The 69,751-nt window shown below is 43.9% G+C and overlaps 7 protein-coding genes across 12 annotated transcripts in view; all 7 read right to left on the bottom strand.

Annotated features, from left to right (window-relative positions):
- Positions 1-17,149: 17,149 nt before the first annotated feature.
- Positions 17,150-22,720, bottom strand: kctd12b (potassium channel tetramerisation domain containing 12b). Its single transcript, XM_084549988.1, has one exon. The coding sequence runs from the start codon at positions 21,350-21,352 to the stop codon at positions 20,507-20,509; it is 846 nt and encodes a 281-aa protein (XP_084406114.1). The 5' UTR covers positions 21,353-22,720; the 3' UTR covers positions 17,150-20,506.
- Positions 22,721-27,205: 4,485 nt separating this feature from the next.
- Positions 27,206-33,788, bottom strand: znf711 (zinc finger protein 711). 2 transcript variants are annotated; one of them, XM_084549821.1, is made up of 8 exons: positions 33,399-33,788; positions 32,273-32,354; positions 32,061-32,161; positions 30,928-31,788; positions 30,693-30,839; positions 30,385-30,564; positions 30,090-30,224; positions 27,206-29,931 (listed from the first exon to the last, which is right to left on the bottom strand). In XM_084549821.1, the coding sequence occupies exons 3-8, from the start codon at positions 32,137-32,139 to the stop codon at positions 28,751-28,753; spliced, it is 2,583 nt and encodes an 860-aa protein (XP_084405947.1). In that variant the 5' UTR covers positions 32,140-32,161; positions 32,273-32,354; positions 33,399-33,788; the 3' UTR covers positions 27,206-28,750. The 2 variants fall into 2 exon arrangements, with proteins under 2 accessions (XP_084405947.1, XP_084405948.1); XM_084549822.1 differs by having other exon boundaries at positions 32,061-32,141.
- Positions 33,789-33,987: 199 nt separating this feature from the next.
- LOC311491736 (SLAIN motif-containing protein-like) lies at positions 33,988-46,489 on the bottom strand. 2 transcript variants are annotated; one of them, XM_084549755.1, is made up of 9 exons: positions 46,254-46,489; positions 45,108-45,802; positions 41,418-41,554; positions 39,861-39,989; positions 37,442-37,582; positions 36,931-37,260; positions 36,655-36,798; positions 35,702-35,999; positions 33,988-35,003 (listed from the first exon to the last, which is right to left on the bottom strand). In XM_084549755.1, the coding sequence occupies exons 2-9, from the start codon at positions 45,782-45,784 to the stop codon at positions 34,949-34,951; spliced, it is 1,911 nt and encodes a 636-aa protein (XP_084405881.1). In that variant the 5' UTR covers positions 45,785-45,802; positions 46,254-46,489; the 3' UTR covers positions 33,988-34,948. The 2 variants fall into 2 exon arrangements, with proteins under 2 accessions (XP_084405881.1, XP_084405882.1); XM_084549756.1 differs by lacking the exon at positions 39,861-39,989.
- A 1,672-nt stretch (positions 46,490-48,161) lies between these two features.
- Positions 48,162-55,366, bottom strand: LOC311492318 (solute carrier family 25 member 53-like). 3 transcript variants are annotated; one of them, XM_084550568.1, is made up of 5 exons: positions 55,274-55,366; positions 53,641-53,884; positions 50,677-53,477; positions 49,610-49,724; positions 48,162-48,630 (listed from the first exon to the last, which is right to left on the bottom strand). In XM_084550568.1, the coding sequence occupies exon 3, from the start codon at positions 53,468-53,470 to the stop codon at positions 52,598-52,600; it is 873 nt and encodes a 290-aa protein (XP_084406694.1). In that variant the 5' UTR covers positions 53,471-53,477; positions 53,641-53,884; positions 55,274-55,366; the 3' UTR covers positions 48,162-48,630; positions 49,610-49,724; positions 50,677-52,597. The 3 variants fall into 3 exon arrangements, with proteins under 3 accessions (XP_084406694.1, XP_084406695.1, XP_084406693.1); XM_084550569.1 differs by having other exon boundaries at positions 53,745-53,884; XM_084550567.1 differs by having other exon boundaries at positions 50,677-53,884.
- A 2,219-nt stretch (positions 55,367-57,585) lies between these two features.
- Positions 57,586-58,803, bottom strand: LOC311492319 (solute carrier family 25 member 53-like). Its single transcript, XM_084550570.1, has 2 exons — positions 58,645-58,803; positions 57,586-58,477 (listed from the first exon to the last, which is right to left on the bottom strand). Exon 2 carries the CDS (start codon positions 58,468-58,470, stop codon positions 57,589-57,591), a length of 882 nt encoding a protein of 293 aa, XP_084406696.1. The 5' UTR covers positions 58,471-58,477; positions 58,645-58,803; the 3' UTR covers positions 57,586-57,588.
- A 560-nt stretch (positions 58,804-59,363) lies between these two features.
- prps1b (phosphoribosyl pyrophosphate synthetase 1B) lies at positions 59,364-63,601 on the bottom strand. Of its 2 annotated transcripts, none has more exons than XM_084550051.1 (7): positions 63,183-63,601; positions 62,576-62,765; positions 62,078-62,176; positions 61,818-61,942; positions 60,918-61,091; positions 60,639-60,798; positions 59,364-60,469 (listed from the first exon to the last, which is right to left on the bottom strand). In XM_084550051.1, the coding sequence occupies exons 1-7, from the start codon at positions 63,302-63,304 to the stop codon at positions 60,377-60,379; spliced, it is 963 nt and encodes a 320-aa protein (XP_084406177.1). In that variant the 5' UTR covers positions 63,305-63,601; the 3' UTR covers positions 59,364-60,376. The 2 variants fall into 2 exon arrangements, with proteins under 2 accessions (XP_084406177.1, XP_084406178.1); XM_084550052.1 differs by having other exon boundaries at positions 62,582-62,765; positions 63,183-63,596.
- A 3,726-nt stretch (positions 63,602-67,327) lies between these two features.
- The window catches only part of frmpd3 (FERM and PDZ domain containing 3), a 13,684-nt gene continuing 11,260 nt past the window's right edge, over positions 67,328-69,751 (bottom strand). Inside the window, exon 15 of the mRNA XM_084549754.1 lies at positions 67,328-69,751. This exon is cut by the window's right edge and continues 382 nt beyond it. Coding sequence (XP_084405880.1) covers positions 67,333-69,751 — 2,419 coding nt within the window. The 3' untranslated portion in view covers positions 67,328-67,332.

Below are 69,751 nucleotides of genomic sequence, written 5' to 3'. Positions count from 1 at the left end.
CCACAGGTAGTAAGGGACTCAAAGGTGAGGTTTAACAGGTCTTTAAAATATCATTAAGGGTGAAGTCATGTCAAACAGGATTAAGAGCTAACTGGTGTTTAAAAGGCAGCTTTCTCTCTGGATGCAAAGAGCCCTATGCCCTGCTAGTAATCCGTGCTAAATATCTAGCAAGCCAACCCATGGGCAGGCTTACAATAAAATACACCGTGGCCCATGGTGGAACATTGTAAATCTCGTTTTCCACAAGTTTTTTTCTGTATCATCATTATCATCAGTCCTGCTGTTCACAACAGCATCTCTGAGGCATGCTTCCGCCTCCTGCTACCACACATACTCTATATGTTTCAAAAACATCATAAAGCTCCAGTGGCAGGATGAAATGCCTCATTTGCACATGCACGAGGTTCATATTTTCCACTACAACTCCGCTGAATTACCATCCCGCGGTTCACGAAGCAGAGAAGTGAAACCAGTCGGAGGACAAGATAAACCAGACGGCACTGCAGCTGCAAATTAAACTTACGTCAAACTGCATTCTCTGCCCCAGTCCTCTCCGTGTTGACAGCAGATGGCCTGCAGCGTGACATGTCAGCAGGGCTCTCATTGCTATGCAGAAAATACTACCGCCAACCGCCTGCGAAAGGGAGAGAACAATATGGAGGACAGTGCATTGGTTTGGAGTATCAATGAGGAACTGAGCATCTTGGGACGACTGCACAAACGACGTGGCTGAATCTTAATCCACATAGCGTGCAGCGCGGTCCCTAATTTGTGGTTATGCTGTTATTACGAGTTCTTATAAATACATAACCCTCCTACAGGAGGCTTGGTCTGTTTGATAAGTGTTTCTATATTTGGTAAATTATAATTCCCATGCAGAGCAATGGAGGCAGTTCCAATCTCTGCAAAACAGCAACAAGGCAATGTGCCTGACATTCAGACAGACCATGTCATATTTTCCACAGAGAAAAGTAGCGGGCCAAGCACTTGGCTCACAGATCAGACTGTCAGGCCATCTGCCGCGCCATTTCACAAATTCTTTTTCTTTTTTTTTTTTTTTTTTATGTGATGCTTAGTAATCAAGTCATCTAATGTTTCCATTTACTTGATGCCACTGCTCATCTCCACATGCCCTGCCATTACACAGCACTATCGTGATGCTGATGTATATCCTCTTACATATCATAAATCAGGCTCAGAGGTCGACAACAGAGATGGCTGAGATGAGAAATGGAAAAAAAAAAAGAAACCTCCGTACAGCAGACTCATCACGTGGATCTTTGTGAAAAGGATGTGAAAACAAGTAAACTGACGCTGCTGAAAGACTGAAAGTGTTTCTGGTGTGTGTGTGTGTGAGGAGTTACAGTGAAAGCTTTCGCACTGAATCTATGGAAATACATAATTTTAAATCAGTGAGAGAGAGACGGAGACGGAGAATGGAACAGGAGTGTATGCAGAGGGGAAAAAATGGTACAGAATTAAGAGATTAAAGTAGCTGCAGGATTAGGCTGCAGGTTTTAATGATGGAAATGGAAAAAGCTGTGAACAGAGTCTGACACATCCTCTCTGGCCCTCTTCTCCTCTTCACTGCCTCTCCACAGAGCATGTGTCTCCTGCTGATTGCGTGGACGGCCTCCAGGGAGAGCCAGCTCTGCCCTCCATTAAATAACATACATTTGTTAAAAGCGCATTTACGTGTGCACGCACATGTTTCCCGAAGCAACGCAGTCGCGCCGTGGCGGCAAATAATATGCAAACTGGATTCCCGCTCCCGTCCACCACGCACTCATAGCTGCACTCAAATAGACTGTAAATAACAAGATTAAGGTAATAGTCTGATTAAAACACTCCGTGGAGTATGTGTTTGCATAATCAGGCTTGCGTCTGGAAGGATGTGTAATCACTTACAAGAAAAATCATTAATGCCAGGAAAAATTAGACGGACATCGCGGGGACTTGTTGGCGTCACAAGGCGTCTTAACACGCTGCACCTTATTAACTGTGAACTGATAGTCGCGTTGCCGTCAGCCAAACAATTTGCAAACCGCTCCTAGCCATACTATTAGAAAAAAGCTTATACATCGTTGCATGACCATTAAAAAAAAAAACCGAATCATTCAATTATTCAAGTGTGACAGGCTCATTTTTCTTCCTCTGATTTGAACCCCAACAAAATCTTCGCCGGCGGTTGCGCTAACTGGAAGTATTGAGACTTGCAGTGAAATGATTTGTGCTTTTTAACCACCACCACCGCCATGGTATAAGTGATGACAGATTAAAAATGCATTTAACCTCTTAGTAATTGTAACAAAGCATTTAATACCTGCCTCCATATTGTTCTCTGATGATGCAAAAAACTGCAGGATTCAAAATTCACAGACTAGTGTGTGGACCTGTGAGCGCGTCAGACAGCTTGACTGCCAGCTCTGTGCTCTCATTTCAGGCGTAATAATTAGGCCACACTTCTCTTATCTCCCCTTAAGCCGCATTTCACAAGCTCCGTACTGTATGTTCTCCTTTCACAAAAACTTTATCTTGAAGTGTGAAACTCTCCCCGACTGCCAAACTACTAAAATATCCCACTACCCTCGTTGGATTTTGCAGGGATCACTTTCAGCTGCGCTTTAATTGTCAGGAGAGCTGACTGTACTGAAGATAACTCATGCCCCGAAGAAATGAGATGCTAATGTATTGCTGGCCATTTGAAATAAATCTGCAAGGTCCTCTTTAATGCAAATGCAATCCGCCCCGTGTGTCAGCAAAAAGGCAAACCAAAAAAAACAAAAAAACCCTGATATATCTGAGCAATGAAGATGCTAGACCATTCTCGGGATGTTTGTGGCAGGTTTACTTTGACACGCTGATCTTGCTCAAGGCTGCTGTGGTGAAGAGGGCATTACCTGAAAGCAAAGGAGGAATTTCTCTCAGAAAACCTGACGCACCGCTCCTTTTTATTCTGATTATGTCAACGAGTGAACGCTGGAGTTTAATCGGATACAGTTTTAATGGCTGACACTTTGGACGCTATTCAGAGTTTCGTCCTTGAATGCAGCGCCGTTTTCATCCTCTGTGCACAGGGCGCCGATCCAATGGAAAACTTCAGCAAGTGACTTTAAAGAAGGACCCCGTGGTACACCTGACCAGTGATAATCACAGCTTCGCTACAATTCCTGGGTTTGATCTTGGATGCTCAAATATTCTGTCAAAGCATGTTTTTCTGTCAGTCCTAGTCCCACTAGGCTGCTTTACCTCTCCATTTCAAAGGATAAGTATTCCCTTTGTTGAAGGGCTCAGCCTGAGCCGATCGGCTTCAGAGATCAAATCCTCATAGTGCATCCAAAATAAGTCAGAGGGCCGGCTTCAGGGGGCTCCATGAAAAAAAGACAAAGGTCGAAAAAGAATCGAGAAGTGAACACTTTTTTGTGGTCCGAATGCAAATCAAGGATTTGGTCGTGGATGCATGTTTTCATCTAACAGGACTCGAACGCAGCAGGCTGCGAGGCTTTCGGCAGCGATAAATAGGAATTTAAAATCTCAACGACTTGTTGACTCAATCCTCTGCACACGCATCCTGACTCAAACACGCTCTTGATGACACTCCTCTGAGCCCGGGAGTCTGGCCAGCGTACTGTCACCATCCAAGCCAACGCTGAAACATGAAAAATACGAGAAAAGGAGCTGATGAGTCAATAGTCTCTAATGAGTTTCAAAGCGAAATCCTTTATATGGATTCCTCCCAAACCTGCAGCCAGTTTGGGGAAAGGCCTGAGTGTTGGTGTCACTGTGAAATGTTTTAACTAAGAGTGACATAAATTGTCATCATCGTGCAGGCGGTAAGAGGAGTAGCCTGCTGTTTAGAGACTCTTTAGGACTGTGACAAACACTAATCTGTTGCTAATCCTCTTCTCAGAGCAAGAGGATATCTGTGTTGCTCCTTAGCGGTTACAGTGCACTTGATAAAACTGCTCCATTTGTCAGATGTTTAACGATATTTAACTTCTCGCTCAGCCGGCGCTTGGGGATTAATGCCTTAACCTCAATATATTAACTCGGGGCAACACGGAGCTGAACTGCATCAGGCTAGAGGGCAGGTGCTGGTAGAAAGTCTGGATAAAAGCTATGATTAGGACTTCTAACCAGAGATGTTGCAGACAGCTACCAGGCTGATTATGGCCAGATGGAAAAAGCTACAGGTTGGACTTTCGGATTTTGCCGAGGGAAAATGAGGCAGAGAGAGAAGATTAAAAGATCAAAACAGAAAAAAAATGCACATCAAATCTGCGTTCAGTAATTCAGTAATTCTATTGTGGATGTAGCTGAGGTTCTTTGCTACGCTGTGACATTTGATCTGATGGTCTCTTGCATCATTGATTATATCTAGTGGAAACAAGACGCTGGTGGAGACATGGAGGAATAATTATCAGCCCCTGTGTTTTGGGGTCAAACACAGAAAAAGACAGCTGTAAAGCATTTTATGTCATTGTCACGACTAGCTCTTGCAAGCAATTATATCACAACATCGACTAAACCGCGTCCTAATACGATTCAACAAATAAAATAGAACTGTATTTTGTACAGTATGTCATAAAAAAAACATTTTCTTCCCCTTATGAGTAAGGATTTTTGTATCTTACTTGTATCCTCCTAGATCACGTGTGCCCTGTGCAACTGTATTACTTCAAACTCCAATGTAAGCCTGTATGCGTAACAGTTGAAAAGATCTGCACTGAGCTTTGAGCTTTCTTTGTTGCAAAAAAAACATGAAAGAAATTTTCGGCTCTGACCACAAAACAAAATGTATAGCTGGATGCTTTTAACAGAAAAAAAAAAAAAAGACCCAGCATACAAAATAAATCTTTATAAATTGAGGTTTAGCTTAATTTAAACATTTGTTACCGTCACATCAAATATTAAATCGTAAATCTGCTCAGGCTGGCATTATAAAATTGTATAACACAATTATCTTCTCAGTTTTGTTTGGTTTTGGTTTACTGCACCCATAAATTCATATATAAATATAGAAAAAATCAGACTCTGCTACCTGTTCAGTCCGATCCGACCAGATCCTGTTAAAAATGCCTTGTTGGGCCCCAGTACCGATCAGGACGTCTCTAACAGTAATTATGAATCCATCTCAGACTCCTTTACTTCAACAGTTTTGAGGGTCAGTTTATCCAACACCTTTAATTTAATGCACGGTTCGTGTGTATGACTTCAAGTGAACTTGTTACCTTTTGTGAAGGAGATAGGAAGCCTTTTCTTATTTGCCATAAAAGAGAAATATAACTCACAGCATCTTACATCTTTTCTCTTTTTAGTTGGACTGCTAAGGTTATCCACTGGTGAATTTGTGTTTAGGATGGAGGCCGTGTAAATCCGCAGATTGACTGCCTACGCTTTTCAACCCAGATGGATCGAAGGCTGGCTCTTGGCCAGAAAAACATTTTTTTGAGAGTGGATCCACAATGTAGCTGGTCTAGAACCAAGAAAATGCATGCGTCAAGGTCAGGGGGCAGGATTATTATGACCAACAAGACCAACAAAAATGTCAGCAGTGTATCCGTGGAGGAGATAAATTGTCTCCTTGGACTGTGGTCCTCATAGGCGGTTTAAATTTCGGCATCAAATTGATGCAAAAGCTATGGTGACTGTGATGCAGACCACAAGAGCTGATTGGTCCGCTTGGTAGTAGCGTGTTTCTGCTTTAGTATTTCCGACTGCTTCTCCATCTCTGCAGTTTTTGAATTGATTGTTTTGGATCAATAAAGATAGAACACATTGAGGAAAGGTTAACTGAGGAGGTTCGGAGATGCAAACATTTATATGAGTCGTCTTCAGTAAAATTTCAGCGAAAGGTCAGTTGCCATTTTTGAAAGTGAAGCAGGAAGTAGAAACTAAAATGAACCTGACTGGCAAAAAAGGCACAGCGCCGATTAGCGCTTGGGTGGCGTTTTTATAGAGCGAGCCAGACTGACAGACGCACAATCATAAATGGTTCACACCGGTGTAGGCTATAGCTGTGGATTACGCCGTCTATGTCCCGCAGTACTTTAAATGGGCTTTTAGTCTAAATTCAGAATAATCTTGAGAAAGCTTCAAACACAAAACTGGTGTTTGAACAGAAGGTGGGAAAGTGGACACATATACTGTGATGTGGTCCTGTTGTTGTTCTCTAGCCAGTAGCAAAAAAATCAGTTCTCAGAAGTTGAACCAACTCCTGACAGCTCAGAGCTAGCATGGATGATGATGATTGGACTGTTTGTAGTGAACACATCCATTCATTTGAGTCATTTTTTCTTGATTTCGGAGGCATTTTATTCTCTCTAAATAAATGAGAGGACTGGCCCCGCTGTTGTGTCCATATGTTAAGTCACCAGGAGCCAGGAAGCCGCTGAGTTAGCTTAGCATGCAGCGTAAAGTGTAGAAACGGCTAGCTTGGCTCTCTTCACAGTTCAAAAATCCACCTATATCTTCTTTAAAGCTCACTTTAAAGGGCTGTATCTCCTTGGTTTTACTTTTACTCAAACACAAATGTAAAAAATACAAAGAATATCTGGTCATACAGTGTGAGGTAGCATAGGTGGGTTTTTGAACTTTGGCAAGCTAACGCTGCCTTCAAATGCAACTTGTGAGCTAGTGGTCGCAACACGTGAGATTGTGTACATAAAATGCTTGATGTTTGAGTGATAACATCGGCTGTAAGTTGCGGGATCAAAGCTGCTGGACAACTGTTGGCTCTAGAAGTCACTGAAGGTAATACTTTAGCTAGCTAACACCTGGACTGCATTTTCTACATGTTATGGTTACCAGGAAAACTCTATATAACTAAATTCACTAAATTCAATATATTCACTTACCATCTACTTCCACCAGTTTTGAAAACATCCGCAAATGCGTCACAACTCTCTTCCCCTCTCTTCCTGTAACCCCATTTGAAGGCAACATACATTTCCCTGTGCTAGCCACACAATGCTAAGCTAACTGTTCAATGCACAGACATGAGAATATTCCACTCCTGTCACCATGAAGGCATGTGAGCATGTACTGTATGTCAGTATTACTTTAAATATGTGTATGTTATGATGCTGAGAATTAGTTTTGTACCTAAATAATATATATATATATATATATATTATTTTCATTTATTGCCATAGATAATGAAGAAGAATAGAACAAACTGCATGAACATGCACGCACACACCTGGTGATTAATTAGTGAAGCTGGATGAGCATTTTACACGGAGCAGATAAAGGGAACAAATGGCACTGTGCATCGGTTCGTGTAGTCACTGTTGTCCCTGTAATTACCCCCTTCTCTTCCTGGTACGCTGCAAATCTCTCTCTCTGAATTCTTCCCATTGCCAGTGTGAGGAGAATGTAATCATGTAATGATGCAGACTGCGGCTTCCGAATCGGAGGCAGAGAAAGGGGTAAAAAGGCTTTGAAGTCACACGGTTAATATTGATGAGGTGAGAGAGTTTCGATGATTAGTAGCAGAGATTTCACTCCTTTCTTTTATTTTGCATCATTAAGGTCAAAGGCCTAACATTTCACACTTTGCTTACATTTTCCAGTTGCTTGATCAGCGGACAGAGAGCAGGGTATTAGTCTAATTAATGACATTACATATTTTGTTTTATCACTTCACTGATTGAAAAGAAATATTTTTAATGTTCCTAAATAACTGCGTGGAACAAAGAAGTGGGGCTAAGAATCTCTACAGAGAGGGATGTGGCTTTCTTTGATGGGAAAAGACAGCTGCGTTTCGTATGTTAGCGCTAGACTAGCTAAGCTTAAGCACTACACTTTATCAAACTATTTACTTCTGTCGACAGGCAAAAGCTAATTTGAGAGGTTTTAGTAAACTTTCTGACACTCTTCACGCAGACGGGATCAGAGCACTGTGAATATAAAGCCTGAGTCCAATGCTGACAACATGTTCCCACCACTGTTTTAAAGTCTTTGTTTGTTCACCGCTTGTTGTTCAGAGCTCTCTACGCGTTGTACTTCTTGAGCAAGTCACTCTGCCAGTGCCTCTTGCGATCTGGAAACGCTCTTGGCAAGCGGATCTTTTTGAAGTCCTCAATGCATTTTTTCAGATCCTCCTCCAGCATTTTCCTCTCCTCCTCATCCTCGTCCACTCCAGGCGGGGGGCCGCCGTTCTCCCTGACGCTGGGCCGTGGAAGCGTCTTTAGGTTGAGGGTGGTTGGACGCTGGGGGCTCTCGGCGGGAGGCGGCGTCGGCGGGGGAGGCGGGCTGGAGGTGGAGGAGGGTTTGGACGACGGCAGAGGTGGAGGAAGGACAGGGGGTGACGGAAGTGGAAGGTCAGGAATGTATGTAGGGGGCGGAGGTGGAGGGGGCGTTAGAGGAGGAGGAGAGTCCAAAGGCAGGGGTTTTTTTATGTCTAGCATTGGGCTGCTGCTGGTTTCTGGAAGGCTTTGAGTTCGGCTTGTGCTGCTGTGTTCCACTGTGGCTGATTCAGTATGAGCCCGTTTAGAGGTCGCCACTTCGCTGAGGGCTGGGAGCTCAGACGTCAGTGCTTTGGAAGTGTCTGATGAGCTACCTGCAGAGAAAAGAGAGAATTAAGCGTATGAGCAACATTTGAAACATTTCACGCTTAATTCAAGTCATTCAGGAGCTTATTTGCCATCTCACAGAACACTACATACCATGTCTGTACGAAAATCACCAATCATCAGCTGATTAGCTTAGGTTAGCATAAACAATGTATTGCTGTGTTCACTACCAGTAAAAGCAAACTGAATGTTTTACAACGTTTAGCTGTTTAGGTAACTTTTAAGGAAACTTTTTCAGGTAACTTTTAATCTGAATAATATAACAACATCAACGAGTGCTTGAGCAACACTTCCATCCTTAAATTCTCTCCAACAGTGTAGCTGTCCACGCTTGACCCGGCCTTATGTGACTTTGAACTTGGCATTGGGAGTATGCCAAGTGGGAGAAATGAGCAATCCTTCCTCTGAACGAAAGCCAAAACAACATCCTGGAGTCTTGCCATCATTGTAAAATTGGCGAGAAAACAGGGCAAACACCATAGAGAACTACATAATATAGATTAAATGAGATAAAAAGTGCTGACCAGTGAGTTGTAAAGGTGCTCGAGTAGGGATATTATCAAACTCTGGACAAGGCCATGCCTGCTGTTTGCACCTGCTTCTGGTTTTTAGCATTGGCGTCTGGGAGGATTCTCGGTCACCTAGGTCACGGTATATCAAAAATATATTTTAACTGCCTGACTCTCGCACCAGTCAGTTAAAATTGAAGAAGCCTTTTGGATGAGAGGTGAAATGTCTTCAAGAGACTCAAGCAAGCCCAGATGCTGTCTTTACACGAAGCTAAGGCGAGCTAATCAAATCACCACCTGGCTCCAAAAAACACGTTGAACATGCAGATATTGGAGTCGTTTTGAGTTACTTATTTATCATTCTGCAAGAAACTGCTCTTCTTCAAATGACTAAACCAGAAAAATGAAGAGTTGAAGGACAAATAGCATATTCACGGCAGGTGCCTGGCTTGTTTGAACAAATGTTCCAGCTAGCAGGGGAGTTTTGCACAGAAATTTGATTACATTTCACTTTCTTTTGTTTGCCTTATCGCAGTGTGTCAGTAGCATGTGGCTGGCACAGAAACAAACACCTCTGCTTTCAGCTCTACAGATTCTTTCTTTTATTTTTGTTTCCAACAGGACAAAAGTAAGCACATGCTGGCACGGGAGCGGGTGGAAGCAGAAATTAGCAGAGGAAGGAGCTCAGCATGGGGGCTGAGAGATGAGGAGACTGCAGGATAGTTTCATTTAATTTTCCCCTTCCTCTTTACCCGTCCTTGCATGCGCATTATCTCGGAGGGAATGCTGAACGGATGGCGTGAAACCTCCTGACCGACGCTTGACAAGCCATTTTTCACGGTATGTTGATTTTCCATCTCATCTCTGTGCGAGGAGGTTACTGCTGTGCGACTTCTCAGAATAGTGGCACGTGTACATGCTGCACCTCGTGGTATTTGAAAGCCCATAAACTATGCTATATATTTTGGATTGACACCTTTATTTTGCTTTATGAACAACCTGTTTTTTGAAGAAGAAGAAACCTGCAATTGTTTTCTTCTTTTTTCTTTTCCTCTTCCACCTTTGTACTAATCCTGAGTTCTGACCACAGAAGTGGGCATAAACTTGCCCATCTTGTCTGTAGTGGACAAAATGCTCTTTCATCGAGCGACCCATCTTGGAGGATCTTGTCTTGCTCTGCTCCTTGTGCCATTTTTGTAAACAATAAACAGCATTTGAAAGAAGAAAAAAAAAAACTCTGGAGGAAATGGTGCAAAGATAATGGCTGCAAATGCTCAGAGGAACACGTCTGAATTTTCTCCTGTAGCCGCGGTATTTCAGTTCGGAAGCTTAAACTTGAAGCGTAAACATCTTTCCAGCTATCCACATGAGTTTGGATGCAGCTAAATGAGATGGTAATGACGGTCCGGGCGTGCATAGTGTTCACGCACTGCATCACCCACAGTCCCAGAATACTAAATCGCACACATTTCCCCCCCCCTCACTGCGAAGGAGCTGCTGCTACAGTATATGAAAATACATATAAGCGGCTAATCTCTTTCACAGGCTCTCGTATATGCTCGTGCAAAGATGTGCAGGTACGCCACACACGCACATGTGAGACATACGAGGGCCTGCGCCGTTTCCTTCAGCGGGGCTCATCGTCACAGGAACCCATCTTATATAACAGGAAAAGCTGCTTGTGTCAAAAAGGGAGGCGGCGCAGAATATTCTCCCACTGCTTTCTGGATACCTAAATACGAGTGTGTGTGACACAAAGTGCTCAAGCCGGAGTGTGAGAGCGAGTGAGCGTCATCTGCGTGCGCATGCATACTGCATGTGTAGGTGTGGTTCTGTTTTCCAGGACATATACTGGCATTTGAAAGAAGGACAGACAAAGACAACACGTAAAGAAAGGAGACGCTGGGGGAAGGAGGGGTTTGATGAAGCATGTATGTTCTCCTGCGACTTGTGTGTTTGGTGCATTCAGTGTCTCTCATAATGAATACGTGTGTTTGAGGGCTGCATAGACGTGGGAGTACGGGGGCTTAGCAGTGTTGGAGGAATAATCCACTGGGGGATGGGCTCCATGCTTTCCTCCACCACTAAGCCTTATGAAGGAGAACACTGAAAGAGAGCACTCAACCCTTTTCCCCGGGCCACTTCTCCAGGGATATATGCAAAAGCTAAAGCATTTTCTCACACATCCTCCCTCCTCTCCACTTTCTCTCTCTCTCTCTTTCTCTCTCCTTCCATCTGTTCAGTGTGACACATCCCTCCACTGCCATCATTACTGCTATTAGCAACTCTAATGTATCACTGTTGCCAAGGTTTAGCACCTCTCTGTTGCAAAATGTCTTCTCCTCCTCGGTTTGTAGTGCTATACTTACACCTGAATCTTTGTTTTTCACTCAGATCGTATCACACTGCACATCCACACACGCGGCGTAAATAGCACCGCGACAACGCACTGAAACAGACACTTGTGTGTGGAAACTGTAGAGCTGAATCATTTGTATTGAAAATAAACTGAAATTAAAATAAATCCTTGGTGTTTGCTTTCTCCTGCGTTTATATAAGGGTAGATTGTGAAAGCACCTCTTACGATAGTGGATTCACTTCTCGGCCTTTTGGCTGAGATCGCCTCCTGGCTGGGTGGTGGAATTATCTGCCTCTTGTGGCATTGTTTTTTTGCAATTGGCAAATTGGGTTATTATTTTATTTTATTTTATACAGAGTTCCCCACTGTGTGATAAATGAAGTGTTATCTCATCTCATCCTATCTTTGGGCCACACGTTCGCCAATTTTTGCTCCTTGAAAGTATCTTGTTCTTGCACGTCATGCTGCTCACATGCGCCGTAAAATTGCGCCCCGGGGACAAATAACGCTTTCTGAATTTGAATCTTAATAGGCAATGTGGTTTGTCTGATCTTGAGGTTTAAGAGCCGTCACCACGTCGGGACCATATTAAAGAGAGTGGATCCTGGAAACTGAAGAGCTCAGTCTGTGTTTATATATCGTCTGGAGAGAATCCGTGCTAACATTAGCAAGCTAGCATTCGGAAAACTGGAGGCTAACTTGAAAGCTTCTGTGTTCTGAGACTAATACAAACGTGTCTTTGGATATGGTTCTCCCATAAGTTTAATATTAAAGGGACAGAGCAGCAGCTCCTGCGAAATCCCTCAGGACAGGCCGCTGTTGCTATGATGACGAATGTGATCTGTTGAATGGGTACTAGACCTTACTAGACATTGTAACAACAGCAGACATTGATCAGTTCAGCACCGCTAGACGTAAGGTCAACTAATTTAGTATGAATGAAAAATAAACTGACTTCCTAATGTACATTTCACTTTAGGTACAGCAAATCCAAAATAAAGAGTGGTGCCATTAAAACATTTACAATTCAACCAAACAGTAAGTGCAATCCACCCACTATTTAAATTACTTTGAAATGTTGTTTGTCTGTCTTTCAAAGCAGCTTCTCATTTAAATCAGGCATCCTGGTCCCTGACTTCTTCCCTCTTCATGGAAAGTGCAATGAGACATTCTTGACACATTGCACTTTGCAGGAATGTCTTAGTCCTTTGATAACTGGGTGTCACAGCATTGGAATACAACGTGTCGCCATTCCCAGGAGTCACACAGGTTGGATCGCAGCGTCTTCTGCAGAGGTGGGCCAGCAGTACTTCACGGAGCAGGTTTGACCGTGACTGGACTATATTCAGAGATATGAGGGACACATTCCTACAACAGTGACAGTCATTGACAGCTAGTCAAACACTGTATTTCTCTCGTTGGTGGTGCATTTATCAGTCCAATGGAGACACTGCTAATTAAAGGACAAATATCTTAAACTGCTAATTGCACATAACTGTTAGCATATCTTGCTACAAAAGGGATATTATATATATTGTCAGGTGTGGTTTTCTGTTTTCTAAAATATGTCCTTTTTTTTTTTTAAACAGCTGCAGTGTGACTGTACTTCATATTTTCTTACAAACAAATTTGAATGCGACATACCGCACGGTGTAGGATTGTACAATAAAGCTGTGTAAATACAGAGGGCACCTTGAATAAGACCAGGTCAATCAGGCACTTTTTAAAATTCATTGCGGCCGCCGACAGGTGTTATGGCCCGAGGATGGGGAGACTGGCAAACAAGAGGACATCTTCATCTCCATGGTAACGCCACAATGATGTGCAGGAGCCAGAGCTCGACAAATGCATAGTAATGCCTCTCAGACTGAGAGAAGCCGCCGCTGCAAAGTTATACATATGGCTGGGTCCTGCTGCTCTAAAAGCAGCTCACGCTACGCGTTTTTTTTGGCAATTGCAGCATGTTCTATATCCAATTACGTCGTATTCAGCTTAGATTTCCGTCTGCTTTTGTGAAATGATGTGTATGGCGCCTAATGACAGCTTGAGCCTCACCTCCCACAGTCATCCCATTCATTGTCTTTCCCCTCTGATTGCTGTCAAGCAAATACATATGGGGGTGTAATCAGACACAGAGACACCGTATTCTTCACACTAACTTAACATGCAGCTAAATAAGCGCGGTATCCAAAATCGCTGGAGTGCACTCACAAGTCTCTGAGCAATTACAAATCTGTCAGACTGCATAATGCAGAGGAAATGCTTGACGTAAACAGCTGGAGACCGGAGAACGGCTGCAGAGAAAGAAAGAGAAGCTAAGAAAGGGGGTAAAGGTTACACCGAAAGGGGGATTTGAAATAAATTTGTGAGCTAGTCATCAATATATAACTGACAGATAAGGGTTTTCAAGACAATTGTTCTATTATTTTTATTTTTGCAGACTTTGCTATTCAAGTGTCCTGCTGATTCACCACCTCCACGTGCCTCCTCTTTATCTTCTCCTGAGCTGCTGCCTGGCTCCCACAGTGCCGAACCAGCCTGCATAAGCACCCTAAAGCCCAACCTGGCACCCCTCGGGCCCTGCAGTACCCCCTCCCTGCCACCCGCATTTCAGCCAGGGACCGACTGTGTCCAGGACTGCGGCACCAAGGACAAGCCTGCCTGTTCAGATTACTGATAATTAGAGGGGCAGATTAGAGCCCAAGTGTCCAGATGGCCAAGGTGAATCCCATCCTAACAACAACACTGACAGACACATTTACAACTCCCTGCTTAAACAGAGACCCGACAGAGGAGACGTGGAAGCTGCTCGCTCGCGGGCTTTCTCCCGTCCCTCAGTGATTGATGGCATGCAATTAAATCTCATCTAATTGGACTAATTTCCCCATCTTGAGACGTTTGTGCGGGGAGAAGCTTCGGAGACTAAACGCTCATTAGCTGAACATTTGGAAAATATATGCGAGACAGTGGAGCAGATATATAAACAAAGTTTCAAGTTTGTTCATCCATTAGGAGATAGAAACCAAACCACTGCTGATTACTAAAACGCAACTCACAGAAACGTAGAAAGAATCATAATTCAAACCACATGAACTATGTTTTAGAACAGATCAGAGGAAATTTAATTACATTTAAATCCTTGCACAAAGGAGAAAAACATTACCTTAACTTCTATATGAATCACAAAGGGGAAAGATGGCATTAGTTCAGCCCTTTTTTGAACTTTAAAGAGAAAGATAACACAATAATATAGTGTAAAAGATTGTTAAAAGCACGAAAATACCCAGAGTATAATGTATTTCTCCTTTCCTCGGTTGTTGCTCCCTCGCTACGGTTGAGCATTTTACTGGTACCGGATTTATGCAACAAAATTACACCGCAATTGTGGGTTTCACTATAAAGGTTAATGACTTCAGTTAGGGCCTCCCTTAACTGGGGTTCCTGGGCCAGGATCCAGGAGGCCCTTAAGTCTATTGCAGGCATAAGCATACACTTGCAAAACCCATATTTGTTATTTGCCATTTTTTGTTGTAGTGGAGTCATTACGGGGAAGTTCAACCGACCTCTAACTGTTTCCTCTGTCGGTTATTGCCACAGCTTAAACCCTTCTTTGCACAATCTCTGTTTCCTCTTCCCCCGTCTTTCAAACCGCTCTTGCCTCTTCGCACATTTATGGTCTCTGTGGTACTTTTATATGCAGATCTTTGCCACTTGAATTATCCTTTCTGTTGCTTTCACTCATCCTACAACTTGCTCCTCCCGACACTCTAACTCACTCCCCATGACTAATTTCATGCTCCCTCAGTCCCATCCTACTTTTGCCTGGTGTTTTCACACATCCTGTCAAGTTATTCTTCCCTGTGAGCTTAAGAGAGAAAAGCCCGTTAAGCCAGAGAGAATAGTGATGTGCCGAGGGATCAGATGATATAGTACTGTACATCGCTGGTGACCTAAACTGCTCTTTTGTGGCCAGTAGATGTTGTCCCACGTCGATGCTGCATCCTCTCCGTCTCCCCCCGGAGACCTGACCACCCCCTGACCTTTCAAGACGGGCCAGGAGTCCCCTTGGTGTTCGGGGTCCAACGTGTTTAGCGACAGCTGCTCTCTGTGTGCGTGAAGAGGAGGAGAAGGGGCGGCCGAGCATGTGCACCCACGCTGGAGGACAGAGCGGTGCAGTGAATAAGGTACACATCTGGCTCGGTGCCTGGCTCACTATAAATAACCCAATAGACAATAAGATGAAGACGCCCCGAGCCAGTGCTACTGTACTCTCTGTACGTGGGCCTGTGCTGAAGCCTGTATGGGCCGTGTTGTGTCGTCAAGGGCAAACACAAACACGGCGAGGCTTGATTTCACGTATGCATGCATGCATACATGTGTAAATGAGCAAACCGCAGAAGCAGGTCTCAGGCAGCTACAAACTCTCTCCAGTCCTCCATTACATCTTCTCAACTGGCCAGCATCACTCCCGGCTCATTATCAGCAATGATGCTTTCCTGTATTAGCATGTGCTTCTCCTGTTTATTGCTGTCAAGAGAGCGCGACGGGGGCAAATGTCTGGTTCGCCCGCTAATGCATTTTTAACCGTTCTCAAAGACGAGTGAAAAGAAGGCAGCCAATTAGATCTAAAACCTCACAGCTCCAAGTCATTAGCCAGCAACCCTCCTGTGCGTCTTCTCTTAGCAACTTCCCTCCCTCCGCGGCCGTGCGGGCCCGTGTTTGCGTACCCAGACGCCGACTGCCTGCTCAGCAAGTTTGTGAGACAGCGGGCGTACCTAGTTCAATGCCCCTGCATGGCGCTCATACCTACCGAGCGCTGACCCAGCCACCGCAGCGGCCCAAAACGCCCACGCAACCTGTCCTTCAAACACCCACGTAAGCACAAAACGCGAGCGTGAAAACAGAGACAAACTGCGCTGGCATGCAGATCCAAGAGGAGACAAGACGTTGAGACTGACAAGCGTAACCATGCACAGAGGCGCGGATGGTTCCGGCTCAGAATGAACGGAAACAGCAGCGTGCTGACACATCTGATAGCACACTCAGCCAGAGATGTTGAGAAAATTACTCACTGTAACGCACGCAGTGTGGTTTTTGTTTTGATTTATTATTTTCTTTTTAAAGATGCAGTCTGGCAACCTGCAGCCAGTTATTAAGTCAGCTCATGACTCAGATACAGAAAATACCATTTATTCTTAGTTTGTAATATCAGCTTCCCCCCATTTCTGTTGATGTAATCATACCATGGGCCGATAGGAATCTCAGCCACACTCACAAATCTCTATCTGTCGGGTGCGGCGCAACATAATCTCTCTGTGATTGTTGACGGAGCTGACAGACCACAGAGGAACACATTACAGCGTGGCCCAGCGAGGACTCTGTCAATACAATCCTGCACCTCTCCAAATAAGAGGACACTTCATGCTGGAGTTGCTCAGGGAGACAGATCAGATAGGAATCCTCCTTGTCAGTTTAAAATCCTCCCGGCCTCCTCTCGCTTCCACCTAATTTTCCATCTCTCCTCGCCCCATCTCTCAGCCCCCTTTCCCTTTTGACGTGCATCTGTTCCTGCTCTCCTCTGCTCTCTCCCTTTCTCTTTCCAAGTAGGGGAAGGAGTGACCCGGCTGGCTCCGAGACAAGGATCAGTCTAAGAGGGGATAACAGACCGGACAAAGCGTGTTGCAATGCAGAGCTGCCCGCAGTTACAACAGCACGACAGGAACACGAGGGTTAAATCCCCCTCTGAAGGAAGAAAGAGAGAACAGTCCCTCTTTTTAAATATGAATGAATAAAGTTAAGTGTCTGCTACATTATGAGCCACGTTAGCGTCGAAGGCAAGCTGCTATCTGGATTTTCCCAAAAGACAGAGATGCAAAATTTCATGGTAAAATATCTTTATTGTAGCACTCCGGACAGAACAGACACACCACTATGGTAACACAACCAGAACCTGCTTCTTATACGGCACACAAGCAGGCACGCTACACTTTTCAGCTTCACAACAGAGAGATTTTTTTCTTTTAAATAAAAGAAACAAACAGAACGTATCACTTCATCACAAGTCAGGCCTGTGGAGCTTCTGCTGCCGTCCAATGTCTGAGGGTCAACACTTCTCGCACGTCTACTGTTGAATGTTGAGTCTCAAGGCATTTCGCGGAGGTAAAGACGGACAGCGCTTTAGGACACCGGTGGCTGAAATTTCACACATGGGCCACGTCTCTCCATGCCTGCGCTAATGACTGACCTTGGCGCTCCCGTGTTGCAGTAATGTGCCGGAGGACCGTGACAGAGGAAGGCCTGCTTGTGTGACCGTGTTTGTTTGGGTTGCAGAGACATTGCAGGCACTATATTGTCTGAGGGTTCGTCATGCATTCCAGACCACACCAAAAAAATAAAACAGAATCATCTGTTTTTCCAGGAAGGCAGCCACATAAATTTTGCACATCTTCTTTTTTTTTTTTTCTGACGCTCATCTGGTATGATTTTATCTAGGCCAGACGGTGGTTCATAGGTTTTATATTCAGGTAATAAGCATGTTATAATCTCTTGGTAACCTTTATGAGTCAGGGTTTATGGAATGGCAAGTGAGCGCCTTATAGAAACATAAGCCTGGTTGTTTTTCAGGTGTAAATTATGATCACTTTGCTGTCTGTGGATGCAACAAACTAAAATCATGTCTTATCTTTTACTTAAATACAACAGCAAGTCCTCCATCCTGAATCTTCTTCACGATTTTCACTGTACATAGTAATTCGGTCAGTTTTTGACACAAAATAAGGATTTTTTCAACCTGCTCTAACAGAGCCTGTTATCTATGCACGTCCTCATTTCTGTCTTGGCTCTGTTTTCTGGTCAAGTGCTCGATACGAGACCGGGCTGAGAATAAAAGGGGGAGAAAAATGTGGAGGGGAAGAAAAAAAAAAAAAAAGTGGCAGATGGATAAGAACGATGGGAATGTTGCCTGAGGGCAGGACGCTCTACATTTAATATGAAGCAGAGCGCACGTCCAAGGACGATTCGTTTAATAGGAAATGCCGAGATGAAAATTTGAATGGGTTTATTATTTGCGGTTGAGTAGTACTGTCACTGAAAATTAAACAGCGACGAGGAGAGCATGTGCCATTTTCCTCACAGCTTGAGCTCGCTGCCTTTCGGAACCGAGGAAAACGCTGTCGTTATGAATGGAAAATACCACCAGAATAGAAAGAAAACATCTTTTATTTGACAAATCAATTTGCTCTTTGCTGAACACTTTAAATCTCAGTGTTGTCTACGCCTGCGGCGACACGCTGCAGCAAGTCTAACATATTGACTCAGATGTCAACAGCACTTCATCACACTGAAACACAATATTGCGACTTCTAGACATTTCAGAATACATTTATAGTCACTGTCAGACATTAAACTACGACCTGACACCTTATAGCTCTGGTAAAAAATAAAATAAAATCCTGCACTGAACTGCACTGCACTGCCTCTCTAGATGTTTCTCAGACTAAATTCCCTTCATGTTAAACCTCTTATTCATAATCGTGTTACGGCATCTACATCTCTCCTAACGGCGTCTGCACTTTCACATAACCAGCCTGACTCGGGTGTCTCCAGTCGTAGTCTGAGGTATATGAGGCAGACCTGTCCTGTGGCTGATTCTGGAGACAACCTTCTCTCTTAACTTGCTCCTCCACAACACGCAGTCACTATAAAACTGCCCTCACAATGCCCTTGCTACAGTGGTGAGAAAACATTGGCTGGCTACAGTGTAATCCTACCCTTTCTCATGGGTATTCACTTACAGTAAGTGAGAGCTATTATCAAATATGCAGCAGCTTCAACTAATACTGAACCGAGTATTAAGAATAACATCATTGTTTACATACACTCAAAATATGATCCGCTAGAGCGACTTTTCTTTTTTCTTTTCTTTTTTTTTTTTTGCAGACAACAAGAAGTCATAGCGTAAGCCTAAACCAAGGAGTGATTCACGGTCAAAATGCTCTTTTATATGTAATTGAACAAAGAAATGTCAAAGAAGCACAGTGAGGGATATAAACAGAGCAGTGGGCTGCGAGTGATGTAACACCTGCCATCTCCTGCCCTCCCAGTGTGGGTGATTAAAATACTGAAAGCTCCATTGCACAATCAATACACACTCTTTTTTATTTTTCTTTACGTCTACAAGATCCCTCGATATCTGAGCTTTGTCGTCAAAGCCTGCTGCTCGCACGTGTTCGCCGCAAAGCCCGTGTCCTGTTCTGAAAAGCCACACAAGTACATTCAAACGTTTTCCTCCTCAAAGTAAAAAGTCCACCGCATTCTTTTCCTGCTCCGTGTGGCTGCACCTAACCATCACTCATTCACAACAGCAGCTGAACAGAGTTCACTATGGCACGTTCCCGAAGCGCGTGGTACCGGACACATTTAATAAAAACTCTGGGAAATTAGATTACACTTCTTTCTTGTGCTGGGGCCGCTCGCGTCCCTCAAGGCTGATAAGATGTCCAATTATTTGGTAATTTAGTTCAGAGGAGCAGGAGAGAGTCCGATCTGCTCAAGTAAGCAGGCAAAATATAGCACTGTACATCACGGCAACTCTTTGAAGCCCTTTCCCTTATGCCCTTATGGCTGGTTCGACAGCCATGTAGACACACTGGGGCGCTTATTTAACAAAATTAGTTCTTGGATACAGTGTTGTGCTTCACCAAGGCAGATGCAATATATAGGGAGTACAAAAGGGGAATAAAGGTATCAGTCTCTGCAGGGTAGGAGGTGACTGGGGTCTACGACTAGATGGCTCGGCGGCTTAAGCGAGGGCAAAAGCTGGACCTGGGCATGAGGGGGCATGGATTTGGGGTAGGAGGGGAAAGGCTGCAGATTCAACCTGCGGAGAAGGTATGAAGAGTCGGAGCAGCGGCTGGGTACTGTTCACAGGATAAAAGGCTGCAAAGAGAGATGGAAGGGCACAACACGGTACATCTACTGGTGCAGAAGCCATCAGAGAATGAGGCTGGAGGTTAGGCTCTTGGAGACAGGGTGAGGGGACCGGGGGTACAAAGCCGATAGTCTCACTCACGGTAAAACACATATTCAGTGTAGCTGGTCCAGATCTTGTCGTCCGTCTGCTCGTGGGCAAAGGCGCAGGTCCCTGTGGAATTACAGGCCACCATGTGGAAGCCTGCGTCTGCCAGCTTGTCAAAAGCCTGCTCCAGAAAGGTGAATTTGAGATAGTAGCGGGACGTGTAGCGCTCAGGGGGGCGGTCGGGGTCACGGCTCTCGTTGAGCGTTTCCCCGAACACCTCTTTGGCCAGGGAGATCTTCCCACACACCATGATACGCGCCACCCTGCGGAATTTGGCGTCGGTGTGGCTGTCGCGGCCCAGGGTGTACGAGCCTCGGTAGCCAATTGTGATGAACCCGGATCGTTTGCCATCCATGGAGCCTGGCACCAGGCTGGCACATGCAGCAGCAGCAGCACCCAGTGAGCTGAGGTTACGGGCAGTGTCAATCCCAGGTGACGAGTCCTCTGTGTCGCTCTGACACCCCTCATCACCCAGGGAGTTCTGCTTGCTGATTTTGGGTGCCAGCAGCTTGACAAGCTCCGGCAGGTTGAAGAACTCAGCCTCCCTCTGTAGACGTCCCCGCTCTGGGAAGTGGTCTGGAAGAACCAGCTGCTGGTCCCGCATGTAGTCCAGGATGTAACGGAACAGGAAACCGTCACGGTCCACAAAGAAGCGCCCCTTGGTGTCCCTGGCCAGCCCTTTGGCTGACTTTTGACTGAACATCTCCCATAGCAAAGAGTCTGGCACACTTGTGAGGGTAGAGTAGCGGGTTATGTACACCTGGCCACCAACATTGAGCTCTATAATCTCTGGGAAAGGTACCTCCTCTAGGCCACTATCTGGTAAAGCCATGATTCACTCCTGCCACACAGATGCAATTTAAAAAAAAAACACAAAACTCTAGGTTGTAGTAAAAGTTAAGATTGCAGGAAAAAAGAACCTTTCACAGTGATTGTTGTGGCCTGTCAAAGATTTCAGGTCCTGCTGCGGATTGCCTGTGGTAACGGAGCAGCTAAACTGCGGTGCACAGTTGGTATGCGCGCAAAAAAAAAAAAAGAAAAGAATAAAAGAAGAAGCATCAAAGCTGGCAGAAATAAAACAGTTACGCGCACTACTCTACCTACTGCTCTCCCGCTGAGTTATTAAAACATAGCGCAGGGTGTTTCAAGCAGCGTTGAACTGAACCGTTATGTCCATGTCCTTTGCGCGCAGATGGACGTGGTATCCTGAGGGTGAAATTCTGCTTTTCACTCCAGTTCTCTGCGCAGGAAATGCACCGTTTGCACAAGCGCTCATAACGACCTCTCTTCCTCTTAATTTCGGTCGCTTGTCCTGGCGCAGACAGGATCAGGTGGCCCAACTTCAGGGAAGCAATCCATACTCGTAAGGGTTTATAGGTGTCATGTGTTGGGAGAGCCAATTGATGAAGAGGATGGTGAAGATGTAGTGAGAGACGAGGTAGATGTATAAAAAGATCTCCGTCTTTTCCATCCCTTGGGGGCTGGAGTTTACCCGAGCTGCTCAGCTGTTGGACCCCTCCTGATCCCGCCTCGTGTCGGACTCTAAACTCCCAACTGCAGCGTAACGGAGGATACAGCGTTTATCCTGCCGGTTAACCACGCCTACCCGCCGTGACGCGCCTCTGCTGTGATCCAGGTCACAATATCCTGTCCTCCAAGAGCAATGTAAAAGACGATTTCATTTATTTTCTTAGTGGAGAGAGGGAAATAATTTTGGGAGTTTTACGCAAAGTTTCGTGAAAATGTCAAAAGCCTCATTTTTTTCCCAGTGATTTCTGACAAAATAAACGCTGATTTAAAAATAAAAACTACAGCCTTGCCACATTATTATTTAGTCCATTCAAACACATGCATTAGGATTGGGTATGAATTTAAATTTGATGCGTTTATGTTTGGGAACAATGATCAGTGCCATGAGTTTCTCCTGGAAGGATGTGACAACAGTGACATCTAGTGAAAGCTCCGGAGGAAACGATCTCTCTGAGCGCATTAAAACTTAAAAAGGTTCTGATCAATGTTGTGGATTTATTAACCGAGATGGGCACGGGAGATCAGCCACAGCATTAAAACCACTGGCAGGAGAAGTAAATAACACTGATCATCTTGTGACAATACAATGTTCTGCTGGGAAACGTTTGGACCTGGCATTTGTGTGGATGTTACTTAGACATGAACCACCCACCTAGACCAGACCAGGTACCCTCACCCCATGACAGCAGAAGCCATAAGTTTAGGAACAACTCAAATAACATTAAAAACAGAACAAGGTGTTGACCTGGCCTCCAAATGCACTAGATCCCAAACTGATCAAGTATCTGTGGGATGATCCACAGAGGCCCCTCCCCTTAAAGGCCCCCCACTAACAACATCCTGTTGCCAGACACCACAGGACGCCCTCAGAAGGCCCATGTCCATTATCTGATGAGTCAGTGAGAACTGTTTTGGAAGCACAACGGAGACCTACACAATATTAGGAAGGGTGGTCGTAATGTTATGCCTGATCGGGGTATGGTAAAGTTATGAAAAGCATTCTAGTTTAAAAACCTCTTCTCTACAAAAGAAAAAAAAAAAAGCTTTTTTTGCTGCTTGCAACTTCTCTAGGATATTTGACCTTCGCTGTGCAGAATGATTTATGAGCAGAGTTTGACAAGGCTGCAGTACTGCAAACTCATCCGCTGGAGGGGGAAAGTTTCTGTCTGGCTCACCTGAGAGATGAGTTTATCTGATCTGAGCACGCAGCTTACACAGCTCTGATGTGGGAGCTTGAAACCTTAAGGTCACGAACGCGGAGAACGGACTTTTTCGGCGAAGCGTTGGCGTCCAGGAGATCAAACTTACTTGCATATTTGGGAAGAGGTCTGTGGTGTCTGTTGTTTTTCCAGTGACGTTTTTAATCCCCTAATGCATGTAAGGAGGAGATTTATGGCAACGAGGAGACATGACTGAGTTTGAAATATTTTCTAATTAATTACATTTTTGAGAAAAAACTCTGTTTATTGGATATTAAGCTATATTATGCTCATCACACACTCATCAAATAGACTAATCTGAAACTCTTTCTCTCCTTTAGACATAACTTTTCTAACTGGGGAACATTCGATTACTCATTGAAGATTAACCACACCTGAAGGCAACATGAGTCAGAGGCCTGCATACTCAACAGGCTGTACCTACAGTATTTCCTCCCTGTCTGCTCTATCTCAGTCCTGCGTACTCCACCATCTTTCTCCGTCTAATCAGCAGACCCATTTCGCCCGTCTCCCGGCAATCTGGCTCTGATTTCCCCCGAGGGCCCCGGCGGTCTCCAGCTGGCTCGCAAGTGCTGCAGCCCCGTCGTCGCCGGCAATCTGCATCGGCCGACGGTGGTAACATGGTAATACGGCGGCGCTGTCTGCCAACGAGATGAGTCGCTGACACAGTCCATTTCCTGTTCGCCTTCGCTGAAATATGCAGGAGCAACATGCTGCGGACACACAAGAATCCTGCAGTGGTTCAAGCCAAAATATCCAAAACAATACGCTGTGATGCGGAACTCTGTCTAAATATCTGGGAATTACTGTCAACTATTAAGCCTTGGCTTTGGCTGAGTGAATACTGAGATGTCTCTATTTGTGTACAGATCATTACCTTTTTCATTTACTAGTAAACAGCACGTGCCCCTGGATTTCTTTTACATGCTTGCTTCCTCATTCTAATCACATCCACGCCGCAGCCCAATGATTCTCAGAAATATGGACAAAACGACTACATCAAATAAATGAGTTTGACCTTCTGCGGCGGCTGGATTATCTGTGTACGTCTGTCAGTTCTCATCACGGAGATGGCCTTCTCGGGCTGTTGCAGTGCAGCGCGCGTGTGTGTGTGTTTGTGTGTGTTTGACTCCCCTGCTGATTCAAAACAGACAGAGAAGGAGCCGGAGACCCCTGGCAGAGAGACAGTCGGTCAGTAGACTGGAAAAAGAAAAATGTACCCACTCCTGCTGCTGCAGCTAAAACGCACGACAATCAAACACACCACTCAATCTGAATTGCTGGATAATGCAGCGGTAATAGAAGAGTTACTTAGAGGGGATTTTATGGATGTGTCTGCATATTGATCTGCGCATCCTCTGCGGTTTCTGCTGACGGCGGCAACACTGAGTGATTTATGAGATGTTGCGTGGGATCAACAAAAACGGACAGGCCGCTGCATCTGTTTTCTCAGGAGTTTGTGGCGCCTGTGTGGGCCCATCCGCGCCGCCTCATTTCCCTCAGAACGAGACGTCGTGCATCTCTGGTGACAGGTGACACGGAAGTGAAAGAGACACGACCGCAGCACCTCTCGCTGGGATGCTACGCTTGAAGAGTCATATCCCAGAAGACGCCGATGTTTATTTGATAAAGAGACAGATGAATAATGTGCGGGGGCCGGCAGAACAGCCGCGGTTAACGGATGCGCGGCGCCTTAATGAAATCACAGCCCTCACACACACATAAACTACTGCAAACTTTGTAAATTAAATCACTTTGCTCTACTTTCTTCCTGACTCAGTTTCCGTGCTTAAACCCAAATCTTTTTATGAGTCTGTTTGTTTCCTCCTCCTTCCCTGGCGCCTCTCCTAAATAAATCAGATCTTCGCTATAAAATACATAATGTATATAACTTTGACAAATGTGGTTCAGCATTCACCACCATCTCCCAGCGATCACTCCTCCCTCGCCTACTCCCAGCTCTGAAGTTTGCTGTCTGAATTTGAAGTGAGTGCCTAGAGTCTGAACATTAGGACACAACTGTGTAGTTTAGAAAAGCAGGTTACATTTAAACAAGAAGTGGGTATCAGTTTTCAGTATTGAAAACTGCTGTGAAGAGTTCTGTAAGTCACACAAGCCGTTTCAACTGTGACAGTCAGGGCTCTGTGCAAAAGGAGGTGCCAGTCATGTGAGTGACGTTCCTGATGTTTCGATACTTAGCCATCATGGGGCACCATCAGGACCCGTCCCAGATTCACTCAGCAGCACGAGACAACAACCACGAACATGCAAACATAGAATTTTAAGGAGGTATCTGCAACAAGAAGAAGAACTGGTGGTATCATCTCAACCTCATAGAGTCAGTCTGTATGATTGAAAAACTGGTGTTAGCTTTAAAGTAAAAAATTTTTGACATGTTTTGTTCTGGGTGTAAAGTTAACTATTCATACCATCATCTCTGAAAACATCATCACTGCACCTCTAAAGCCTGAAACTTTTGCAAATTAAGTCAACATTTCAGCCTCTGCTGAAGATGAAAACGTTGTCCAGTCAAATAAAACTCTGGCTTTTGGGTGTGTGTGCAGCTGTTTTTCTTTTCATCATTTTCAACAGCTTTGATGCTCAATGAGATTTGCCAATAGGCCTCTTCAGAACGAGACCTCTTCATTCATTCATTTTCTCTAGCCGCTCGTCCTCTGGAGGGTCGCAGGGGGGCTGGCGCCTATCCTAGCTGCCCGGGTGAGAGGCGGGGTACACCCTGGACAGGTCGCCAGTCTAACGCAGGGCTAACACAGAGAGACAGCCAATATAGAATCACCAATTAACCTAATGAGCATGTCTTTGGACGGTGGGAGGAAGCCGGAGTTCCCGGAGAGAACCCACGCAGACGCAGGGAGAACATGCAAACATGCACATCACTGTGCCGCCCTATGAGACATCTTGCACAACAATAAAAGCCAAAAATTAAGTAATTCCATTCAGCAGCTTCAGGTTCAGAGACTTATTGTGCTGTGAATGTTGGCTCACCTGTGTTTTTCCTCTTTGGACACGATGGTCGCTGCGAAAAGAAAACCACACTCTTTCTAACTTCTATCCACCTGTAATAGTAGTGGACAATTGATGAGAGAACCAATCTGCCTTTCAGCCCTCTTCAATACAGAGCAAACATAACTATATGCTGCTATGGCAACAAGTCTGATCCACTGTAGACTTGAGAACTGTGTCCATTCATTTTTCCCTCACTGTTGTCAGAGCTTTTTGCAAAACCGGTGAGCCTCTGATCTCTCTTTGAAGCGCTCGAAAACACCTCAGCTTGCACACTACGTGTCAAACCTTCTTGCTCGAGCTGTAGAGGCTCTTAATGCAGCAGGATCACGTCAAGGCAGAAGGAAAGTAATCTAAACAAATGAGCATGAACAAAATGATTTAAGAGTACAGTGAAGAAACTTTGGAAGAATGTATGGCCTCTGATTTTTAAATGTCAGACTACTCCATCAGTCTCACACTGTGCCAGCTGAAGCGGAAAAGCGTTGCATCTACTCAGGGTAGCAGTTAGCAAGGCTCGCAGGCGTATTTCATTATTAATCGAAGAGTGAGTCAAGTCGAACGATAACACCGACACAGTGCACATACAGCTACAACTGAAGGCGGTCATGCGAGTTGCGGATCAATGATGTTTTGATGAACGCCGGCTGCTTCGGCTTTATCCCGCTTACTTGGCCGATATGAAACGGTTTAATTCCAATTTTTCTAATTTCTCTTAAAGGAATTATCTGAAATTAATTCAACTTTATGCTCATATGTGGTAAATGGTGATACGGTTTCAAATGGGGGCTTTATGATTTGCTTCTCGTTGGACAGAGAGGACAAAAAGCGTAAAAAGATAATTGTTTATTTTGGTTCTTCCCCACCAGTAGTTTATCCACAATCAGACTGAAAGAAATTATAGACTAAGGTACACGAAATGCAGGGATTTTTAATATATACCACAATTAATTTCATGGAGACAGCATATGTGCATACTTTAAAAGACTAATGCCAATATGATGACCACCAACTGCAAGGAAATAATCCCACTCTCGGGATTGGGTTGGGTTATTCAGGACTGTAGGACTAGTGTCTGGGGAAACTTGTTAGTGAGCACAAACAAAACACAAAACCCAATCACTTATCCATACAACAAAACAATAAATGGTTTCACCCACCACTTTCAATGACAACTCGGGGTGCAGTGATGGATCGTGCGCACTTTGCTAGCGATTACACTCAAAACAACCTGTACCCACTCACAAAGCTCTGTACGCGTTCATTATCAAGGGATATATGTATTTATATAGCCATATCCTCAGATAATAAACTCTCATACGTCATTAAAATACAAAGAAAAAAAAATATTAAAGTGCTTTCTACTGACTCAAACACATAATCTCTGAGAGAATGGCATTGATACAGCATGTTTGAGAGTTAAAAATCACTTATTTTCTGATTAGCTGTGTTCATCAGTGCTTAGGGGATAAAGACCAACAGATGTAAGGCATGATTGCAATGGTTAGCTGAAGATTACACCTGTGTCGTAGGTAACGTCACACTTGGAGCGGCTGTCGGGTATAACCACTTCAGGGGTTATTTAAAACGTTACCGTCCGTCAAGTTAATACCGGTCAATAATCTGAACCATCAGAGCAGATACAAGAGCAGATTTCTGTGTGAGTAATGTGTACACTAAAGGGATATACTAATACACCAACTGCACCTCCACCCTTCTTACTGGACACCGTTGACCAGACCAGAAAATTTATGATTTGAACTTTAAGACATATTTAACAGAATATAGTCCGGATTATTTATACGTGACCCCAAAGTGTTTCAGGCAGGAGAACGTACTGTTGGTTTTTATTGAAAGGTCTTTTTCCAAGATGCATTCTTTGCGTCAACATCGCTGAAAACCCATTCTGGACTCGTTGAATGACCCCAGTCCGTTAAAAACCGGATAGCAATGCAAACAAATGTTGGGGTAAACGCTGGTTAATACGGAAGAGATGCTAACTGGTGCTATGGAGGCAAACTTCCCCTGTGCTCTTTCCACGTCATCTGAAGAACTAGCAACGTTCACGGAGCACCGCTTTCTGTTTTACAAGACACAGTCGTCATCTCGCAGCATTTCAGCTGAGTGGGTATAAAAATATAGACATTTGAAACCCTGAATATATGTTCATAAGTGATTTTCTGCAACAAAACAAAACATAATTTACAGTTGTCCCACTCAGTGTACACACTGTCTTTTTCAGACTTCACCCCCGTCTAAAATGTGTTCTTGCGTCACTCCTTGGGGGAGGAGAAGGAGGTTTACGCCCAATACAACACAGAACAGCAATTATAATGTCATCTTCGTCAACTGCCTGCATCAGTCATTCATCAGTCTTTGTTAATACACTAAAATTACCTCTGGGTGTGTGACACAGATTTACTGGGGAAAGAGGAGTGTGTTTGTGTGTCATGACATTACATCAACATGTCTTTGTGATGCCTGGCTATGTGCTGGCTCTTCTCTGAAGGCCTCCTAAAGCCCTTGGTGCAGTAGTCGCAGCGGTGGGGGTAGTCCTTGGTGTGAATTGAGATAACGTGGCGTTTGAAGCCAGAAGCGTCTGTACTGTTATACTCACAATACTGGCACTGATAAACCTTTCTACCACTGTGTGTCTTCATGTGCTTCTTCAGCTCAGCGGGCTGCCGGAAGCCTCGCCGGCAGCGCTTGCACTTAAACGGGAGGTCCTTTGTATGCAAGGACAGGATATGGCGACTCAGGGTGAAAGTGTCGGGGGCGTTGAAGTTACAATGCCGGCACTGGTGCACCTTGTTGCCCTTGTGCGTTTCCGCGTGCTTCTTCAATTCTGAGGGCCTGTGAAAGCCTTTCTCGCATACGTCACACTGATGAGGGAAGTCCTTGGTGTGAACTGAGATAATGTGCCTTTTCAGGTCACTGGAGTTGGTGCTCTTGTGCTCACAGTGTGGGCACTGGTGGGTCTTGTGGCCTTGCACCATCTCTATATGACGCTGGAGTTCCCGTGCGTCCGCGTAGGCCTGGGGACAGTGGCTGCACTTGAAGGGCAGATCTGCGCCGTGCTTGCTCTTGATGTGAGTCTTTAGGTTGGACTGATCTGCACAGCGGAACTCGCAGTGCGGGCAGTGGTAGGGCTTCTCGCCTGTGTGGGTCCGCATGTGTTTCTTCAGCTCGGATGGGTGACGGAAGCCTTTGGCGCACTCGACGCACACGTGCGCAAAGTTCTTACTGTGCACGGCCAGCAGGTGACGGTTGAGCAGACCCTGTTCAGCCGTCTCATAATCGCAGTACTTGCAGTGATGCAGCTTAGGCTCCCGGTCCTTGACAATGAGCTTGTCGGAGCCCAAGGGGCTTGACTCGTGATAGCGCCGTGCGTACTCAGTATATTCTGGAGATCGCTCACTATTATGGCTGAGGAGCTTGTGACTCTCCAAGTGGTTGTGGAAACTGATCTTCTTGTTGGTGGTAAAGTCGCAGTCCGTACACTGGTACTTCTTCTTGAGCAGATGGTCCGGGTGGTTCTTCATATGGCATTTGAGAAAACCCCGAGAGCGAAACTTCTTTCCACATATGTGGCAAGGGTAGACGGTCAAAGGCATTCCATCAGGTCCAATAATAACAGCTGGAAGAGAAAATTGAAAGCAAACTGTAATCAACATTTAATGTATACACTTCACTGTGTATTATAAAGTCAAGAGAACTTTATAATTGGCTCTAGAAAAACTGGCAAACACTAAATCAATAATTTATTGTCCCATCAGTATTATATGCTAATCATACCAGTCTGACACTGCCGTGTATCTCCTTTCTTCTTTTTTTTAGTTTTAGGTTTGAGGACACGGTTTGGGCCCAACCCTTCACGGATTTGCAGAAAAGGTGCAGCAGCTCCATTCTTCACCTGTTCAATGGTATTATCTGCAACAGGAGAGACATCATCTTATTTTAACTTCATCAAGAAACGCCAAAAAATTTATTATTTTATACATGTTTTGAGCTAATTGTGTATCCAAATTGTGACAATGGTGTAGGAACAGGTCAAAAACATCAATGGAACAAATGCACAGAAGGAACATACTAATATCATCATCGTCATCATCTTCACTGTCATCCTCATCATCATCTTCTTCTTTTGGAGGGTTCTTGACCGCCATGTAGACCATCTTGTCGCGTCCAACGCCCAGTCTGCCTGATGATGCCGCTTCCAGGTCCGGATGGCCATTCTGGTAATCATCCTCCGTTATTACCTCTGTGCCACCTGGAAATGGAAAAACAAAACATAAAACCTGTTTGTCAGGGCAAAAAAAAATAAATCACATTCATTTTCACAGGGACAAATCTTGAGGTAACTTCTCAAAAGTGTTTTGTGCATTTAAATCCACTTGCCTAAGTCATCATCTGCTTCCGCTTTAAAAATGTAGACTTTGATGACCTCAGAGCCATCCTCTTCTTTGGATTCCTTGTCTTCCATCACCTCAGTGCTGATCTCAAGAGGTGTGTCTCCTATGTCCAACTTCTCTCCCACTTCATCCACTTTAACAACACAAATGCCACTGGTTATGCAGAAAAGATTACAAAACAACCGTTTATCAATGTCTTATCATGTGACAAACTGTCTTACAAGAGATCATAAGGTAATCCTCAGAGCTGCTTCTTGCATCATCGTCCTCATCTGTCTGGAGGGGAACAGCTTCAGACGGCAGCTGTTCGTGGATTATAGTCTCAGAGTTGGCCTCTGTCACCATCAACCCCTGTGACACGAGCTGGTGGTCCAGGGTGCTGTCCTGGTGCTCAGACAGCAGCTCAGCCACAAACACCTGGTCTGACATGTCGTCGTGATGGTGGTTTGAGTCCTGGATGAGGCGTGAGGTTAGGACGTGGTGGTGATGGGCATCCAGAGCTTCCTCTATCGCAACTTCTGTCCCCAGAATATTCTCGGGCATGATCACACTGTGTTCTGAAGACACCATGTCTTCAGTGGTCATTTCATGAGCCTCAACCCCTTGAGACTGAAGACTTTCCACATCTACCTCGAGACCTTCCACAACCTCAGCTTCTAAGCCCTCCACCTCCACCTCTTCCTCAAGGCCTTCAACAACGTGAGCTTCCAGGTCCTCCACATCTACCTCAGTTTCCAGGCCCTCTACCACTTGCGCCTCGAGACCCTCCACTTCCACCTCACCCTCTAGTCCCTCGACAACCTGAGCCTCCAGCTCTACCACATGCGTCTGCAGCCCGTCAACAACTTCTGCCTCCAGGCCCTCCACATCAGCATGTAAGCTCTCCACCACTTCGGTCTCAAGTCCTTCGACCACCTCTGTCTCCAAGCCTTGAACCACTTGAGTCTCCAGACCTTCCACCTCAAGTTCATGCTCCAGGAGGATGCCCTCGTCCGTCATCACATCCGAGAGGAGCATACCCTCAGGTACAGACACCACAATGTGCTCCCCATCAATGTGAGCCAGACCGCCCATGCCTGCAACTTTAAACAGAAGACACAACGAGGGGTAAAGATACAAATCCGGTCACATTTCTGTGAAGGTGCAACCTCTTGCTGTTGTTGTAGTTAAAACATCAGAACGACCCTGTAATGTTACTTACATATTATTATTTAACTAGATCATAAAGCTAAATACCATTTATACTGTGTTTGGTCACATGCTTTAGCTTTATTTGAAATTCTGGGGAAATTTATGTTGTTTTACTGAAATCAAATGCTACAACATAATGGTTGTCCCCTGGTCAACCACCTACCAAAGTCTTGCATGATCATAGCATGGGGCATCTTCAGCTCCTGAGTGTGTAGCTCCAACACCCCTCCTCCTTGATCCATGTCTTTATTCCGTAAAAAAAGACTGAAAATTACAGTATACACTACATTAGCCATTCACTTTGTTTGTGTGCATTGCTGAAAATGAAAGTGAAAGGAAAAAACTATGCCATCACGGTCAGCATTAAATACGTACCTTCACATTTGATGACAAAACCTTTACAATAAAACCAAGAGGATGTCTGAGGTGCCTCCTTCCATCAAGGTAATCAGTCACTCTGGCAAAGAAAACAAACAAACAAACCAATGGTAAAGTGTCAAGGAAGTTAAATGACAACACAAATGTGTAGTGACTACTTTCACAGTTTAAAGATGCGGGTATTTTAAAATTTTTGGTTCATATCAAGGGCACCAGTATCAGTACGAGTTGAATACAGATGCAGAGAAGCCTCTTCTCCTACCACTGAGAAAGAGGACAGTTGTGTTGTTGACCACTGGCTCCATCCATTGCCTAATCAGAGTACTACATGCAGCTCCAACCTGAGGACATATAGCTATACACCTGGAGCTGGTTGAGCCTGATGGCTGGAGCTCAGCTGAGACAAAAGGACTGTCCCGCTCTGTGTGCTGAGAGCGGGCTTGCAGACAGCGGCTCTGGTAGCTCTTGGAGGATGAGCCCTGCTTGTTTTTGTGGGAGGAAATGCACTGTCGTCACTTGACGATTTAATATAAGGCAAATATGTCATGTCTGCAATGGTCTGTATTGACGTTTGATTTTCACGGATATGTCATTCTGGGATAAAGACGATCACTGTGCTGCCACACGTGTCACGTAGACTGACATCTTTGCACATAATTACACATGCACCGAGTTTATGGCCGCCAATGAAAATACCGTGGTTATGCAATGCATACTAAGGCGGCTACCGCCCTCCACCCACAGGAGCTAACTAGCAAACAAGCTAGGGCTGAATCTCCGAGCGCCATTTTGTTTTAGCATAATGGCTAATTCTGGGAACGCATAAACCCGACTAAAAAAGCAACCCGGGCCATGATTACACACCGCGTTGTAGTATTAATAAAGTCACCAGCACAAGCAACACACTGGGATGCCTCATGAGACTAGTTTTATGAACGCCGCTCTAATCTGCGCGACGACAGCCGTCCTTCCGGCTAGCTAGCCTGCTAAGCTAGGTGGAGCCGCTTGTGCCGCATTATCTTCCATGTTGTTTTTCGAAAAGGCTGAAAGAGGCCCGCTACGTTTGACTGGGCCCTTGCGTCTCATTCCGCGTGCCTTTGTAATCGATTCAAAATAATTTTACCTGATAACGTCGTCTTCCGACTCTATCGGTGTTTCTCCCCCTTCTCAGAATTGTCTGTTATTGTTTTGGTTTATTTTTGACGGTAAGCTAAGTGCGGCCTGCAGTTTTGGATCCCCGGGCACTCTTTGCTAGGCCTCGGCCAATCAGCTTGCTTCCTGACAAGCAGAGGGAGGGCGGGGGGCAGACAATGCGTGGCCTCGTTTACCGCTGATCCCTTACTATTTGCGTCATGCATAAGAGAGCAGAGTTACATTAACACAGTCATTCTTTTAATGGGGATATATTTACACCAAGCGCACGGGCACAAAATCCAAACACTATCACGCCACCAAAATAATAGTGTTATAGTATAATGTGCATGCCACTCTGAGCGGTCGGACTTTGTATACGCAGATGAGGCCTGTAGGCCATTTCCTCACAAGGGGTGTGTAGCGTTGAGCGCTCATTAGAGAAGCGGTTGGTTATGTACCCAGGAAATAACCGGGAGATGACGACGGTGTCGCTGCTGCTGCTGCTCCGTGATGCATTAATTAGCCACCGATGCAAACAGAACAAAAAAAAAAAAAAAAAAAGACTAGAAATGTAGTTACAGTTTCAGGGTAGTCTTTATTTATCGTTTTCATTACAGCTCCTAATTTTTAGAGGCACACTTCATGAGGGTGCATAGCTGACGAAGGCACAAGGCCTTTGTGCATAAACATTTTCCTTTATTACAGAGGTTTCCAAACAATCCATCTCTAGATATGCAGTGAAATGCATGGAAAACTCAGTAATGTAACAGTACCTTTTATTGACTCAAGATTGCTTCCAGATTTAAAGAGTTGTAGCTGTAACGCACCTTGGCACAAACCATATTTTTCCGTTTTTTACGTAATCCATAAGGGCAGTGTGGTTTACAGGAGCTGCATTGCTGTGTAAGCAAATAGCAAAAACACAAATACAACAAACCTAAAGAGTTATTTCACTATTAAGAACTCAAACATTCAAAAATTCAAACTGATCATTGTGGGACACATGGAAGATTTGTCATATTGCAGTTAAGATTATGATGAATGGCTGATGAGCTCAAGGAAAACAGCAAAACCCAAGCATGCAGACACTCAGCACCTTCATCGAGTAGTAATCCACACATAAAACAAACGAACAAACAAACCAGCAAAGTCTTCATTTAAATTGTCTTCATAATCATTTACATCAACAGAACAGTTATACAACCCTTAATATTCCAGCAGTTTCTCACGATTACCATAGAAAAATAAGTAAAATTGACACAAACAAATCTTTTGGAAGCACAGAGTTGGTCCATATTACAAGTGGAGTGTGCACGTGTCTTCTTGTCGTCTGCCTACACGTCCTCTCTCTGTGTGGGTTGACAATGTTTCATGCGAGGGAAAGAGATAAACTACAAATCCAGTGCAGCCCAGCGCTCCAGTCTTAAATGGGGGGGACTGAGAGGTTGTATGACACATTTGTGGACCCGCTACTGAGAGGTAATGTGGAGAAGTCAGGTGAGGGTTGCAGCAGTGAACATCCTTCATCACCGGGAAAACTCAGTAGCACCCATCTTTCCACGATTCATCTGAGATTTTAGTCATGCCCAAAGACCTGTAATGAAACAGGAAGTTAGTTTCTTTCACAGAAGACCATAAGACATTTAATCCCAACATATTTTTCATTTCAAATTCCCATACTCATTGCCACACGAATTTTGCCTTGCTCCTGATAACATTAAGCTCGCTCTGACCCCAGATTTCTCACACAGAAATGAAGGTTTTGGCTAAGCTCTCTATTTGGAACGACTTAAAAAAAGGCCTTATTGTCATATGATGCAGCAGATGATTAGTTACACAGAACAATCTGGGAAGTCGTCCATGAAAACAGTAAAAAAAAAAAAAAAGTACATGGCAGTTGAAAAGATGTCCCATCTGTATAACACTGGGGAGCTCCAAATAAATACCAAGGCCAGGAAGCAGTCAGTGCAGTGTAGTGGATGATTGTGATCAAGAATATTTGCTCTCAGGAGAGACCACCATCTAAAACACTGATAGCCGCCAGTAGTTCCACACAGGAAGCAGCAACAACACATAGCTTTGAGCCCCAGAAGACGGACTGTTGCGTGATATTGTGATCTCACATGAATCCATCTGCCCCGCAAGTTAACTCAGCTCGTATGATCAGTATTTTTAGAAATTCAGACGAGGGACACCAGTCTGGATACAACTTGTGTTTTCTTCCTGCGTAACAAAAATGTGATTCCATTTTGTGTAGCAACTCCATCAATAGCTTTACTTTTGAGCACTCACCTCCTCTGAGGATGTGCAAGTTTACTTCTCGTGGAGGCTGACGGCACGGCCTGACCTCGCCCCACCGACGGCCTTCCTGCGCCGACCGACGCTCTGCCAGGCATGTAGGCTCCACCGTTAGCGGAACCTGGCGACTGGACCCTGCGGCCCCCTCCTGCGGGCGGTGCCTGGACAACAGGCAGCCCTCTGGAAGCCTGACGACCAGCTGCTATGGAGCCTACAGGATTAACAGCCTTAACCGGAGTCCGCAGAGAGAGAGGAGACTGGCCATTGCTACGCATTCGACTGCAAGCCATACCTTTAGTGGAAGAAAGGCAGAGAGTATGACGAAATCTCAATTCAGACTGCTTCTTCAGAAAAAAATAAATAAATACAAATACAAATACTAGTTGAAGTCCGTTTGTGGCATGTAGGAGTTGTAGACAAGCTTGGGAGCTTGGGTACTGAATTGTCATGGATAACTTTGCATAGTGAAGTCAGGGAAGGTGAGGGGTTAGGGAAAGAGGACAGAGTCTGGGATGTTTTGTTGGACTGTAGCTGTGACCTATGTGCGGTACGAGCAGGTTATTCACTAGATAATGACGTATGTTACTGTCAAGGTTAGATCAATACAGCCACTGTAATACAAGACACTAATAACAAATGTACTAATGTATATCGATTTGTTGTTTTTACATGTTTAAAATATTGTTTTGCCCTTTCTGTTTTTTTTTATGGGATGTATTTGTGAGAAAGTCACAAGTGTACATAACATCTGTGGATATTTGTGATTTGGATTCAGAGAAGAACGTAAATGTAAATTGACAGGTGTCTATCCATCAATCAAAGTCTACCTATGGCCATGCAGAGAAGGTAAAGTGGGAGGATTGAAGTGGTGCTACGTATGCAAGGAAATGCATGTGCTGTTAAATCAGAGAGGAGTGGCGGGGACCAGGTGAGGAGGGCAGGGTTACCTGTGGAGGGGGAGTGAGTCAGGTGAGACATGCGGTTGCCAGAGCTCTGGAGGTTAGCCTCCATGCTGCGGCTGTTTCTGACTGCTTCCAGGGAACGTAGGCTGGTGCGGGGGGCCAGATTAGGCATGCTGTGCCTCAACTCCTCTGGAACCACACACATACAATATTTTTAATGACAACACACGACACAGTTACAACTTTGGTACAAGAATCTCGGATTGCCGGTGTCACCCTCTTGATATAGAGTAAAAAAAATAATAAATTAAAAAAGCCTACCTTCACTCTTGGCAAATTTTAGCAGCTCTGCACTCGGGCCCTGGAGAGATCGTCTGGGCGCTCTTGTGCGTGGGGCTCCGAGTCGGCTGCTGTATTCCTGCCCGTGGTTAGAGGTGGATGGGGAGAGGCACCTGGGTGAGCCCAGCGGCGACGGGGTGAAGTGGTGTCGTCGCTGTGGCATGGAGCAGAACTCATCCTCTTCATCCTCTAGGCTATAACTGTCAAACTCCTGGTCGCTGTATGTGCCGCCCCGACGCAGGGACTGCAGAGACGCTGTGGAGCTGCGACGGGATGCAGACGCTGAGCTGGAAGCATAATCCTGCCTCAGGCCTGTCACGAGAATAAAAAGTTAAAAAGAAAATGGCATCTAAATGGCGCCATGCAAACAGATTCACACAAAAGTTAAAAGGTCAAAATATGTGATCTATTGAGGTGTTCGCATCAAGTCTCTTTCTTCAGCCATAAACAGTGACTGGTAGCACTGAGAACACAATATGACACCTCTACTCACTCTCTTCCTGTAGGCGAGCCATGATCTGGACGTCGGTGAGATCCTGCAGCTTATAGCCCATAGAGATGGAGTCATCTGATGTGCTGAGCTCACTGTCTATGGAGGACTGGGAGCTGAGCGCTGAGTTCATGGTTGTGACACCTGTAAACACAACAGGACACCTGTTATACCTCTTTCCTTCTCTTTGCAATCACTAGCAACAGAAGCAGTGGTTTCCCCAAACAAACAAACAAACAAACAAACAAACAAGGGTGCCACAACTTCAAAATCAGCATTTTACATATTTTAATCTGTAATTTTTGGGGAAAAAATGTGGCTGTTTTTTCTCCATTGCACATAATGACAGGTTTGAAAAAGTAACTGCATGTGACCTCTATGGAAAGTAGCTTTGGGCCCATTTTGCACCTCAAAATTGGCAGTTGTACGATTGCTTCAAGAGAATTAAGTAATCCATCAACTGGAGGTGTGTGAGGCAAACATAAAATTAACAAACTGCCTGTTCAGAAGTCTGACGTCCAGGTTGTAATTTACTTTGTAAGAACGAAAACTGACAGCATAACTTTTTTTTTTTTTTTTTTTAATTCAATTGCATGTTCATAATAGTCAACAATCATTTAATAACTTCTCCATAACTGCCCCACGTTTCAGGACAATCTCTGACTCTCATTCAAACACATCTTGAAATCAGGTGCTCCAGGTTACTGCACTGTGCTTTTGTACATATAAAATCACTACTTGTTATTTCAGCCACATTTCCTTCGCTATCTTATTCAAATTAACCATGTTCACCATGGTGATGGTGGTTTATGTGTCTGATTAAGTTCCTTATTGTGGTTCTTCCTCCACAGGCACTCAAGGTTAAGAACCTCCACACTAATAACAAGTTCATCTGTGTCCCTGCAACCTTACTGTGCTGTTAAATCTGACCTTCACAGAATGGTTATATTTGAATCTGATTGGTTGGTCGTGGCCACTCAAGCGGAGTTTCCGGTCACCAGTAAATCGATCAGTGCAACTCTGGGCAAAATGCTCTTTACAGAGCTAACACACGTAGCACTCTGTGTGTCAGTGCAGCATTTGATTTAACATTCAGCAGGTAGATGTGCAGTCTACAGCATGAGCACAACGATATTTATGAACTGAAGGTCTTCCACTTGCTTAAGTCAACGCGTTTCTTTATGCTGAATTCACCACAGCTTTGTTCAGCAGCATTAATGTAGAAAGACATGTTTGCTCAGGATGAGCCACAGTTCCCCTGCAAGGCACGTCTGCCTGACACAAGCCTAAAACTCGGGCTGAGACAAACGGGAGAGGACATCATCCTCCAGCAGCATTTGGTTATGTAAAATGTCTGGTATTAGATAGGATCACCATCCACAAGCCAAGCATTTTTAGGTTCATGCAAAGATTTTGTTATTTACAGGGTTTTTACAACAACATCAGCAGTGTTGGTGTTTGCACAGTGAAGTGCTAGGTACTGTGAGACAAAGTGTGGAATAAAGTGTAAAGTGACTCTTAACGACTCTCACCACAAAGTCAACATCAATACACCAGTGTTTTATCCCCTGAAGTACAAATTACATATACTTTACATAATTACTGACCATCGTCCGGAGTATACTGTTATCTGCCAGGCACACATTGGTTTCTACTCATTTCGTGATCACATAGTTGTTGAGATAGGCAATTCATCACAGTAAATATCACCCAAACACTAGTCGGCGTCTTTTTTGCCAGTCGGGTTAATTGTTTTGTTTCTACTTCCTGCTTCACTTTCAACAATTGTGACTGAAACCTTTGGCGAAATTCGACCGAACTTCGAATGAATTGCGGAGATGGAGAAGCAGCCGGAAATACTAAAGCAGGAACATGCTACTACTGAGCGGACCAATCGCAGCTCTTGTGCTCTGCGTGGCCGTGGCGTGTAGTTACATTTCTGGGTTCACGTCAGCTAACAGCGCTAGGCTCTGTGAAGGCTCTCTGTACGTATCTGTGTTGTTGCCTCTGTGCCAACCTACCACAGAAGCATAAACCGTTCACCCACTACTGTATGTTTGTTATACAGAGAAGTGCTGGCTGTTTAATAGTCATAAAATAAGTTACCAAGTACACAATAAAACTCACGTTTGCTTATTTACCTGTGATAGCAGATAATAAAATTAATAGTTGCCTGATAGAATCACTTAGTCTTGGAAAATGGTTTGTAGTAATGTACAGTATATGTATACACAATAAAGTGGGTAAAACATGCAGAGCAGTCCTGAACATGTACCAGTCAGACCCCTGCCAGGACACACCGTTGACGCGTTAGTGCACACACACATATCAACTGACCCACATCCTTCCAACAATGGCTGCTATTCCCACTGTATTGCTGGGCAGAAAATGAGGAGCACAGTGTGTTAATGTCATGCCATACCTGAGCTGCCACAGGTTAGTAGGGATTTGTTAGTTGATTTGTGGTACCCAGGAGAGATCAGGCCTGAGCCTGCAGAGCCTGGTGTGCCCGCCTCTGATGGGCTGCTGTACATGTTCCTCCATCGAGACGCTGCAGGGGACAGGACAGATCAGATGATCTCAGAGAGGAGTATACACCATAACCACAGTGTAGACAGTGCGATAAAGAGTTATGAGAATAAGTTGCGTTTGTAAGATTTTCTGAATTCAGGAATGCTTTTTTTTTTTTACACTTGGTCACGCACATTTACTGAGTGAGGCTACATCCACACAAATGCCCTCCCTTTCCAAAGGTTGGTGGGACTTTAACGTAAAAATGTAAAAGGTCTTCTCTAGTGTCTTGTTCTGGTCTACAACGCAACACAACATGGCCGACTCCGTGGAAGATGACATGCTCTCTCTGTAGATATACGAGGTTTATTCTAAGTTAACGAAAACCAAAACAACATGTGATGACTGTTGCTTATACTCTAATAACATGACTATGAACCATATATTCAATTTCTGCAAATAGATCCCTCCAAATTCAACACACAAACCTTTAATACACATAGACTTTGCTGTGTTTATTTCTTCTGTCCACATTACTAAGCTCTGTAATCAAGTTTTAAAACTCAAGGAAATAATTTTAGTCTGGACAGCAGCCAGACTACCAGTGGTTTATGTATCGTATGATGAATTCCAGGCATTGCAGACCTGGCCGTCTATGCCAGCAGCTGGTCTGATAACTTCCAACAATCGAAGGCGGCTAGCTATTGTTTGAACGATTTACAAAAATGTCTGTGTCCATAGGCATTACCAGCCCTAAAGGGAGTGGCATGCATTCTCAAGAGTGCGGTATGCTAGAAGTTGTGTTTAAACGGTCATCTAGGCCGAGACTGGTTTAAGAACCAAAAACCTGCTCTTTGCCGCCGGCTACTTTCATGGCCCGGTGCTGCCATTTAAAAAAGAAGAGCTGTCCCAGGGAAAGGTAATCCAACCCAGCCCATGACTTCATGAACTCATTCAGCGCGGGCGTGAATAGCTTTGTTGTTCAGGTTCCGCAGCGAGCAGGAAGTAGGAGCTGCGAGCAGGATAAATAATGAATAGGGTCTGTTGGATCAGATGCAAACTCCTGTCCACATGTAGAGGCGCATACACATTCAATGGGAGTATTCAGGCTTTGTCATACGGCTTGAACAAACAGATCTGAGCAGTAAATAAGGAACCACATAATAGACTATACTGTAGCAGCAACAGTGACTAAAAGACCGGAGCATGACTCAAAGACAGTCAGATACAAAATCTCACGCACTTTACTTTTTTTGTGATGTTCAATTTCCTGTTTTATGCTCATTTTATCAACTAGAACAAATTCCTCGTATGTTCGAACGTACGAGACAATAAAGACGATTCTGATTCTGAAAGGAAACTTCTTTTGCATAAAAATGATCCGAGATACAGTTTTTGCTAAGGGCTTGCATGTAGGGTGAATGAAAATGAATATACGGTTAAATAAATGTATATCTCGAATGCATACTCTGGTCCAAACGGCTGATCAGGGTCCGACAAGCAATTTCCGTCTCCGGGCTGCGATGATCAAGAGCCTGCCGACACCACTTCAACGGAGAATCTGGGCCGGCGTCTGCTACTTGCTTTTTAGGAGACACATATAACCTGAAAGGCAGAAGCACACAAGAGGGATAGTTTAGTGTTAAAGCAGGGGGAATGAAAGGGTTGGAAAAGGCAGCAAAGGCCGAATTAAACACGCTTCTAAGACGTTTTCCAGGAAGTGCAAAGCAGAAAATTTAAAGCTAGAGATTAGTGTGAACTGCTGGTGTGCAAGGTACGAACTTAATAGCATTAAAAAAAGAAAACCATTCACTGCTAAAGGCACAGGGCTGCAGCAAAGATCACACATCAAGCAGTTAACCAGACTGTTTTGTTTGACGTGGGTGATGTAATCAGACCAAACAGTGAGTGATCAAATACCTTAAGCAAACAGAGCATTCTTATCACAGTTTACACCTGGTCCAGTCTTTATAAACACATACGCCTAGTCTAAAAGGCTGCTTAACAAACTGGGCTCATCCTTGTCTATGTGACAGCAGACAATACTCAAGATTACACAACCATGAAAGCGGACCACTGGAAAAAGAGTCTTATGTCTAAAGAGTCTAAAGACAAAAGCAGAATTTAAGATTTTAGAGGCGTAATAAGGATCATGACGCATGAATATCATTCTCGCTATTATTTCCTCTGCCAGAAAAATCTTCAGTTGCATCTCTTAACGGGCGCACGTGTCGGTCAAGCTGGGCTTCACGCAGCCACAGTTTCTGATGCTTCCTCTGCAAAGTTGCCCCAGTGAGAGCAAACAGCCGTTAAGTCACCACAAGCTTTGAAACCGCTGATCACATGGGAGTTGGGTTCCTTTGAGCCGGCCACACAAAAGGCCCGGGCTGAATGGTTCCGACCAATCAAACGCAAATCATCTTCCTATTGAGCAAACACAAAAGGACGCATTTTCCCACTGGAATGAGCAGCAACGCAGAAAGCAATATTCAGGTCACACATCCTGCCAGAGAGCACAGCTTCTCAGCGAGAGGGCAGTGGAGGGGAGGGGAGGGGAGGGGAGGGGAGGGGAGGCTGGAGCTACTTCGTTCGTATATAAACCCTGCGTTTGATGCAGGACAATGATGCTCGTGTTTGATCTATTCACACCACGGTTTTGGCCACATCACACGTGGGACGATATAATATTATCGGTACAGGACACATGACCGCAAAAAAAGTCCATGAACTTTACCGCTAAATCATGAATTTAAAACAAGATTATAGAGATTAAACCTGCAGTATGTTTAAAGACTGCCAACACAGAAGAAAAATCTTTTACTGTAATCCCATTAAAACTGAATTGCTGTGCGATTCTTTTCTTCTGAAGCTGAGCAGTGTCACATACGCATTCACAATCAGGGGCAGCATCGTGGAGACGTCTGGACGCACTGGGGAAATTATTATTTTACCTGAAAGATCCCTGCACACGAGGTAGAACTTCTTAAAAGTACAGTAATGTTGGGATGGGGCTTTAAGTCTGTTATTTTAGTTATTTTAAATCTGCTCTTCAACCAATGCTCGACTCGACAAAGCAGTAAATCACAATCAACAACATGATCAGCACGACTTGCTTACGTTTGTTCGCCTTTATATGGCGTTCTCGTTCATGTATAGTGATTACCACCACCTACTAGCCTAGGATCTAGACGCGCCCCTAGCGGCAGCAAATTACATTTGCTTCCAGGGGCAGTCCAGTTACTCTCCGTTGACTTGAGATTTCGGAAAATCCAAGATGTACCGGGCCAATCACGAGTCGGTGGGCGGGCTTAACATGATGACGACTGACCTGCGACCATAAATTCCGTGAATTACGCGTGAATTCCCCATCCCGCTAGAACTACCAGAGCGATGGCTGCTGCTAGCGAACAGCTTTCTTTCGAATCGGCTTTGGCCGCCACTCTGAAAGACTTGGAAGTTAAGCTTTTCTCTGAGAAAGGAACTCTCTTTTCCGTCGCTCCGACTACGTCACCTCCTTCGTTGCTCTGATTGGTTGTAGCGCTATCCTATTGCGTGGAGAGGGAGTTTGAAAGACAACCGTTTATCCCACCCCTCCGGTTGAGCCCTGTCTATGGAGAGCGCCCAGACCCTACATTTAATGTGGGTCTGGCTCGTCAGGCTAACCACCTACTGGAGTGGAGCAGGTTGTTGTGTAGTCGTACGCAAAAGTCACACATAAAAACTGATGCTTTTTCATATGTCAGCCGACCAATTTGTCTAATCTTGGAAACGCAGACCACCATCGGTCTGAAGGGACCTTTCATTTCTATGAAAAAAGGTTCCTCGGACTAAAAATTGCAGGCACTTTGCATGGAAATGTCCCTAAACAAGCTAATTTTACTGAACTTGAGTGTCAGGACCCGTTTTTCATACACAAATGATGTTGTCTATATCCATACAAGCCTGTATCTAATGCAGTGTGCGCTTAGGGCCAAAATTATTTGCTTATAAAATGAAAATCCACAACGAATAAACTCCTGCACTTGCTGCCAGTGTTTCGGTCCCTGTTGCAGCCTCACTCAAAGGGGGGCCCTCGCGTCACATGCTGTGCAATCCCACCCAAAGCAGTTTAGCCATGTGGCAGCATCCAGCCCGGGGCAGATCAGATTATGCTGCAGTTAGGATTAAGCCATGTTTTGGCTATGATAACCTCGCAAAGCACATATGGTATGGCTAATGATGTGAAAACAGAAAATAAGTCATGAATGGTCTGGCTGTTAAGCCGCATGGCTCAGCTGCTAAAACAACCACCCTCAACACAATATGGTACCTGTTTCAGACAATGCAGTACAAACAGCATTAACAATACTGTCTGGGCTGATCTTTGGCGTAAAGTGAACAAGGATTATTTGTAATTAAAGTAAATGAGCAAAGTTCGTGTTTCAAAATAATCTTCTCTACAATCAGGGTGTAATTAATGGAGATAAAGCATTGAATAACTAGGCTTAGCCAGCGCAGATCTGTGTCTGGCCAGTTTCTGATACCACACCCTTGGCATATTTTTTTTTTTCATGCCTCAATTGGACAGCTGTGAATGTAAAAGCGCCTCCTTTGTGTAACCTGCCAAACAGGCAACACACAGGTCATGTGGCTTCTGTTTACCTTGACCCGAGGGCCGAGGGTCAAGTTTTAAAGCGAGAAGAAGCAGTGTTATCTGCTTATGAAATTAGTCACACAGATTCCCCTTTCATCTACTCATCAAACCCTTTAGCGTTCAAAGGAATCAAATCCAAGAAAAGGTTCCAGGAAAGACGTCTTATTCATGCAGAATGAGAAAAACTGCAGTTTGTGCGTCAGACCTGAGGCGAGTTTCATTTTATCTACGGCTGTAAGATCAAAGGTTAAAATATAAACTGAATAAATGACTCATTATGAAAAAAGGAGCTTCTCTACCTATAGACAGGGAAACTTTACCCTGTGTTGCCAGAACTCAACTTCCCCTGAAGGTAACTCCAGTGAGCCGCTACACCGTGTGAATAATACTTTTCATCCCCGTCTCATCTGAAAATGTTTCGCAGCGTTAGTAAGGGCAGAAAACAGAAGCGGATAAGCCAAACGTGTGGGATCGCGGCATTATTTGAGGCTAGAGGCAAGCAGTTCAGTGAGGAATACAACGTACCAACTGTCCTCGTCCTCTACGTCTGCACACTCATCCTCCAAATCTAGGACATCCACTTCATCCAGCGCACTGTGGTCCACCCCTGAGTCGCTCCCCGCAAGTGTCTCCGACTCATAACTTTCCTGAGAGGGGCTCTCCGGCGTCTGGCCTTGCCCCCGAGACGGACCTGCCGCTCCACTGCTGCAGGTCAAAGTCAAAAAGTCTCCACACGGACCCTGATCCTCCTCTTCGTCGTCCTCCTCGTCGTCGTCTTCCAGTCTGCTAGCCACAGGCAAAGGGGACATCTCTTCGCTGCTGCTGCTGCTGCTGTCCTGAGGCGGCGACAGCTTGAAGTCTGCGCCGTCCAGCTCGCCGCTGCCCTCCAACCTGAGGTGGGAGTGTGTCCCCCCTTCACAGGTCAGTCTCTCGTTGTTGATGATAACAGCAGCTGTGTGGTTGCCGTTACCTCCTCTGTTCCTGATAGTCTTGCTTCCCCTGTTGCGCAGGGTCTCATTCTGAACCTCCAACCTACGAACGAGCTCCTGCAGCTTTCGGACCTCCTCCAGCTCCACCCCCGCCAGGTCTGGACCCCCCTCTACTGCCTCCTCCTCGCACCCGGGCTCCGAGATCTCCGTGAGGCCAGTGGGTCCACCATTGCCAGGCTGAGGGACCACGCTGGCACTGTCCGGGACCACCATGCTGCTGCTGCTGCAGCTCTGTGGAAAGAAACATGATGATAATAAAAAAAAGAGCAGCTCATAACACGACTTATTCAAACTGACTGCAACTCGTGCAAGAGCAGAAATGCTTCACATCACACACCGTTGCAAGCAACACAAGTACTACTAAGTATTTTATTACAAACACAGACATTATAACTGTTGTAACTGCTTTAACTACATGCAGGGGTTAAACAGTAACCACACGAAGCACGTTAGCTCCGGTTATCAACGGTCCACTTCAATTTACATAACGACGACCACTTTTTTTATTTTATCTTTAGGCTACAATTCCAGTGGCATTATTATTGACTAAACAACGCAGCGGTGCACAAAATAAATCTGCCACCAAGATATTAAACCTGTATTACAGTTATTTACAGTCATACGTGTACATTTTTCTGGTTAAGGTTAGCAGGTTAGCATGCTATCAACAAAACACTCGTACCGGTGACTGAGCCGTCTTGTCCCCCGCGTCTTGTTGCCCGCCACTCGGAGCTCAAACTCCCCAGAGCCCCAGCATGAATGAAGAAGCTAATTTACAAGCCCCTGAATCGGTCCCGCGGCTCCGTGGTGATTGTCGGGGGACACAGGAACACGTCCAGGTGAGCGGACTTAACCGTCCATGGTCTCTTGCTGCTAGTGCATCACTGGTAGCATTCAGTACCACATCGCTCTGTTGCTAACTAGCTTGATGACTAGTTAGCCCAGTGAACGGACCTGCAGCAGCGCTCGCCCCTCCCCCCTGCGAGGGTTTCCTGTAATTTAGCGCCACCCCACGGCGAAACGGGGGTACTGCAACAATATAATTTTATGTTGTAATATTTGCTGTAGCCACTGGGTGTCGCTACTTACTAATCCCACCACTGCGTTTAAAGCAAGAAACTCTTGTAATAGTCAATACACCGTGACTAATAACATGACAGAAAAAGAGCACAGCGGATGTTTGTTTTTCAAATGTCATGTTTCACACTTGGAGGAGCAGTTGATGTTTTATTCCACGGAAAATATGCAAGATGCTACTTGAAGTAACCGAGAAAACGTTTTCATTTTGAGTGAGTGAACCTAGCGTCACTTTACAAAGAAAAGGTAAAAAGGAAAATGCAAACTGTGCACAAACCTTTTGCACAAAGCAAAATGTGTGCAGAATGTGAGCTTTTAAGCTTAAACCACATCTTGTTCGCAGTACCTGCAGCATTTGTTTTGCACCAAGATTGCTTCAAAAGTTTGACCAATGTTATTTCTGTACGCTGTAGTTTGTGCAGTGATTGTTTCTCGTGGGTAATTTGGTTGTCTTAAATTGTGCTCAGAGTCTACACGTTTACTAAAACAGTACAGATGACACTTGATTAAAATGATTCTTGACATGTAGTTCAGTTAGACAAGGTGAACTTGGGTGCTTCTCAAAGTACCTGTATAACTTGTTTTTCAACGGACAATAATCATGTGCTCTTGATGACGTTTGAATTAAAGCAAACAGCCAATGAAAACGCAGGTTACTGTAAATGAACTGTATCCTATTCTGCTGGTTTGTTTTTTTAGATAAGAATGAGTACATGTAAGTAGCTGGGTCTACACCTTTTGTTCTGCAGACTCATATCTGGCGCAAATCTAAATGAGGATTTGACGGAATGACTAATGTAAGAACAGAATAAATGTGCATGCTAACAAACTAGTGTCATTGTTTGATTGTTGGAAAAATAACATTTTGATAACACAACTAAATATCAAGTAACAAGAGAGTATCAGTTAATATACTGATACCTATATTAACAATATGCACACACGTATTTATGCTATTTATGAAACATGTTAAAATAGTCTACAAATAAAACCCGGTCCAACATTGTCTTTGTTGCTTTGCACTGAAGGAATATGAATTGTTCCTCTGTACTATATATCTAATGTTTCTTTACAATGTTTCTTTCTATTCCTTGCATAAGAGTGGAGAGCTGTGCAAATGAACATTTCAGTCAGCCTCAGACTATCCAGTGTCCTTAAACACTCCTAATTTTCATTGCGACTGCGGAAGTAGCAGTGTTAAATCTGGCATGATGCCTAATAAAAGAAAACTGCGTTCCAATAACTATGCTTCAAACATTTTTGATGCAGTTACATTTACCACTCATTGTCAATAGTCACTTAGACCGAGTACCCCTTACGTTAACTACAATCTGTGCAGGAAAGTGCTTTTACCTAACTTCTCTAGCAAGTACAATTTTAAGGTAGTTGTACTTTACTTGAGTATTTTTACTTCAGTAGGATTGTTATTTGTAATTGCAATGCTTCTTCCGCCATTCTTGTCTTGATAAAATCTGCTTAACCATTGTATGTCAAAAAGAAACAAGAGAGTTAATCACAAATGCAACTCGACACATTGCCTTTTTTTATTAAATCACCATATTTTGTGTAATTTTTCATAACATTTCCCGAATGGCACCATTTACAGGCATACTTATGGTATTGTTAACAATATCTTTGATTAATTTCTGTTAGTAAAGTGATTAATGATTTTTCTATTGCGTTAAAATTTACACCCTGTAAAATCTACATGTTGCGCTCTTCAACACTGCGAAAACTGCGTGGGGAAATAAAGCACAGTAATATGTATTCGTTGCATTAATTTACTTGGGGTCACAGACAGATCTTTCCCCCCGTAGCGTCAACCCAAACATCATTACTAATCAAAGATGGCAGCACAGGAAACACAGTCTGAGTAGGCGACAGATTGGAAGACAAGCAGGTACCAGGGCGGGACTGGAGGAGAGGAATCATGGCTTTTCATTTGCTCTCACATTGCATGGCTTTCTTCTCCTCTTCAATCTCTGTGTGATCACAAGACAGACAGATACAGACAAAGAGATGAGGTGATCATTTTAACACAGTTGAAGGTTATCCTCCTATGTTCATCTATTATAAACCAAGTTATAAGCGAAAACATCAATTTTTTCTAGATGGCTTTGAATCAGCTGCTGTGACGGATGGTTATGCTTAAACGTTTGGCTTTGAGTGCGAATTAGAGTGCAAATAATTATGAAATGCTATGGAACTATAATTTCTACAGTAGTTTCAATGTTGAATCAATGTCTCTGTTTAGCCGCCAAGCTTAGAAAACCAATGTACAAGAATAGAAAAATAGATTTAAAGCATCACTACTGCCACCATCTGGTATGGAGAGTTTTTTCCTCTCAGGAAAATCTAAATCCACATGCTAGTTGGCCCTTGTCTGTAGTCTCTACGCTGTGTTCAAGTGCAACTTTTAGGCCTTTGTTGCCGCTGGTTCTTTAATATTCGGTGTGTCTGAGCCTAAAGACCCACAGAAGCACCACCTGCTTCTGTGCCTCCCCTCCACGAATAAGGACTGCATTCAGATTAAGACAGAGCGGCAGTGAGACAGCAGGGAGCCGCTCAGCCTCTGGAGGGAAAAGGATGAGCCTTCTGACACACTTAAAGTGTCCTTTTCTTGCCGCTTAATGTCATATCTGAAGTGAGGTTTTTCTGTTGGTACAGTTGTCAGTAAAGTTGGTACAGGATCAGTAAAGGGAATATAGTTAGTGGCGTTTTCCCCAACGATTCTAGATACACGTACAATAAGCTCCCTCTGCTCCACACAGCCACATAATGAATCCCGTAAAGCGGCAGAGGATAACTAAGTGGGTGAAGAGAAGGAGTGGCTCTCAGGTAGAAGGGTGTGTTCCTCCAGTTTATCAGTGAGGTAATGTTTGCAGCTCTGTTTCTTGGTGATAGGACAAGGAGCAACTGGATCATAAAGGTCAAATGTGAAACAGACCGTCAAACACCTACCCTCCTTGGTTGGAAGATGCGTTCTTTCTTGAGTGCTGGTCTTCCTCAGCTTTTGCTTGTTAAACTGCTCCACTTCCTGGGCGACTGGGTTGTTGTCACTCATCTTGAAGGAGTTCTAAAGGAGTACGTGGGGGGGGGGGGGGGGAGAAAGTGATCTGAGTGATTGTGAAATGTTTAATGAACACATGATTCGACTGGCATCCCAAGATGCTTGCCCACACAGGTATATGACTCCGGCCACACCTAAGTTAAGAAAGACAGGCGGTCACAAGAAATAACTTGTGCTCCATTGCAACATCCCGATGAACAAACAGTTATTATGTGGTGTCATGTTACACTGCACACACCATTGTTATGTACAGGCATTCAAATACAAACCTTGGTTAAAGAAAAAAGGAAAGAAAAAAAAAACAAGCTGTAACTATTTGTAAACTGATATGAATTTATTTGCGGGCAATTAAAGAGATAAGGAAAAAGGACGCAAACCAGTTTGGAAAGTGCGTCTGTGGGTGTAAAAAGTTAAGGACGCACCCTTTTTTTCCCCCCAAGAAGATAATCGACCGCGTCTTCTGCACAGTTAATTCTACTTCCAATACGGTGAAATTCAATGCAATTGGGGGCAGTGCCTGGTTTTTACATTATACTGCCTTTTAAAAATACAGACTTGCACAACCTGCGTCTCAAAAGGCTGGGCAGCATGAAGCATACATTGAACACCACACTAAGGATGTGGCAGATGAAAAAGCCTGCACATGACTAGACTGAGACGGCAACGTTAAGAAGCCTGCATAGAGTGAAGTGGAGGAATGCACCGCTACCAGGTGTCCCATCTATAGTATAGCTATAGCATCTATAGGCTACCTGCGCAATAACGCACTAATCACCATAACGTTAATAGTACCTGAACAGCTTTGTGGCCTAAAGAAAAATGTTGCATAACACCTATAAGCTTATCGTTTCCATTTCTTAAAATGAATTATGATCACACTGCATGGCAGATCAGTGATTAGCTGCGCAATTTGATCAGGGATCAGTTGACAAGCAGAGACAATTGGGAATAGTTTTACCTGGTGCAGGGGTGCGCAGCGATAATGTCCTCTAGTCTACAGGTGAAAGGCGTCTGTGTAATCCGCGCAAAGCCTACGGTTTATATACTGACAACACGCCTTTCTGCACGCCAACATGGACACCGATGCTCTGGATGCCATTGGCTCCCACAGCTCAGGGGAAGGACTTTATTTGGACACGCTTGACGTCTCGCCTCCCCTTGTAGTAGCCCAGGCTGCTCCTTCCTTGCTCCAGGTTCCTGCCATGAAGTGTTGAAATCGTTTTATTCAACTGTTCATTAGCGCCCTTCCATTCGTAGAATGTGTGATTCCACGTTTTTTGTTTTCATACAGTACCATCTAGTGGACTGCTCGTGATTTGACATGAAGGACCAGTAAGCACATAGTGTGAGAACAGCAAGGACAAGTTAGAAACTCCATCAATGCATGGAACATTTTATTAATGCACTTTGAGGTACAATCTCCAATAACTATGAGGTTATTCAGTGTAAAGGCAGTTTCCCCTTCTCCACAGACAGATAATTTATTACAGTAAACAGTGTAAACAAACCTATTTATTCCATAAATTGACCACATCTTGTAGGACAATTGGTAAAATCTCAAATAACTATGATGTTATTCAGTATATAGGCAAGTTCCCTTTTCCACAGTCAAATAATTTACTGATCTACAATGTAAACAAACTGTCATCCTACAGGATCTGGTCAGTTTATACTATAAATAAGTTGGTTTACATTGTTGATCAGTAAATTATCTGACCGTGGTAAAGGGGACTGTGGAACAGTCATTTCAGAAACAAAACCATCCAAACGTTTCAGCACAAGCTGTAGAAAACGAACAAAAATAGACAAAAAGGTTCGACAGCAGCAATTATATCCTGCAAAAAAAGTGACCATCAACTTAAATCATCAACTGAAAGTGACTGACAATCCTGAGAAAATAAACCACAACACAAGTCTACCTGAGATCCCACAAGGTATTTCCACAGAACCACAATGCCCTGTAACACAATGTCCCATAAAGCAGTTACTAAACACTGTTCTTGATTCATATTACAATGATGGTTCAAGAACAAAGAAATCACCTGTTAAAATAGAACTGAAAACACAAAACTCTCCATATCGTGCAGTTTGCCCTCTCCTGAGTGCTCAGTTTATGATGTTAGTCTTGAAACAAACTGAACTGTTAGTGTAGCATGTTACACAGTTTTTACTTTGAGCATATATATACGGTAAGAGGAAGAAGAAAAACCAGTTTAAGTCAGTCAGGCAGCATCGAGCGTGTCACGATTGCAAAGATTACCTGTTACGGTGTCACACATATAATTAAATAACGTCTTGATCCATACACTGACAGAGGAAGATTAAAACAACCATGATGCTGTTGAGGCTGATCAGAAGCTGAGATGTGTTAAATGTTACCCCCTCCTGTGTGTCAAGCTCTTATTATGAGTAAAAGACGTCAAATTTGATGAACCCCCATCATAAGACAATATTCACTGTCACTAGCACCATTTACATTTCTAGAAACAAAAATAAAAAATGACTAAATAAAACATTTGGCTCATGAGGAATAATTACCTTCCACCTCAGGGACTAGGGTTCAAGTCTTGGCAGTGGTGCTGTCAACTTGTTTCTGCATTTTGAGGCACAGCACTGGCATTTTGTTATTAAGAACTAGGTAACTGATCATGTCTTTGCAGCTGCAGCAACATTTCCTGTGGTTTCAGGGTAACAGAATTGCTCATACTTGAACTGACTAGAATTAAAGTTAGTTGTAGCACCTGTTGTTTTCTCGGCCATGACAAATTAACCTGTCTGCTGAGTAAAAAGATTAAACGTATGGATTCCTCCAGAAAGGAACAGAATGAGCATTGAAAGAGTAACATGCACGGTTACAATATCAAAAATTAAATCTCTCTTTATCCCGATCGTTTTTGTTGCTTGTCATAAATGGCAGTCGTGATTCCCCAAGTGATGCATGACCTCAAAATAACCAGTGAACCTCCTCGGTACAGCAGAAAGAAACTCTGTTGCCTTGATTTCCACAGCATCCTCCAACAAGCCATGGCTCCTTTATGTTCCCCTTCCACATGTGCCTGCATGTTCGCCACCAGCACAGACAGCGGGTACAGAGCTAAGCTGATTCCCATGGAGGTCAGTGTAGCTGAGAGGAAGGAGGAGACCATCGGAGAGAACCCCTGCCCTGCTACAACTTCACACACAGGCCCCTTCAGGCCAAAGAAAAGGGAGCTGCCCAGGGCGTTGCGGGCCGTGATTGGCAGGAAGCTTCTGTAGTAGCCTAAAGACACCCTCTGTGCATACAGATATGCGAGAACACGTGTCAGGGAGGGCAGGCGACGGTCATTCTGGCTGTTCTGCAGCACATTCTGGACGCGCTCAAAGGGGGTAAAAACTACAGATTGGACCACGCCTGCACCAAAACCAGCCAGAGCAGGAAGGGCAGAGGTGGGGAGGACATCTTGGGATGACAGGGAGAGTTGGCGGAGGAGGGTGTCCTGGAGGCCAAAGAGCAGAGTGCCATTCAGGGTCCTCATCAGTAACGGTGGAGCCACACCCCTGTAGAGCTTTAGAGGTCCCTCCTTGTAGAGCTGCCTCACTGCCGCGTGCACTGAGGTGTTGTGGATTTGTTGACGGAAAACAGTCTTATAGACAGGGAATACAAGAACAGTGGTCAGCAAACTCGAGGTTCCTCCGTGGAAGTAACTCTGGAAACGAACCGTCGAGACCCCAGGGTCCTCTTCATCTTGTTTTCCACCGGGACTTCCTGTCATACTTGAGCTTAGAAAAATTAAATCACAAATCATGTCAGGCTCACACAGACCCAGTCAAGGAATGAAAATAAAATCAAAGGAAAATCGGAAAATCACAGCCAAATAAATGATTCTTAACTGAGTCAACCGGAAAATCATGTGATAGTACAGTATGTGAAATATGTACTCACTTCACCTGGTGCAGAGGTGCGCAGCTATAATGTCCTCTAGTCTACAGGTGAAACGCGTCTGTGTAATCCGTGCAAAGCCAACAATTTATATACTGATGACACACCTTTCTGCACGCCAACATGGACACCGATGCTCTGGCTCTCACTGGCTCCCACAGATCAGAGGAAGGAATTTAATGGGACACGGTTGACGTCTCACCTCCCTCTGTAATACCTCAGGTTTCTCCTTCCTTGTTCCAGGTTCCTGACATGAAGTGTTGCAAACGTTTTATTCACCTGTTCCTTTGTGTACCTGCTTGTTTTTCCCGTTACAGCTGGAATGTGTGATTCCATGTTTCTTATTTGTTTCTATAGAGAACCATCTAGTGGACTGCTCATGATTTGACATAAAGAACCAGTAAGCACATGATGTGAGAACAGCAAGGACAAGTTAGAAACTCCATCAATGCATGTAACATTTTATTAATGCACTTTGAGGTACAATCTCCAATAGCTATGAGGTTATTCAGTGTAAAGGCAGTTTCCCCTTTTCCATAGACAAATAATTTACTAATCTACAGTGTAAACAAACCTATTTATTCCATAAATTGACCACATCTTGTAGGATAATTGGTAAAATCTCAAATAACTATGATGTTATTCAGTATACAGGCAAGTTCCCTTTTCCACAGTCAGATAATTTACTGATGTATATTTTAAACAAACTGTCATCCTACAAGATATGGTCAGTTTATACTATAAATAAGTTGGTTTACATTGTTGATCAGTAAATTATTTGACCGTGGAAAAGGGGACTTGCCTATGTGCTAAATAACTTCATAGGATGAAAATCAGAGAACAGCTTAGACTGCTTGACAGTACACTGATCAGACATAACATTATGACCTAATTGTGTTGGTCTTCCTTGTGCCTCCAAAACAGTTCTGACTCATCAGAGAATGGATATGGGCCTTCTGATGGTGTCCTGTGTTGTCTGGCAACAGAATGTTGTTAGTGGGGGCCTTTGAGTCCTACGGGTTGATGGAGGGGCCTCTATGGATCAGGCTTGTTCCAGTGCATCCCACAGATACTTGCTCAGTTTGGGATCTAGTGAATCTGGAGGCCAGGTCAACACGTTGTGCTGTTTTTCATGTTTTTTTTTTTAGTTGTTCCTAAACCGTTTTTGTGTGTGTGCCTGTGTCAGGCTGCATCCTGCTGGGGATGGTCTGGTCTAGGAGGATGGTACATGTCTAAGTAACATCCACATAAATGCCAGGTCTAAAAGTTTCCCAGCAGAACATTGTATTGTCACAAGATGGTCAATGTTATTTACTTCACCTGTCGGTGGTTTTAATGTTGTGGCTGACCAGTGTATACCACAGTGCTACATGTCATTTCTGATTCTCTTAACTGCACAGGCACAGTAAAAACACTCCACACAGGAAGGTCACAGGTAGCCAACACATACTTGTTCAGGACCTTCTAGTTGAAAGTCAACAGTGTTGACCAATGAGACTTATTTGTTCCAGCCCTTTAATTCATATGTAATAGCTATATCACAGCAACCACATTATACCGATTTGTATTTAAGGGGAACTACTGTTGTTTACAACCTGGACCTTATTTCTTGCAAAAAATACTATTGTTTACTCACCCATATAACTTTTGTGTCATTTGCACTCGTTCAGGAGCTGGCCGCACTCTGCAGGCTCTGTGGTGGCGTCGGCTATCCTGTGTGGAGTGGTCTGCTGGAGCAGTGGCATAGCAGAGAGGGAAAGGAAGAAGCTGGATAAGATTATCAGGAAGTCCAGCTCTGTCCTGGGCTGCCCCTTGGACTCGGTGGGGGAGGTGGGTGACGGAGGAGTTCTGGCTGGACTGTCCTCCATGCTGGACGATGAGTCCCGCCTCGACTCCATGGTGAGCTAATGGGACTGAGGAGCAGCTTCAGTGACAGACTGCTTCACCCTCCATGTGTGAAGGAAAGATACAGAAGGTCTTTCCTTCCTGCTGCTGTTAGGCTCCATGGCGAGCACTCCTAATATGTGCAATATTATTACACCTCATGGTATAATAACAGCAGTCTGTGCAATATGTCTATTATCTGTTCTATCTCTGTCATTTCTGCATGCTGTTGCAAACTGCAATTTCCCCATTGTGGGGCAATTAAAGGTTTTCTTATTCTTATTCTTATTCTTATATCCATATAGTGGGAGTGACTGGGGCACCGAAACGCAGCCTCTAAATAACGCATTATCTGCCGCGAAACACATTCATTTCGTCAATATTTTGTTATGATGTGCTAGTGCTATTCCCCGTTCAGTCCGGAGTTACCTGATATCGTCATCCGGGGTCTGTAGATTGACCTACAGACCCCGGATGATGTCTTCTGACCGGGAAGATGTCACCTTCCAGGCAAACAAGCCGCGTGGTGCGCTCACCCGCGGCGGTCAGTTTGTTTACCTGTAATTTGCTACTGCTAGTTTTTTGCAACATGGCTGAATATTTTTTTCTGATTCTGAGGTTGTGGACGAACCATAGCAGTAGCAAACTACAGGTAAACAAGCCGACCGTCGCGGGTGCACGCGCTGCTCGGACAGGACATCATCCAACGGGGAACAGCACTAGCATATCATAACAAAATACTGGCGAAATGAATGTGTTTCGTGGCAGACAATGTGTTATTTAGAGGCTGCGTTGCGGTGCCCCAGTCACTCTGCTATATGGATATACGCTGATCTAATTATCTCCTGAATGAGAGCAAATGACACAAAAGTTATATGGGTGAGTAAACGATTGTATTTTATGCCAGAAATAAGGTCCAGGTTGTAAAAAACAGTAGTTCCCCTTTAAAGCTTCTTCTCTGGCTCCTTCTGAACGTCGCAATGTCCAGAACAAATATTACATTTTTAGAAACAAAAGCATCCAAACGTTTCAGCACAAGCTGTAGAAAACGAACAAAAATAGACAAAAAGGTTCAACAGCAGCAATAAATATATCCTGCAAAAAAAGTGACCATCAACTTAAATCATCAACTGAAAGTGACTGACAATCCTGAGAAAATAAACCACAACACAAGTCTACCTGAGATCCCACAAGGTATTTCCACAGAACCACAACGCCCTGTAACACAATGTCCCATAAAGCAATTACTAAACGCTGTTCTTGATTCATATTACAATGATGGTTCAAGAACAAAGAAATCACCTTTTAAAATAGAACTGAAAACACAAAACTCTCCATATCGTGCAGTTTGCTTTCATTTTATGATGTTAGCCTCGAAATAAACTGAATTGTTAGTGTAGCATGTTACACGGTTTTTGCTTTGAGCATATATATACGGTAAGAGGAAGAAGACAAACCAGTTTGAGTCAGTCAGGCAGCATCGAGCGTGTCACGAGTGTTAAGATTACCTGTTACGGTGTCACACATATAATTAAATAACGTCTTGATCCATACACTGACAGAGGAAGATTAAAACAACCATGACGTTGTTGAAGCTGATCAGAATCAAGGATCAGATGCTGAGATGTGTTAAATGTTACCCTCTCCTGTGTGTTAAGCTCTTATTATGAGTAAAAGACGTCACATTTGATGAACCCCCATCATAAGATAATATTCACTGTCACTAGCACCATTTACATTTCTAGAAACAAAAAGGAAAAATGACTAAATAAAATCTTTGGCTCATGAGATACATTTACCTTACCTTGCAGCTGCAGCAACGTTTCCTGTGGTTTCAAGGTAACGGAACTGCTCATACGGGCTCACTGTCACAGTGTAACAGCTTCCTATAACACTTGAACTGACTAGAATTAAAGTCAGTTGTAGCACCTGTTGTTTTCTTGGCCATGACAAATTAACCTGTCTGCTGAGTAAAAAGATTAAAAGTATGGATTCCTCCAGAAAGGAACAGAATGAGCCCTGAAAGAGTAACATGCATGGTTACAATATCAAAAATTAAATCTCTCTTTATCCCGATCGTTTCTGTTGCTTGTCATAAATGGCAGTCGTGATTCCCCACGTGATGCAAGACCTCAAAATAACCAGTGAACTTCCTCGGTACAGCCGAAACAAACTCTGTTGCCTTGATTCCCACAGCAACCTCCAACAAGCCATGGCTCCTTTTAGTTCCCCTTCCACTTGTGCCTGCATGTTCGCCACCAGCACAGACAGCGGGTACAGAGCTAAGCTGATTCCCATGGAGGTCAGTGTACCTGAGAGGAAGGAGGAGACCATCGGAGAGAGCCCCTGCCCTGCTACAACTTCACACACAGGCCCCTTCAGGCCAAAGTAGAGGGAGCTGCCCAGGGCGTTGCGGGCCGTGATGGGCAGGAAGCTTCTGTAGTAGCCTGAGGACAACCTCTGTGCATACAGATCTGCGAGAACGCTTCTCAGGGAGGGCAGGCGACGGTCATTCTGGCTGTTCTGCAGCACATTCTGGACGCGCTCAAGGGGGGTAAGAACCACAGCTTCGACCACGCCTGCACCAAAACCAGCCAGAGCAGGCAGGGCAGAGGCAGGGAGGACATCTTGGGATGACAAGGAGAGTTGGCGGAGGAGGGTGTCCTGGAGGCCAAAGAGCAGAGTGCCATTCAGGGTCTTCATCAGTAACGGTGGAGCCACACCCCTGTAGAGCTTTAGAGGTCCCTCCTTGTAGAGCTGCCCCACTGCCCTGTGCACCGAGGTGTTGTGGATTTGTTGACGGAAAACAGTCTTATAGACAGGGAATGCAAGAACAGTGGGGAGGGTGGACAGCAAGCTGGAGGTTCCTCCGTGCAAGTAGCTCTGGAAACGAACCATCGAGACCCCAGGGTCCTCTTCATCTTGTTTTCGACCCGGACTTCCTGTCATACTTGAGCTTAGAAAAATGAAATCATAAATCATGTCAGGCTCACACAGACCCAAGACCCAGAGAAGAAAAATAAAATCAGAGGAAAATCACAGCCAAATAAATAAAAAATGATTCTTAATTGAGTCAACTGGAAAGTTATATGCGATGGTACGGTACGTGAAATATGTACTCACCCGGGTGGTTAATAGTCAAGACGGCAGAAAAAAATAAAGTAATAAACGTTCCTTATTTCGCGCCGTTCATCGCTGGAAATTGAAAGAAACCCACGCGTCTATTTCTCTTCCTAACACTGCACATGGAGTGGGTTGATTTTCGTTAATTCTTGCAGTTAGGGTTGCTTAAACAAATCATGAGCGATGAGCAGCAGGGTATTATTGATGACAAGTGCACTGAGCTTTATTGCAGCGGTGTCTCTGATTGGCCTGGCTCGTCCGGACTAGCTATTGGTCCATACGGCTTACGTCACGTCGTCGGTGATTGGTCGTATCCGCTATCAATCAAATGCGGTGTGTTTTTCGGTAAAAGGGCGTGTACAACCAAAAACTGTAGTCTTATATTCTACTAAATATCAATAATGTGACCTTATTCTCAGGGGTATGATATGTCTGATTAGTAACACCATAACACACTGTCAGTTATAACAGAAATACTCAATCCTTTATGTGTATTTTTTTTTTTTATCATTAATTTATCAGGTCTAAAAATGTAAACCAGTGTTTTTTTAAATTGTTGAATCACTAGATTGATTTTTCTTTTTAGCTTCTATAATTTGCAATTAGAATCTTATTGCCCTTGTTAAATACAATTATTATATTTTTAAAAATGGCCCTCTGAGCTATACTTTATATACTTTCTAATATTTTTTCGCTTTTATAACCAGAAATAAAACATGTTTAAGATTGTACGCATATTTGATTTTATTAAGAATGCATCCTCAAATAACTGGCGCATTCATCCTACTGAAAACAAGAACACAAACGTAAATGACAAGTTCTTCCTCCAGACATACGAAACGAAAAAAAAAATAAAAATAAACAAGAACACAGCAGGTAACATTTCTGAAGGAAGCTCCAGCCTGCAGAGACCCCAAGCTAAAAACCCGACAGCTTCTCTATAGAAAGATCTTTACGGTAGACCCTTGAGGGTAAATCTCTGACACTGGACAAACCCCACTCAATGAGGGGGGCCTCAAGAGTTGAAAGAAACATGCCGACATAGTGAAACAGCCTGCTAAGACGCATTTGATCTGGATTCAAAACAAATGGTAAAATGAGAGGGAGGGAAATGGGCCTGGACCGGAGGAAGATGCAAATTCTTTTCAGACTGTTGAGGCACTCATGGTTGAGTGGAGTTTCAGTGGCACTGTAAACTAGTTCAATACATATTCATTTCATTCATTATAATCTTTCAAACAGCAAAAGGATGCAAGAGCAACATGAAACCTACACTTGCTCGTTGTAACAAAAACAGCACTGTAACAGCTTTTTTTATGCCAGATGCTTCTCCTGACCACCGGAACATGCCAGGGATATTTATATGAGCTCGCCGACGACACTTTTCTAACGACTCCCGGAGGGGTAAAATGGTCAAGAGAAAATCTGTACCTACATGTTGGAAAAGGACAACATTCACGGCAGATAAATGCTCATTTATCCATCTACAATAAATACGTCGGCCTAAATTGGTAACTTGACATTGCTTTGGTGCCCTGGACATGAAGGGACACCGTTCAAAAAGGAAGTGGCTCGTGTGAGGTGGGGTCAGCGTTAGTAACAGACATGATAGTTCTTTTGTTTTCACGGTTAATTAGCAGAACATCTTTGTTAGTAGTTGTGTTTGGGTTGGGGAATTCCCTCTTCTCTTATTTGGTGTCAATAGCGCACATTCGACCGCGGGCACCATTCGTTACAAGGGGACGTGGCTGAACAGGTACGACACAGACTCGCCGTTGTGAGTTCTACGAATGGCCTCTGCAAGGATCATGGAGATGTCAATAACCTGGAGGAAGATAAGGACAAATCGTTAGCCTTTCTGTTGCCATTTGTCATGAATGAATTCAAAATACCAGCTTCTATAAAATACACGCTTCACATAATTACCATTATATTATTTACGGATTTTATTTTTCTTTAACAAATCAGTTTTCACAATGAAAAGTGTCCCCGACCTGTATTTTGGGACAATGCTTCATTTTCTCCTCCTGAGGGATTGTATTGGTGACCACCACTGCTTCAAAACATGCATTGTTGATGCGCGAGATAGCCGGACCAGAAAAGATGCCATGGGTTAGGATGGCATACACCTTGGTGGCACCGGCAGAGATAAGCCTAAGGGAAAGAAGTAGTTCAGTGTATTAGAAGCCTTCACTTGACTGAATATATCCTTAAAAAGAGATCTGTGTTGTAAATCTATTCTTTATATACTCTATTTAATAAAAGGGACTTACTTGTCAGCAGCATAGCAGACTGTACCACACGTATCAGCCATGTCGTCCACGAGAATGGCGACCCGATCTGTTACATCTCCGACGAGTACCATGCGGTCGACCTCGTTTGCCTTTTTTCTCTCCTTGTGGATGAGTGCAAAATCCACGTTCAGCCGGTCCGCTATAGAGGTGACCCTGCACAAAGGAAAGCCCAGAAGTTATAGCCTATTCGTGTATATCAACGGTTTGTGCATGTTATAATAAGAGCCTTGTCAGAGATAGGTGAAGTCAACAAAAGATTAATCTTAAGTGAATACCGGGGGAGATATGGTGAGGCTAAGCTACGTTCAAGGGTAAAACAGATACAGTATGAAGGGTGACTGCTAAGTTTGTGGCCTGAGTTGGAAGGAAGAGGAGTTACACAGCTCTTGATGCGTGCGTCATCACTCTGACTCTGAGCGATTATTAGGAAAGTTTGAAATTAATAGTGGCATTTCTGTTTTGGCTGAAAACTGCAAGTCAGCACAGCATGAGAAAATAGACAGCATCCGTCTTCGAGCAGGCACCCGACACCTCGGCCTCCAGGATTTATCACCCAAAATAATCGAGACACGGTGGCAACACTAGGGGGAGGGAGCACTCTTCTTACAGCACGGAGAAGAGGGCGGCTGCAGAATTCAAATGCGGCAGAGAGATGTAGGACGACCACTGTCCTAGAAGGCCAATCGCAATCACTGCGGAGGAGACAACTGACAAGACTTCTACGGAGAAGGGTTACGTACGATCCACGATACTGGACTAAGTGTGTAAATGTGAAAGGGGACTATGTTGAAAGATGTATGCCATGTGCTTTCTAAAGTTGACTACTTCTATCTTAGGCCACAAACTTTCACACCTTGTATGACAAATGGCCCGGCATACCTCTTGGCTCCTCCTGCATCAGGTGAGACAATGATGCAGTTTTTCCATTCAGGGATGTTTTCCTTGATCCATTTGAGGACTGCTGGCTCTGCATACAAGTTATCAACGGGGATATCGAAGAATCCCTGGAACGAAGAGATTAAATATAGATAGAAAGGTTTGAGGCAGTTGTCCCACATCAGTCATACGTGTAGTAAAAGTGTAAAATAAGACTGAATAACGTCCACCTCTGTTTAGGCCCCCTTTTTCATGTTGCTCACCTGTATCTGTGAGGCGTGCAAGTCCATAGTTATTATGTGGTCAGCGCCTGACACTGACAACATGTTGGCCACCAACTTGGCAGAGATAGGGGCACGGCTCTGCAATGAAAACAGATCTCTTCAGCTCGCATCTAAAAATAACCCCTACACCGAGAGCTTCACAATTCATTTAAATCGTAACCAGTCGTTTTTTTTTTTAAAGCTATCGTTTAGCCCAGTTACAGTGCTTCTTTCAATACAAGAAAATACAATGTTTATATAACAAACTCTCTATAAATTACTGGAGGGTTTCTGGTCAGGTAGTGCATTCATGCGATGTAAAAAAAAAAAAAAAAAGAGTAAATAACAGGCAAATGACAAGGAAGAATGAAATTAATTCAGAAAGAAAAAGCAAACATGCCCCGTCAAGCGGTTGCTCATGGACATGGCGGCAGGCTTCTTGTCATGATTCTGGATGGCAAATGGCATGACAGAAGTAAGTAGACAGATATCCCTCACCCCCACCTTGTCCTTCTTGTCCTGCCGGGCGTAGGGAAAGCAGGGGATGACAGCGCTGACTCTGGAGGCCGAGGCGATCTTGCAGGCGTTGATCATGATCAGCAGCTCCATCAGATTGTCATTGATCTCCCCGCAGCCACTCTGCACGATGTAGACATCTTCCCCACGCACGCTCTCGCCTATCTCCACGCTGCCAGAGGAGGAGAGGTGACAAGACAAACAGCACTTAGGGGCCACGGGGCAAACACACAGTGGCAGGCTGGAGATAAAGGACGCAAGAGTAAACAATGGCTTGTGTCTCCTCCGTGTGATCGGATCTGATCAAGGGTTAAACTGAGGAGCCACGAGATGTATGCTGACTCATGAAATGACTAGAAGTGACGTTAGAATTTCAGCTTCAGGCTTAAAATGTGGGATGATTTATTGCCTGGTTGGCAACACATCTGAGCCATGCGTGGACTACAAGTTCCTGGCAACACGGCGCGGCAGTTTCACCCCGACACCACGTTTCTCATTAATGCATGTCGCTAGGTTACAACATTTGCGTACTAGCTACACCTGTGATCATAAGCTCCTTCGAGCTGGCCAAAAGCAGCAAACAACTCACCATGTTTCCTGGTTACTGAATTTCTTCGTCACAACCTTCCCCAGTTCGAGACCCAGGCGGTCTGCTATTTTCTGAGACAGGTCCGGATGTGAGCTACCGCTGAATATTTTGATATTTGGCATTTTGTTGCGGTCCAGGGCGTCGTTCCGTTCAAGCGGACTGCAGCAGCGGGCGACTGTCGAGTCAGAGGGAGCGACGAGTCCAACAAACAGCAACTGGAAATCGATCAACAGTTGATGTGCTACTCTTATCGAGCTAAAGTATGTTCCCTACCTATCCACCATTATGTCCCACACATCACGCGTGAAGCTCTTCCTCAACTGGAGAGGCGCGCACGCTTTCACTTACGTCCTGTCGTGATGACGCAATTGAAGCAGTCACGTGGGCGGCTTGGTAACTCTGGAAACGCTTCACTAAGCTTGCACGTACTCATCTAGTATACACAGTCAATGGTACTAAATAAAAACACAAACGAGCGCAAATAGTTCACACTATACACGGTTGCTTGTACGGCTTATTTGCTGTTAACAGTGTTTATCTTCTTTGTTTCCAGAATAGTTTCATTTAAAAAATATGTATGGTTGCATTTATGTTCAGTGTGTCTTTTTTTTTTTTTACCACCTATCCGGGCATATGTAGGACATTGCGTCAACTCTGTCAAAGATAATTTTTTTTAAATGTATTTTATTTATACAAACATAATAACATAAAAAACGAAAATTCCCACTTTTTTTTTCTTTTTTTTCCTTCTTTCTTTTTTTTTTCTTTTTTTTAAAGAAAGCACGTGCCCTTCCCCAGATCCAATATGGCGACATTTAGCTAGCATAAGCAAACCAAACCAGCTGTCTCAGCACGAGGTAAGAATGAAAACCACATGTTGGAAAAAGTGCTGGTAACCATATAAACATTTTCAAAGGCATATTGTCATAGCAAGCAAATTTTAGTTAGGCACATTAAGTCTTGGCAGTAAGACAGTAAACCAACCTCCATAAGACTCTACAAATGAGGCAGGTTAAATGAATTTAATCAACCTTATCATTAATTACACGTGCCCTTCTGACTATGTCAACATGTCTATTGTGACTTAAGTTTCTCAACATCATATAATGATGAGGTTTCACCGGTGTTTAAAATAATGAGTGTGTTTGATCACTAACATCCACAGACTTTTACCACAGAATAATTATAATTATCATTGACAGTTGCGTAACTGCCCACAGCCTTACTGCATTGTTTTTGTTAAAAAGGCTCCCATGGCTGTTGGTTTGGCTAAGATCTGCTTTTCAAATATTGAGTAATAATACAAACAACACAGGACAAACTAACTAAAGCAAGCCTACATCAAATGTTGGTAATGCAAAACTATTTCACTGTCGTGTCAAGTCTTTGCCAGAGCAACCACAACATTAAGAACCTGCTTGCAGTAGTACAGAGACATATCCCGGAGTAGTTCACATAAAACAGTATGTTTGAAGTCATTCTAATGGACGCCCTGGCATTACCACAAGTTTAGTGCATGCAATGTCATTTCCAAATTCTCTGCAAGAGTTTATATAATATACTTTATTGCTCTTAAAACATGAGTTAACTTTGTACACAGACAGAAGACCACAGTGACGACAAGATCATTGACAGTAAATAAGGACAGGAATGAATAGGTGTACATAAAGAAACAATGGATCAAGTCATGGTGGGCTCATCGTGTGAATGAAACACAGACTAATCCACACAGTTTGGCAAAGCAACGTAGCAATGACAACCACTGAAAATGCTTATTATAATGTTGAAATGTTCAAGTGCTGATGAGAGAATATTGTCAGATATTTTTGTTTATAAAAATAAACATGTCCCATGCTTTATGCTCATAATATATTCTTTAAAATATATGATTTACTATTAGTCTCTATGTTACATTACTACTATAAATAATTACCGTACAGACATGTTTTTATCTTGTCCTATTTACAAAATATTGAATAGTTTGAATAAATCTTAATGTTAATCTTAAAAGTGTTTCTTATTCTTTCAAATGTTTTGCTGTATTATTTACATTTATGTACAGTGAAAAATTATACATTTCCATACTGAATATCATTTGCAAAACATTAACATATTGCCACCACACCCTTTCACTCTTTGCCATTTATTCCACTTTGAATTGAAAAATGATCTGTACAAACGGTACCATCTCCTTTCATCGCTCAAGTTTCTGCCCCTGAAAGACTAATATGGAAAGGGAAAACATGCAGTACAGGGAAAGGGAAAACACTGTGTATGGTAATGGGAATGCCACATCAACAGTAGAGGAAAAACTATTAAAAGAGAGTGCCCTTAAACATCACAAACATGTTTTCAATCTCAAAGGTCCAACAAAGCTAACACGTTTCCCTTTTAAATCAAATTAAAACTCTCATTATTAAATGAGTATAGTAAGTGAGCTATGTATGGTTTCAGTGATGTATACTGGCGGTAGCACTAAGACATGTTTTTTTTTTCTGAAAAGTATTAGGGGTAATTGAAGCATTTGCAGGTTTGTTTTAACCTACAGAATGCATAGCATTCAGTATCCTAAAAATAGTGTCGTATCACCAGGCTGTAATACAGTACCTTCAGCAAAATGTGAATGATTGCATCATATAGCATTTAATAAAACACTTGGGTTGGGTTGATCGAAATGACCAAACAAACAACAACAACAAAAAAAAAATGATTGACACATTTCTGGCCTTCAGTGTTGTGGCAGCCTTGTAGTCACTGTTTCATTTCACAGCACTTTCTTTTAATAGTACTTCCACTATACATGTTAGGCCTGCACAACTATAGAGCCTTCTAGGAATAACAAGAGGATGAGACACAAAGAAGATTTCAGACAGGAAATGATGTGTTAGTTTTATTAAAATACATAGAAAACTACTTTGTGTGTTTCTTATATATTTGCTAGATTGCACAATGTGTAACAGCACATAGAAAGCAAACTTATTTATATTGTATCTGAAAACCTGAATAAGAACAAAGGAATCTTTTGAAATGGGTCAGCATTTGCTTTGAGGAGATGAATAATGAAAAACTAGTGGTGTTGGCTCAAGTGAGTTTTCCAGCAGCAGTGAATAAAAAACACCAAATCCAACATTAAAGGATACGTCTCGACCTCAGAACTAATCCCAGAAGTTGTGCAAAATCCTAGTGAGAACATTTTCTCTTGCAGGTGGATGTCTAGATTTAACACTATACCTATCACTACCAGTGTGATACAAGAGAGCTATGGGATAATGGTGGTGTAAAATACACTGCTTGTGTTATTAAGTACATTGTGGGTATGTCTTGTCTACAGCTGAGTGAGGTAATAACACTCAATACTGTACAGTGGATAAGATTGTGACTTGAGTCTCTGCTACATTGTCTGCGCTAAACAGGTGTTTGATACCTGCTCTGTTATAGTGAGAGAATGGGCCTCTGTCGATAAGTATTGTTCTTTCGGTGCTTTTCATTTGCCAACACTTTCATTTACATTTTCACTCTTGTATCAGTACTTTGGACACTGTCAACATGAGATCCAACAGAGATCAGTTTTGCATTACAACAGTTAGGAAATTCAACAAACAAACACATCACCATCTAACCAACCAACCCTTTGGACTACGCAATTTACAGAAGTCGCTACTCGACAAAATCTCTGAAATATTTTTGTCCAAAGCATACATTTATTTCTGATGTATTATAATTTTTATACTCCTCTTAATTCAATACATTTCAAATATATTCTTCACCTTTTTTCTTCACAAAACTTTATATTATTTGCTAAGTAGAGACAACTCAAATATACATTACATATAAATATTATACTTTAATGATCTATGTATATTGTAAATACTGATATGAGGTGATTAGCCCTGTATCACCCAGTCTGTTATAGGGTACTTATTCCATTGTGCATTAGTTTGGTGTATCTTTATATTTCGAAACGAGATCCACAAGGCTACCTCAGGGCCTGTAAACATGGGATGGAACAGTTGCATTGCAATTTGTACTGAGGATGATTCATTGCAGGTTTTGTAAAAATTGTAAACAATAAATAAATAATGAATTTGGATAGAATAATCACCCACATTCCGGTTCTGTTCTGATTACATTCCTGCCAGATTTATCCTTACTAGGCAGGCAGAGTTTTGATGGGCCGAGTGAGCGAGCTCATGTTGTTAGCGTTGGAGGAAACTTGTGGACTCGCTGTCTTTGTTGGCAAGCTGCTTGAGTGCCCCATTGACTCTTCTGCTGCACGCAGAAGCAGAGTGTAGTTGATAGCTACTTCCTCAACTTTTCTCAACAGCTGCAACCTTTGGGTTTCAGAACGAACCCCTCTGACCAGTTTGATGAAGGTCTGAGTTAGTTCACATAACACTTGAAAGCTAGATGAGACTACAGCAAGCATACGTGTTGGGCTTTTTTCAACACTTGCCACTCTCCGACACGATGCTCTGAACTCTTTGAAGCGCACTGCCAGCTCCTGTTTGTACTCTGTTATCCGTGAGGGCTGAAGACGAGTCTCACCCTCAGCTTGTGGGCTGTTAGCACACTGACGTAGGATAGCTAGCAACTCATTTGCATCCAACTGTGCATTTAGGAAACCATCAGGCAAACTGAATGTTTTCCCTTGTAGAGCTTGTACCCGTGCTAGACTCCCTTCCAGTGTGCCACATGCTCTCAGGTCAATCTCCTGAGTCTGTGGCTCTTCCTCTTCTTCCTCTTCTTCCTCTCCACTGCAGTCTTCTGCATTAAGAACTTGCAGTGTTTTGCTTACAACAGGAAAGGTACGTGAGTCCAGCTCCATGCCTGGAAGGACTTGGAGGGGTATGGAGTAGGAGAGTTCATCTTTCTCACTGCTTTCATCTGCAGCCTCACACTTCCTGTAGCAGAAACAGAAGGAGCAGCATTTATCCTTGTCATCACTGTCTTCACTAGGCAAGGTCAGTAACACCTCTCCAGTCCCTTCTTTGCTTTCACGCAGTAATTCCTCTCCCTGAATGAAAAACACACCTTTTTTTCCTTTCCCTTCTGCCTGATGAGACTGAGTGTGCACTGGCTCTACTGGGGTGGGAAGCCTCAGTCCGGTGGCTCTCACTCTCTCCATCTCCTTCTCTAGACTCTTGGCTTTTGGCTTCACCTCAGCATACACAGGTGTACTAGTGCTATTATCCAACTCTCCAATGCTGTATCGCCTCTGGAGCTTCTTATATTGTGGAGCGCCCATGCAATCTGTTTGAGAAGTGCAAGTGGGCAAGCAGGAGCCCTGCTCTCCCCTGGGCTCTCTTGACTCGAGGCTTGTAGATCGTATTCTTGTGGTCTTGATCTCTAAGGTCCGAGGTCTCCTTGTAGCACCTTGGGTGTGAGGGGCTTTTGAGACTACTGGAGGGGTCTTTGAGATAGCTCTCTCTCTACCCCTGTTTTGTGTCTCTGTTGTTGATCCAACTGGCGTGTCAGGTAGTCGCATGCCCCTACACATTCGCTTACAGTCACAACTGCGTCGCTGCTCCCTGGAAATCCCCGGTGCCTTTAGGACAGGACTGGTGCGTAGCTGGCAGGCACAAGGAGTGCCTGAGGGTACAGGTGAGGATCCTTGGGGTAAAAATTCTCCCTGTGATGACTTGGGTTTCAGTAGCTCCTCTAAGAATTCTAGCTCATACTGGCGGACTTTCTGCAACTGTGCCCGTCGTTCATCTGTTTCTCTTCGCATTCTTGCCGGAAATGTTGCTGAAAGAAGATTTCTAAAACTCAAGAAAGGAGCACTGCGCTGGGACTTTCCTTTAGAACTGCCTTGCTTCTTTGAGTCTCTGGCTGGGAGAGTGGAGACCTTATCTACAGGAAGGCTAGGGGTTGCTGGATCATCTAAAATAGGTAAGGATTTTATGGGGCATTTCTGTGACTCAGGGAGGGATTTGCTCTGGGCACCTTCAGTCTTGCTTTCAGTGGCTTCTTTTCTCTCTACTTTTACTGGCAAACGAGGGGAGTACTTGGTTTGTATTTGTGAGCTGGGTTTTGCCAAACTAGGATCAGCTCCTACTCTCCCTGCATGTTCTTTGCTGTTAGCCAACTGGAGGCCTTTGGCCCGAAGACGCTCATCATCTGTGGGGGAGGATGATTGAAACACCACTATCTTCTGTACCTGTGGGTCTTTTAGTCTTAGTTGAGCTGTGGGCTCCTGTTGCACTGGACATGTGCAGAAAAGATCATCAACTGGCAGAAGTTCTGTAGAGCTTGAAGGCTTCATGGTCTCACTAGAGGCAGTCTTGGCATCTTGGCACGTATTAGAGGGTGAAATCTTGGCAGAGGCTGTTCTGTCCACAGGCAAGAGAATAGGTAAGGCTTTATTTATAGAGTCTGTACTAAGAGGTGCTGATGTCTTCCCCTTTGCACCATCAGACAGATTTTGGTTCACTGTCTCTTCACATGAATTTGATACTTTCTGATCTTTACTGACTTGAACTGCCAGTGAAGCATCAGACAATTTAAGTTCTTCAGGTGACTTGGAAAGCGGATCAGGGGTGTTTGCTTTGGTGGATTCAGAGTTTGCTTTA

This window comes from Chelon labrosus (genome assembly GCF_963514085.1).
Source record: "Chelon labrosus genome assembly, chromosome: 8".
NCBI lineage: Eukaryota > Metazoa > Chordata > Actinopteri > Mugiliformes > Mugilidae > Chelon > Chelon labrosus.
This window is presented reverse-complemented; position numbering and strand designations above follow the sequence as displayed.

What these genes read in the sequence shown, in the direction of transcription:
- LOC311492319 (XM_084550570.1), bottom strand. Translation starts at nt 58,470, where the DNA reads ATGACAGGAAGTCCGGGTCGAAAACAAGATGAAGAGGACCCTGGGGTC.
- LOC311492318 (XM_084550567.1), bottom strand. Translation starts at nt 53,503, where the DNA reads ATGATTTGTGATTTAATTTTTCTAAGCTCAAGTATGACAGGAAGTCCC.
- znf711 (XM_084549821.1), bottom strand. Translation starts at nt 32,139, where the DNA reads ATGGATCAAGGAGGAGGGGTGTTGGAGCTACACACTCAGGAGCTGAAG. An exon ending in GGAAGCAGATGATGACTTAG is followed by an intron (nt 30,565 to 30,692) that starts GCAAGTGGATTT and finishes TTCCATTTCCAG; the next exon opens with GTGGCACAGAGGTAATAACG. An exon ending in TGATGACGATGATGATATTA is followed by an intron (nt 30,225 to 30,384) that starts GTATGTTCCTTC and finishes CTCCTGTTGCAG; the next exon opens with ATAATACCATTGAACAGGTG.
- LOC311491736 (XM_084549755.1), bottom strand. Translation starts at nt 45,784, where the DNA reads ATGGTGGTCCCGGACAGTGCCAGCGTGGTCCCTCAGCCTGGCAATGGT. An exon ending in GATCAGCCGTTTGGACCAGA is followed by an intron (nt 39,990 to 41,417) that starts GTATGCATTCGA and finishes TGTCCCCTGCAG; the next exon opens with CGTCTCGATGGAGGAACATG. An exon ending in GACTCACTCCCCCTCCACAG is followed by an intron (nt 36,000 to 36,654) that starts GTAACCCTGCCC and finishes CTTCCACTAAAG; the next exon opens with GTATGGCTTGCAGTCGAATG.
- prps1b (XM_084550051.1), bottom strand. Translation starts at nt 63,304, where the DNA reads ATGCCAAATATCAAAATATTCAGCGGTAGCTCACATCCGGACCTGTCT. An exon ending in TTCAGTAACCAGGAAACATG is followed by an intron (nt 62,766 to 63,182) that starts GTGAGTTGTTTG and finishes CTCCTCTGGCAG; the next exon opens with CGTGGAGATAGGCGAGAGCG. An exon ending in TGCACGCCTCACAGATACAG is followed by an intron (nt 61,943 to 62,077) that starts GTGAGCAACATG and finishes TCTTCGTTCCAG; the next exon opens with GGATTCTTCGATATCCCCGT.
- kctd12b (XM_084549988.1), bottom strand. Translation starts at nt 21,352, where the DNA reads ATGGCTTTACCAGATAGTGGCCTAGAGGAGGTACCTTTCCCAGAGATT.